The sequence below is a fragment of the Nicotiana sylvestris genome, chromosome 8, assembly GCF_000393655.2.
Source record: "Nicotiana sylvestris chromosome 8, ASM39365v2, whole genome shotgun sequence".
NCBI lineage: Eukaryota > Viridiplantae > Streptophyta > Magnoliopsida > Solanales > Solanaceae > Nicotiana > Nicotiana sylvestris.
Window position 1 is genome coordinate 99,984,817 of NC_091064.1, and position 62,946 is coordinate 100,047,762.

At 37.1% G+C, this 62,946-nt stretch overlaps 3 protein-coding genes across 4 annotated transcripts; 1 reads left to right on the forward strand and 2 right to left on the reverse strand.

Annotated features, from left to right (window-relative positions):
- Positions 1-5,253: 5,253 nt before the first annotated feature.
- On the reverse strand, positions 5,254-7,920 carry LOC104243706 (uncharacterized). The gene is made up of 2 exons (XM_009798946.2): positions 7,499-7,920; positions 5,254-5,961 (listed from the first exon to the last, which is right to left on the reverse strand). Exons 1-2 carry the CDS (start codon positions 7,833-7,835, stop codon positions 5,414-5,416), a joined length of 885 nt encoding a protein of 294 aa, XP_009797248.1. The 5' UTR covers positions 7,836-7,920; the 3' UTR covers positions 5,254-5,413.
- A 12,276-nt stretch (positions 7,921-20,196) lies between these two features.
- LOC104240564 (SH3 domain-containing protein 1-like) lies at positions 20,197-27,310 on the forward strand. Of its 2 annotated transcripts, none has more exons than XM_070155461.1 (10): positions 20,197-20,591; positions 22,074-22,187; positions 22,616-22,685; positions 22,783-22,931; positions 23,922-24,023; positions 24,257-24,472; positions 24,918-24,980; positions 25,149-25,283; positions 25,387-25,461; positions 26,972-27,310. In XM_070155461.1, the coding sequence occupies exons 1-10, from the start codon at positions 20,532-20,534 to the stop codon at positions 27,095-27,097; spliced, it is 1,110 nt and encodes a 369-aa protein (XP_070011562.1). In that variant the 5' UTR covers positions 20,197-20,531; the 3' UTR covers positions 27,098-27,310. The 2 variants fall into 2 exon arrangements, with proteins under 2 accessions (XP_070011562.1, XP_009793728.1); XM_009795426.2 differs by having other exon boundaries at positions 24,257-24,451.
- Positions 27,311-29,003: 1,693 nt separating this feature from the next.
- On the reverse strand, positions 29,004-44,065 carry LOC104240563 (LRR receptor-like serine/threonine-protein kinase FEI 2). The gene is made up of 14 exons (XM_009795425.2): positions 43,875-44,065; positions 40,887-41,115; positions 40,335-40,470; positions 39,704-39,775; positions 39,550-39,621; positions 38,732-38,803; positions 37,297-37,368; positions 37,113-37,184; positions 35,966-36,054; positions 34,897-35,052; positions 34,456-34,788; positions 32,796-33,041; positions 32,042-32,175; positions 29,004-29,701 (listed from the first exon to the last, which is right to left on the reverse strand). Exons 2-14 carry the CDS (start codon positions 40,981-40,983, stop codon positions 29,483-29,485), a joined length of 1,770 nt encoding a protein of 589 aa, XP_009793727.1. The 5' UTR covers positions 40,984-41,115; positions 43,875-44,065; the 3' UTR covers positions 29,004-29,482.
- Between the last annotated feature and the right edge of the window lie 18,881 nt (positions 44,066-62,946).

The window sequence follows — 62,946 nt, forward strand, 5'->3', positions numbered from 1 at the left end:
ACTAGAGTGGTTAGGAAAGTTGTGATAAGCGGGTGGATTTGGAGAGTATGGGGAATCATCTGGTACTATAGCCGAAGTTTGGGTAAGGGTAGCATCTAAGAAGCTAGGTGGTGGCGTGGGTGGTGCCTTCCCAGTCATCCAAGCCTGATACATGTCCGCAATGTGTTGTCTTAACATCCTTACCTCTTCAACCAACCCATTGCCCGGTTCAACCAATTGCTTTTGGGCACCAGTACCAGCCAACTCAATTCCGTTGTCGTTTGCCATTGCCTTTCGACTTTATGTTGTAGAGAAGAGTTACCACTTTAAGAACTACAAACCAACCACCCTTCTGATATACTAAAGATAACAAAAGGAACAAAATGAAGTCATCACGTTAGCGTTAGGGCATTTAACATAAGATAATCTCACATTATGTGCAATGCACTTAGTCGCAGTTATCGGCTCTAACATGACTTCGAGGGTATGAAGGTCATATGGCATCATCCCAATTTATTCATTTCAATCTTCTCTTTCTTTTCTTTCTAGTACTTCTTCGCTTGCTCATTTCCCTTCCTCTTTTCCTAATTATCACTTTTTCCTTTCCTCTCTTTCTCACATCCCATAATTTCATCTCTTTTTTTTTCTTTTTTTTTCTCCTTTTTCTTTTAATAAAATAAAAATGATTCGATCAAACCCTATGTAGGTTGCCTACGTATCATGACGCCACATAAATCAGATCTTTGCGTAGTTTGGGAAAATCGGGAAGAAAGGAAACAAACTAACGTTTTCCTTTTTTTATCTTAATGACTAATCCGATGAGAAAAGAGAAATAAAAGAAGCAAAATCTTTTTTTGAATTTTCTAGACTTAATGTTCTATAACCTATTCTAAACTCAAGCTTAACGGATTTTTTTTCTTTTTCTTTTCTTTTTGGAAACAAATACTCTATTAAGGAAAAATCCTAGAAGAGAAAGATATTTTTTGACTCTTTTTTTAGGAAAGAAATCTAGACAATAAACCAAAGAAAAGTATTTTGAATTTTCATTTGATATCCCTGAAGAAAAACTTCGTAACGAGAAATGAAAAAGATAAAAACTGTTTTTGGATTTCAATTTTTAATTACCTAAAGGAAAAAATTTAAAGATAAATAGAAGATAAGGTATCTTATTTATTCTATGTACAATGTCCTAAATCTAGTAAAAATAAAAGAAATTTTTTTCTATTCATTTTTCATTAATTTCACAAAGAAGGACCTCAAAAGAAAATCTTTTTTGGATTTTTGGAATTAATATCTTAGAGAAAACCTTTAAAGAGGTACTAAAAAACAAAAATTCTCTTCTTTTTTTTTTTTGAATTCTTAGTCCTAATATACTAAAGAAAATATAAAAACAAATTTTTATTTTAAGTTTTAGATATTAATTGCCTAAAAGAAAAATCACCTCAAACGAAATTTTTTTCAATTTCTAGGAGTAGTATTCCTGAAGAAAATTCTAATGGAAATACAAAAACGCAAAATATCCTTTTTTTTTGGATTTTATAATACATTTTTCAAATACAAAATAGGAAATAATAACAAAAGACTGACAAACTTAACTAGACTATGACAGACTCAAAAATCAACTAAATGACTGAATACTACTATACAGGACTAGAAAGTATAACATGAACAATAGACTCTAAAACAAAAAAAAGCTCCTCAGGCAGCTCCTGAATGTAGTGGTTTTGGGGGTATCTGTCATGCTCAAATTTCGGTAAGTAGATCCACACCTGTATGAGAAAACTGAAACCAACACTATGTGAGACAATAGCATTCCCTACTAGGCACATGCAATACATGATTGTGACTATTTTTCTAAAATTAACCTATGTGGCTAAAAGTGGCTAAAAGTGCAAAATTTGGCTAAGACCCTGCAAAGCCAAGAACCTAAGATTTACTAGGAAAACCGGACCCTATGTGGGTTGCCTACGTATCACGCCCCGAGGGAGGAGAATCAGGTTCGCGTAGTTCGGACAGATTGGATACAGCCAAGAAATAAAAAAAACAACTAAATTAGAGAAAATATATTTTGTTTGTCTTTTCCTTGAAAATGATGAAACATGTAAACTCTTTTGGATTTTCTTATCCTTTTTTTTTTTATTTTTTTCGGAAAATATGGGAAAGTGCAAAATCTTTTTTTTTAGGATTTTTCATTTTTTTTCTTAACAAAAATGTAAAAGAAAACATAACTGGGCCCTACTTGCTTTAGTTTCACACTTCACCCTCTCTTTTTTTTTTTTTCTTTTTATTTGCCCTCAACTATCATTGGTCTGCCAAATGACCATTTTACCTTTGAAGAAATGCAATATGTGGCACATAGGATGCATCAAGATGGTCTATTATTTTGGGTAGACATGTCCTAGGCGGACCCAACCCCTGTGTTGAGTCCCCAAAGTCAAATGCACATGATGCAAACAAGCGTTCCTACTAGGGATCCGGCATGAGGCTAAGTTATTCTAGGTTTAAAACCTGAGTGTATTGTTCTAGACCTTGCTTACCCGAGCGGACAACTCGAGCCGGGGGGGAAGCGTACCGGTAACCAAAAGATCATACGGCTTTGCAACTTGTCCGAACCTCATTCTAAATTGGGATATGACACTAACAGAAAGAAGTCACGCCAGCGTGCACTCCTCAGAAGATAGAAAAGAGGGGTTTCGTAGCAGTTTATATATACAGTTCAGATAATATCAAAGCGGTAAAAAGCAACATTTAGCACATTAGGCCCAAACATGTAGATAAAATCAGACAATAAATAAAGCCAAATATAACAATTATTCTAAGCTCGAATTCTTGAACCCTGAACTAGAGATTTTGAGTTCGATCCCCAGCAGAGTCGCCAAAGCTGTCACACCTCCGTTTTCCTACCCTCGGAAGGGTATAAAGGGAGTTTTTTTCTAATTTAAGTGACAATCGAAACGGGATTATTCATTTAAAATTCAGAGTCGCCACTTGAGATAATTTATGGTGTCCCAAGTTACCAGTTTTAAATCCTGAATCGAGGAAAGATTGACTCTGTTTTATAGTCCGCGAACACAGAAATCGGGGTAAGAAATTCTGTTAACCCGGGAGAAGGTGTTAGGCATTCCCGGGTTCCATGGTTCTAGCACGGTCACTCAACTATTATTATTGGCCTATTTATCTGATTAATTACAAATTTTAAACCTATTGCATTTTTCACCTTTGACCGCTTTTAATTATTTAAGGAATTATTTCAAGGTTAACACATCGTAAACCACGCTACATGAAATGCACTCGTGATTCACGACACGTTCTATTTAACCTTGTTGGAAATTGAAGTCGGATCACATAAAATACACACCCGGATTTATAAATTGTGTTTCACAACTACGTCACGGGAACCGTACCCGTAGCTATGACACTTTATTTAATTAACGTGCCTAAAGCAAACTACGAGAATTTGTCATTTTATATCTAAATTATGAATTAATACGAGGGCCATGTATAACTAAATGGTGGATGGCACACCTCAGACTATATGAACTAAATTTAATTAGCGGCCTATGAAAACCCATTTTATTATTAAGAAAAAGTTTGATCGAAGTTGCGCGAACACATACTCCGAATTGGTTTTTTTAGAATCGTAATTATGTCACGCGAACGTGCACACAATTACGATAGTGGATCAAAAGCGGGTCCAAAAGCATACTAACAGATTCATAAATTAATTTATCCTATGGTTTAGGACTAACTTTGCATCCACGCTATTCAATTGAGTTAAGAAAACTCCCAACTTTCACAAAATATACAATTATTGCACCTTCTAACAGAGAAGTTCTACAGCTAAATCAGAACAAACAATCGAAGAAAAACACTACTCTTCACATAAGTTACTGAAGAAACAAAACGCATAGTCAACAACATATGATCATAACAAAACCAAAATGAAAGCAAAGCAAACGAATCTTACATTGAATCTTCACGCAGACAAAACGAAATTAATCACCGGACCAAAATGGAAACCTCGACGGAACGACGATCCAAACCTCGACACTCGCCGGAACCAATGACGCTACTACCATAACGATGGCGATATTGGAACCACAGCCAAACGACACACGCGGAGGAATGCCAAAGAACTGATTCTGGCCAAACTCAGCACAAAAACGTCACAAAATCCAGAACTTGTTAGATCTACACTCATCCGACATAGAAGTAAAGCACACGAGAACAATGGTGATGAAACAGTGGACTGTTTTCTACTCATTCATCGTCGACGATGCGACTCCGACGATACAAAGACAGTAGAGGGTGGAGGAAGGGAAAGAAACAGCGGCGATAGTGAGCTGGGGTGAGGTTGTTTTAGGTTGAAGAAGGAGAAGATGAAGGGTGTGGTTTGGTTCACCGGCAATGGGGTCAGAGGTGGTCGTTGTTGATTTTCCGGCGATGTGGGTGGCGACGAGCGATGGCTGCTTTGTGTAGGTGTGGAAGGTCATTCTTCAGTTCTTGTTTTGGAGTTTTTGTTTGTTGTTTTCCATTTGTGTTGTGTAAAGGGTTTTGGTTCAGTGTGTCAAAGAAGAAGCAACGGTTGCTTCCTCATTTTCTTTTTAGGTCTCTTCAAGTTTTTGTGTAGAAGAAGAGAAAACGGCCGATTTGATCTTGGGTCTAGGCTTCGTTTTTTCTGTATTGTTCAGCTGAAGAAGATGAAGTCAGGGGTGGGGGTTGTTTTGTGTATTGCGGCGCTGATCGTCCCCTCCTAGATTTTTAGGCGTTAGTCTATATATCCTCCATCTAGGTCCTTAGCTACTAGGTTATATTTTATATTTTTTGTTGATTAGTCCTAGGTCTTTTTGTGTATTAGGTCCCTAGGTTTTTAAGAAAGGTTTTAAGGGTATTGGGCTCAGGTAATGGGCTAAAAACTTAGGCTTTTATTACTAGTTTTGCATAAAATTAGCTCAATTAACTAAATATCTACCCCTATAAAAATATTACCAAAAATATTAATTAGCCCTACTTAAGTGAAAATAATTATTAAAATAAAAACCATTAAAACAACCTATTTTTGTAATTTTCATTTTATAACTAAATAAAGTAAAAAAGTATATTAGACCTAAACTAAATATTTTAGGCTAAAATGGGTGAAATCTTAAAGAGGGTCAAAAATCACATGCCTACGCCCAGATAATTATTTCACTTTAGATTGAAATTCAGGCACACATTAATATCTTCTAAATAAAGCTACATGTATAAGCTCTACACAGAATGACCATATCACAGTTTTGAAAAATTTGAAGAAAAAATAATCAAGGAATCAACGTTCTCTTTTGTTCCTCCAATAAATGAGGCAGGAGTGACATTCTTAAACACAACATAAAGGAGCAAAATTATGGTTCCCAAGGTAAGGTTAAACAACACAGTATTGGCCTAGGAAAGAAAGCTAATTAGTTCTAGGAGCAGCCCATTCAACTCTAAGGATGAGATTGTCATAACCATAACCATTCAGCTTGTTTATGGCCCTCTCAGCATCTTCTCTATTGACGAAGTTGACAAAACCAAATCCTCTGCTCATTCCAGTCTTTTGATCAATGGCAACATACACTCGGCTGACATGACCAAAGGAACGGAACAGCTCCAACAAGTCAGCCTCCCGAGTGTCCTCAGAAAGGTTAGTAACCCTAACAGAGTTCTCTTCATTTCTTCTTCTCATCTCAGTGCCACCACCACTTCCCCTCTCTGCACCACCACCTCTCATGCTCGGAGGTACATAAGCACCCTTTTGAGGACCAGCTCCAGCGGCAGGCGCTTCTGCTGACGGTGGCTTATCCATGAAGGTGTCACTTGGCTGAGCAAGATCCTTGAATGGGCATTTTGATGTCCAATGATCACCCTTCTTCCCACAGGTCCTACACACCATAAGAACAGCCCCTGCTTTTCCAATTTGAGCCAAAGAGTCTCCAGCGGCTTTAGATTCGTCTTGCTTGGAACCTGTTCAGAATTAGATAATCACAATGACAGAGTTAGGTAAACTTAAAACTTCAGCACAGGGCAAGGGATGTGTCTCCTTCAATACTCGCACATATATACAGCATATAACACCACAGCCCAAAAAAACAGCAAACTCAAAGGGAAAAGATTCACACATAAATTAAAAACACATATGAGGGTACAACTCACCAAACAGTTATCCATGACTACAATGGTCACACATGCATCAATGCGAGTCAATAATGTGTACAACTCTCGGAAAGACGGATGAGAGAACAATTCACCAAACAGTTTCTACGACTATACTGGTCACACATGCATCAATGCAAATCAATATGCGTACAACTTTAATGTCTTCAACTCTCAGGCTACCATTACAGGAGAAATAGGTTCATTAATACAATCTCTTTCCTTAACAAAGTTGGAATGTTCATTAAAATAGCTACACAGGCAGGCGGCAGCATTCCACAGGTGTATAATATACTAATTTCTCAAATAGGAGACCGCAGATATAGCTGCAAAGCCAATCTTTTTCCTCAACAAAGGTGCAGTACCATTACCATAGCTGACACAAATCTTGGCGAATGCATACAGTTAATTGCAACTCCTTGAATCACTACTTCGGTTGGGTAGCAAATAATAAATGATCTTGAATCTATACATGTGACATGCGACTGCATAACTACATATATTAAGCAGCACGAGAACCTGACTAAATATGTTTTTAGCAAATAACACATATACTTGAATGGGATACCTGATATATGAAGAAAAAAAACAATCCTTTTCCCTATTCAACTAAGATATCAGATATTTCGCATACTAAGACTAAAGCCTGCATCATAAAAGATTGCATTCAACTAAAGAGAACAAATTCATCCAAAAGATGGTTCTTATTTCAAACCAACTAACAGCCTTTTAACACAAAGTCCCCCCCCCCAAACACCACACGCCTTTTATCTAATTCTCCATATAATAAATAAATCATTACTACCTTTGACCTGCAACAAAACCCAAAAGGAACTTCACTCAAATCCCCAACATAGCTTGCTAGTATATAAAATTCAAAACACAAAGGCACAACAAGAAAAATTCCTTGTTTTCCTTTCTCTATATACACAGAGATCTGATAGCTACTCATTTATCACAACAAAATCACATTGACCAGATAATTACTCTGCTACAGCAGTCAAAAAATACCAACCAACTCACAACAAACCAGATAGTAAGTCCAGAGGAGGATCTAGGATTAGAACAATATGGGTTGGAGTTCCGGATTCTACCACTCCCATTTGATTTACTGAGTTCAAAAACCATTGTTTGTATTTATTTAGTGGATTTTAGACACATATACAGAGTCCAAGCCACAGCTACCTATGATCTACATCCGTCTGCCCCTGATAATGGCACAAATACAGCATAACCCCAAAAAAAAAATTCCAACGGCCCAATTCACAATAAACACAGAATCACAAATCACAACAGAAAGAAAAATCCCAATTAAGATTAACCAAACACGAGAAGAAAAGATCGATACCGGGGGCTCTAGGGCGCTCAAGAATAATCTCCTCAGTAGAAACCATGGTGAGACGAGCACCCACATCCTCATGAACTGCATCCCCAAATTTAGGCCAAGACCGCCTCTCAACAGCCCCTTTGCTCAGCCTAGCATTCGCGAGCTTACGGATACGTGTCGTAGTAGTGATTTTCACCTTGTTTCCTTCAGTGTTAAACTTGTATTCCACTACTTTCTTCACCCCATTCTCGTCTGGCCCGAATATTTGCTTCGGTGGTAACAGGAAATCCAAGTCCTCCGCATCATCTTCTAGCTCCCCCCATCGGAGTTTTGGTTGGTTTGTCGCTTCCACCGCCATTGAACGATGAGCCGCCAAGGTCTAGAGAGAGAGAGAAACAACAACTCTTTTGGTATTAGGTTTTGTTTTATGTTTTCTTGAGACCAAAAGGGAGTATTTTGGGAAATACATAAAAGAGGGTGTAGTGGGCGGTTAAGGAGTTTGGGCTGGGCTTAGATTTTGCAGTGATCCATTTAGTTGGGACGGATTTCTTTGTAGAAATATAGCACCAGTTAGCCACTTTTAGATGTGGTATTTAAAATATAGTCAATTTTTATAATGTATTTAAAGCAAGCTTAGACGAGAAAAAATTTAGACTACTTATTATTTCAGATCACGAGTCTGACGTTGAGCATAATAGTTCAAAACTTCAGATCTTTGAACGGGAATTTTCAAACTTTTATGACTCTAGCCGGAGGTCTGAAGTTTGATTTGATGTGGCTAAATTTTAAATACTTTATAAATTGCAGCTTTTATATTAGGAATTTTTACCTCCTATAGCAAAGGTTAACATCTTATTTATTTTAAATAAATACCATTTAAAAAATTATATTCTATAGATACCTTTTAAGGCTTATAGTAAAATATTTAATTTTGGTTACCTCCTAGCCCTAAGCCACTAAATATGTTATTCAGTTACACTATTTTTTTCTCTCTCTACTTTGATACATCCTATTCTCTTCCTTCATTCCCTGAAAACACGATGCTCAATCTCAAAATTCCTCTCGCCCACACTATTTTCTTTTCATTTCGATCAATTCTTAGCACCGAATATTGTTTTGCGATAGCAAATCAAATCCCTAACCAAAACTAACTGATTTGGGAAAGATAGTTAACCAACGTTTGAACTTTGACAGATTTGGGAAAGGGAGTTAACCAACCTTTGAACTTTCCCAAAACTAACTGATTTGGGAAAGGGAGTTTTCTTCTTACTCTTTTGGTTGATCACGTAGTAGTGTATTCCTTCTCTGTTCCGAAATGAAAGTGAACATTGACGGAGATACTGGTGGTTCTCCGCCATCGACGACAGCGACAGTCACTGTGGAGGTAGCAGTTAAAAGTGTCGAAGGGAAAGGTAGTCAACGCGGTAGCAGTTAATGAAAAAAGGTGTCGCATGTTGTACCTTCAAATTTCAAAGGTCCGCGTGTTGTACCTTCAAACATTGCTACGGCGGATTCGCCGGAAATTAGGGTTTGTTCTTGAACAAAGACGACGGAGTTTGGGGCTGAGCAACTTGATTTTCTGTTAATATATTTTAATGTATTTTCATGTATTTCATTGTCTTTTTTTTTCATTGTAATTCAATGTATCTCGTTGTATTCCATGTATTTCATGTATTCACTGTTTTTTTCATTGTATTTCAATGTATCCCGCTGTATTCTATGTATTTCATTGTATTCACTATCTCGCTATATGCCATGAATGTATTCATATATTTTTTTTAATTAATATAATTTATGTATTTAGATGTATTATATAATTTATCTGAAGATTGCTATGTTTTGGGGGTATTTTTCGGTTGAGAATCTTTTTTATAACTGAAAATACAAAATTTGTGTGTTATAATTGAGTTTGTTAAGTTATATTAGGAGTCTATTATGTTAATTGATTCACTTTCCGTTTTAAAAACAGTGTAATCCCCTATTTCACGCCGTAAATACAGTCGAATACAATAATCTTCCCTGATTCACGCCTATTTTTGCTACTGTATTCATGAATACAATAGCTTAAATATATCAAATACATCTTATAACCACAGAAAAGATATCTATAATCCGTAATATAGCAAATGGTATCTATAGATGGCTAATTACTACTAAAAGATAATGATTTTTGAAAAATTGTCTTTATATTATTAGCCATCCTATTTCTACACTACGTCTGATTTCTTTCGTTTTCTTTTTCTTCTTTTCTTTTTAGTACTTCATAGGCAAAACAGAAAGTGTCTGTTTATAGTTTCCTTTTTATCTCTTCATAGTTTTATTAGTACAACGAGATTCAATAGGACTAAAAGTGACCAAAAGACCATCAAACTCAACTTTATTAGAGTGCGGTTCGATTTTTAAACTTTTTAAGAAAATGAATATTTTGTGAGAATATGGACGGTGTTGATACTTGAAGCTTCCTCTACGAAAATGGGAATAGGATAGATAATATTTGAAGAGAGAAATATAGTGAAAAAATTAAGAAAATTTACAAATAAATCACATATTGTTATGATAAAAATCAAAATATGGTGGATGTCTACTCTTCCTCCATGATCTTTCTCTCAAATGGTTAATGACATATTCAATGACATATTCCATGACATATTTTCTTCACTTTTCATGCCTATATAAAAGCCTTGTAATAGATAGGAAAATACACACAATTGAAAAAGAAAATCTCTTCCTTGTCTCTATCTCTATTTTTTGTTCATGTTTTACTAAATTGCTTTTATTTCTTGTTCATGTTTTACTAAATTGCTTTTATTTCATAACACGTTATCAGCACGAGTCTCTAACTAATTGTATATATATATATCTACAAAAAAAATTCTACAATCCGGAAAGATTACAATTAGAAGCCATACATATCATCACATGGTTAAATGTAAAGAGAAACTACATATGGTAAGTAATGAAATGTAAGAAGGTATGATTATCTTATACTTGTCATTCCTTTAAAATCTCATATGCACACAACTTCGTACTACACCTGTATTGCATAAGCACATATTAATATTACATCTTTTATATCACATGAATGGAATAAAATTTTCGAAGTTCTATATGTGAAAATCATAGTAGCAGTTAATTGTTGATATGATGCATGTCATGGTAACCAAGGATATTTTATATAAATTGTCCTATGCATATTTATGTGTTAACTATCTTCAATCTGTCCTGCCGCTTTAAACATTTTCTTTTACTTGGATGAATATTTTTTTTCCTTTTGGATTTTTACACTTGCATATAGTACAAAAAAAAGGAATAAAAAATAAAATAAAATTGGTCATACTGATTAAAAGCATAAATCATCTTGAAGAAAACAAGAAATACTTCACATCTTTATCTAGGTTGATTAATTAGTACTTCTTTGATATTTGGAAAACAAACCAGCTATTTGAAAATATACTTCATAATTTATGATCGTATCATTTGAAAGCAAACAATGATTAGTATGATTACTAGAAGAGGTATTTTTGAGTATCCATGACCTACTTGATGCTTGCTACTGACTTACCATTTTTAAGTATTTTATATGAATGATGCACAAGCTACAACTGGTAAGTTGTTACCTATAATGTCACTTTTCAGGTAATATAAATGCTGAATTTATGTATTAGTACTATATATGTGTTAGGTGTACTTTTGATAAATTTATTCACTAATTGCTTGGTTGAATTGAGTGAAGGAAAGTCATGGCGTTAAATCAAATCCAATAGGTAGGGTATACCCCGAAAACAACAATATTTTTGAGAGAGACTCAATAAATATTATGACAATGATTTTATGATCCTTTTAAACTCTAATAGAATTTAGAAGAAATATTCTGACTACAAACAATTGTATTTCATATAGATGCTACAAATAATTAATAAAGCTTTACGCTGATTTGAGATTTGTACACTTATTTAAGAAAGCAAATTTGATTTGCTAAGTTGCAAATTAGTTGTGTATAACTTTTTTTGGCATGTGATTGAAATTAAGGCTTGAGAATGAATCTCAATATTGTTTAGCCTATTATGCCATTAATTGAGAATAAGACATCGGGATCAAGTCCTGATGCTCCATAATGATAAGAGTTGGGTTTGAGTCCCAATTTATTATGGCCTAACATGCCTTTATATTAGTAAGACATTGGGTTTGAGTCTCAATGTACCATATTGATGATATAATGATGACTAAAGAAAAATAATATATTTTTCATGAAAAAGGCATGAAAATTGTCCCACTTGATTTGTTTCATTCTTGAAGTGAATGTGATAACAATGCATAATAAGTTTCAATGAAGACAATTGGTTGAACAATGAACGTGGGCGTTCCAAATATCAAAATAATAATAATCATCACTATGATTATAAAAGGAGAACAATAAGGGTCCTCAAAATAGTCCTTCAAAATGTGAAGGCAATGCTTACCATCAAATTGGTTGAAAATAATAAAGCACGTCGCTGATTATGATCCATTCCTTGAAGAGAATGTGACTTGTGATAAGCATTGAGAATGCAAACCCATTCCTAAAGTTGAATGTGACAATATGTGATAAAAGCATTGAATAAAGACATGCAATTCATGATTATATGAATACCATACGACTCACCTCTAAGGGAGGTTTGAGTAAAATAAAGAGAATAAATATTATTGTGTGGTTACATGAATATGTCATTGGTCGCGTACATGTGATATGCCAAATATTATTTTGCCATGCCTTATAAAAGTTATTAAAGGCAAAATTAAAGCAAGAAATGATTTTGCTTATGATGATTTTGACCATGACAATTTATTATGATATAATTTTCTCCGTGAAGGAGACATTTACCATATGAATGGTATGATAAAAGATCTTGTAGTACAAAAGTTGTTAAGAACTCCGGAAAAACTAATTTGTTACTACCCGGATGAATAAACTTATTCATGACATTGATATTGTAAAGTCTCAAAAGAAACTTTTTGAGTTTCAAATATATAAGTCAAAGTGATTGGCATATTGAGACTATAAATGAAAGGAAGATTGAATATCTTCATATTTCTATAATCATACCGGGTAAATATGAAAGGTTACCCGATCTTCTTTCTATTTGTACTACACAAATATAAGCATGATGCTGGAATCATATGCCACAAGTAAACTAGAGATTTACTAAAATAAATATTAATTGGCATGACCGGTTGACCATATCGGTTCAATTATGATGCGAAAAATTAATTAAGAATTACATTGACACATATTGAAGAATAGAAGATTCTTCAAGAATTCTCTTGTGCTGCTTATTCTCATGATATACCAGTTAAAGGTTGGGATTGAATCCTTTGATTTCTGGAAGGAATAAAAGGTGATATATATATATGGGCTCAGTCACCTGCCATGTGGACCGTTTACTATTATATGATTTTAATAGATGCATCTATTTTATGGTCACATGTGCATTTGTTATCAACTTGCAGTTTGGTTTTTGCAAGATTGTTTGCTCAAATTATTAGAGCACAATTCCAGAATATAAATTATGATGATTTATCTTAATAATACTGGTTTAAATCCAAGTTGGTTTAGCAGAAATTGTATGCCTTCAATTATAGCTAAATCATTGGTTATGAGAACAAAACTTCCAAAAACAAAATTTGGTATGAGATTTATTATTTAATATACAGCAGCACGTGTACGTATCTAGCCAAGTTATAAAAACTTCTCCCTATCACAATCGGTTCAGGATCAGGAACCAAATAATTTGTATATAGAAATATGGATGTGCTATATGATTTAATTATGCCACCAAAATGCACAAAGATGAGTTCCCAAAGATAGTTGGAAAATGTGTTGGTGATCCCAACATTAGGGGGAGAAAATGGGCAGCTGAGAAAGTGATACGTGAAATGAATTATTATGAATACATATAGATCCTCGTACAAGAAAATATAAACTTGAAGTTCAAGTGATAATTCATTTACAAATTATTGCCAGACGCATTTGCTGACCCAAAGCTAAATGTCATATTTCAGCTGCTAATGCTCCAAATAGAATAAAGTCCATGAGGGACAGAGTCTATGGCACGCATGAAGTGTAACAGACCAATCGGTTCCAAAGATAAAACTCCTTGAAGAAGGAGAGGGGCAAATATTCAAAATGGTCATAATAAGGAGGCAAGTGCCCTAGAAGAGCACCACGACATAACACTTCATAAGACCTCATGGGAGAGGCTCAGGTACCTGAAAATAATGAAATAAAGAGATCTCAATAAGTTATGTCTTTATTGGGTAATAATGGAACAGACATAAAATGATTGTCGACGATATTGTTAATATAATGTAGCGCTCAATATGATTAATATTGACGAGGATCTTGAGATCAAATCTATCATGAAATTTGGACGGATAAAAGATTGGCCAAATAAAAAATACGCAATGAAATTGACTTCACTTGAAAAATGTGAAGTTGGACGGATAGTCCAACACCTGAAAGTATAAAGTCAATTGAGGTATAAATGTGTTCTTGTGCGAAAGGTTCAAGTCGATAGACATAAAGACGACTTGTGGCACAAGAAAATTAGTAAATATCCTCACATTGATTATATGGAGACATGTTCTCTTATAGTGGATATAGTCACTTCAGGTTTTAATCTGGCAATATATGAAAAACTTGATATGCGTATAGTGGATATCATTGAAAGATTTAAATTGTCTTGGAGCATATTAAGGTTTCCAAGAAATTTATTAAATAAAGCTTCAAAAATCCTTATACGGATTGAAACAATCAGGGCACATGTGGTATAATCGCCCGAGAGAATACTTGTTGAAAGAAGGGTATAAGAATAATTCAATTTGTCCTTGTGTCCTTATAAAAGGATATGGATTTGAATTTGTTATAATCGCCATGTATGTTGATGATTCAAATATCATTAGAACTCCCGAAGAGCTTCCTAAAGCAGTAGACTGTTTAAAGAATTTGAAATGAAAGATCTTGGAAAGACAAAATTTTGTCTTGGTCTACAAATTGAATATATGAAAGATGAAATTTTTGTCCTTCAATCAGCATACACTAAAAAGATTTTAAAGAGCTTCTATGTGGATAAAACACATCCATTAAGTACCCCGATGGTTGTGAGATTACTCGATATAAATAAAGATCCACTCTGACCTCATGAAAATAATGAAGAGCTTCTTGGTCCTAAAGTACCATATCTTAATGCAATTGGTACGCTAATATATCTTGCTAACACTACAAGGCATGACATAACTTTTTCAGTTAATGTCTTAACAAGATATAGCTCTGCTCAAGGAGAAATTGGAATGAAATCAAGCACATATTGCGTTATCTAAGGGGGATTACTGGTGTGGGCTTATTTTATGGCAATGATTGCAATACTGATCTTATTAGTTATGTCGATGTGGGGTATTTATCTGACACACATAAGGCTTGATCTCAAACATGTTATGTGTTTACATGTGTGGCACTGTCATATCTTGACGATCGACTAAGCAATCAATCGTGGCTACTTCTTTTAATCATGCTGAGATAATTGCTATTCATGAAGCAAGTCGAGAATGTGTATGGTTGAGGTCTACTATACATCTTATTCGAGACAAATGTGGTTTGAAGTGTGATAAACTACCCAAAGTTTTGTATGAAGAAAATACAACATGCATAGCCCAATTAAAGGGAGGATTCATAAAGGAGTTAGGACAAAGCACATTTCACCTAAATTATTGTTCACACATGATCTTCAAAAGAATGGTGATATTAATGTGCAACGGATCCGTTCAAGTGATAATATGGCTGATTTGTTCACCAAATATCTACCGGCGTCAACCTTCAAGAAACTAGTGTACAAGATTGGGATACGAAAGGCTCAACGATGTGAACTGATGATCTCATCAGGGGGAGTTAATACGCGTTGTACTCTTTTTCCCTTACAAGGTTTTATCCATTGGGTTTTCCTTGTAAGGTTTTTAACGAGGCAACCAAAAGGCGTATTTCTAAATATGTGTACTCTTTTTCCTTCATTAGGATTTTTTTTCCCATAGGTTTTTTTTTCTAATAAGGTTTTAACGAGGCACATTATTTATGGACATCCAAGGGGAGTGTTATGATAAAAATCAAAATATGGTGGATGTCTACTCTTCCTCCATGATCTTTCTCTCAAATGGTTAATGACATATTCAATGACATATTTTCTATGTTCAATGACATATTCCATGACATATTTTCTTCACTTTTCATGCCTATATAAAGGCCTTGTAATAGATAGGAAAATACACACAATTGAAGAAGAAAATCTCTTCCTTCTCTCTATCTCTATTTCTTGTTCATGTTTTACTAAATTACTTTTATTTCTTGTTCATGTTTTAATAAATTGCTTTTATTTCATAACACATATAAAAATATTGGTGAGATGTTTAGTTCGAACTTTATTAGTGCTACATTAGTCCGACGCAATAAAAAGATTAGCTTCTTTTAAAGGTTGAAGTAATTTCGTTTAAGTACATAGGTTGAGTGAATTTGGAGTTCAAACTTGTCCATAAGAGGTTATAAGGATCAAATAATACTTTATATGGTTCATATTATTCGTTTTAAGAAAAATCACATTATTTTAAGATGATTTTTATTAATTTTAATCATAAAGATATTTTTCTCAAGTATTCACTCTCTTTGACAAATGTCTCACTTAATTATGTTCTAACAATTCGAATAGTAAGGAAAGATCTAGACAATATTTTTTTAAACTAATTAAATATGTTGAAACACGCTTATTTTTTAAAAATGACTAATACGACATGACTAACTAGCTTTCGAAAACGACAACTCTAATTATATATAGGGCCGTTTGGCCACAAGAAATTTTTCACTTTTTTGAAAAAATATTCTTTTTCTTTCGGAACCGGTGTTTGTCCATAAAATTTTTAAATTTTAATTGAAGTTGCATTTCGGAATTTTTCGAAAAATATGAAAATTCCAAAAAGTTGTTTTTCAAAATTTTAACTCAAAAAACTCACAAAAATTTAAAAACAATTCCAAACTGTATTTATGTCCAAACACAACTCTAATTTTTAAATACCATTTTCGCTTAGAGATTTTTTTACTTTTTCCCGAAATTCTTATGTCCAAACGCCCGCATAGTATTCACGCTTCATCTCTAACTCTAGTCATTCTATCATCGGTCACACTCAACTTTCCATTAAAAGATTATCAGATTATTATGAAAGATAATCCTTATAAGAAAAAGCTATGCAACTAATGTGGTGAATCCGTCTGAAAGGAGAAAAATACTCTTTCGAAAAATGATATCAAATTAAGCTAGTGTCTGACCGTAGATTCCAAATTTGTTTTGAAAAATCTGATTTGGGTGAAGTTTGATTTGAAGATGAAAATGTATTTGGACATACGTTTTCAAAATATATTTTCCAAATTTATTTTGGAAAAATATGTATATTATTAGTGTTTGTAAAGATTTTGGCTCAAAACCAGCTATTGAGCTGGTTTTGGAATTTGGAATTTGAGATTTTGCCAAAATATAAACAAAATTTGTGGCCAAACATGTATTTGCCAAATAAAACCCAAATTTATTTTGACAAAATCTATAACCAAACTGGTCCGAAGACATTCGAAAAGGAAATATTGAGGTAGAGAGTAGAAATTTCCTCTACTCTATATATCGTTTTGCTAACAAAGGATCAAAAGATAAAAAATTAAATAAAGATATCATACAATAATAGCGCACCCAATAATAGATCCTTTAATTGGTACACCCAACTTTTCTTAGATTAAAAAGAGTAAAAACAAATAAAAATACAAACGAAAACCTTAAACCAATCCACCAAGAAGCAATAGAAAAATATAACCAAAACGGTAAATGGAGTGGTCATCATGTCAAATCTTAAAAGGTAAACATTAATAGCCTGTTTGGCCAAGTTGTAAAAATTAGTTTATTTTGAGAAGTATTTTTTTTCAAAAGTGTTTTTCTTAAAAGTATTTTTGGTGAGAAGCAGTTTGTGTTTGGTTAATTAGTTTGAAAAGCACTTCTGAGCAGCAATTAGTGTTTGGCCAAGCTTTAGAAAACTGCTTCTAAGTGTATTTTTTTCAAAAATGCTTCTCAAAAAAGTGTTTTTAGAGAGAAACTACTTTTTTCTGCTTCTCTAAAACTGCTTCTGCTTCTCCTCAAAAGCACTTTTTTTCCTTCCAAAAGCTTGGCCAAACACATCAATTTTTGGCCAAAAGTACTTTTGGCAAAAAAAAAAGTACTTTTCACCAAAAAGAAGCTTGGTCAAACATGTTATAAGTGGCACACACCCTCAAAGTCACGATACAGAAAAGTCTGCTAAGCCTGATTGGCTTAACTGATAAAAATAGTTGATAAATATACTCTTTTTGTTTTCATTTATGCTAATTTTTCTGGACATAGTATAATTTTTAATTTTTTTTTGAAATAAAATGTATACATAAAAAATACTATAAGTTACAATAATTCATAATTTAAAATATTCTAAAATATTTGCAAAAAAATATGGTAACAAATCTTAATAATAATAGTGCCATATACGATGGCACCGTGGGATATATACTATTACCGTGGATTTGGATACAGTATTTATTATGGAATAATTGTTTATTTAATTTTAATAAAGTCTTAAATAGACTATATACTCGTTTTGCTTATACATTAGATGATTTAGTGTATAGAGCTAAGCTTATACACGAAAAATTAAATCATTTGTTCTTATGAGTATAAAGTTTGAGTTCACAATCTAATGATAAAATGATTGTTGCACAAGATTAAATATAATTTATCTTGATTATGGGAATGGTTAAATTTCGATTTCTTGTACTAGTATATTTTGTATGTATTGAACGGATCATGTAAAGATAAGTATTTTATATTGACTTAATAAAATAATTTTATAGTATATTAAATGTACTTTTACTCCTAATATTGATATAATTATTATTAGCTGTGTATGTTGTTCATTATTTTATTTATGACAAAAAAAAAATTGTGGGTCAACATGCTTGGTAAATTGGACAATAATAATATCTATTGGAGAAATAATAATCAGTTGATGGAATTCATGTTACGATTTTGAGATTAATGATACACCTTTATGAAAGCTTAAGTTTTTATTTGTAAACATGTCCGCTGAATTTTATCAGATACATGAAATAAGTTAAGCAAAAGTTCAAAGAAAATAATTACTAATAAATTAAATTATCAGTATTTTTTATTTAATCGATTAGCATATTAATCTTAACAATGGGAGTTAAATAAGATTTTATGGAAGAATACGAAATTGAACTAATGAGTGTAATTACGAATTTTTAGTGAAATAATTTGTAATTATTATAATAAAGATTAATTTTTGAATTTTCAAATTAATTCCATAAGATGAGCCTTGTTAATTAAATTTTGTGGTTTTATTGTGCATACATAATAGGAAAAAAAATTATTTTTTTGGTGGAAAAGAAAACCCTGCAAGTTTTAAAAAAGGATTTTAACCCTTAAAATACGTGTCATAAAAAGGTTTTTTCGACCTAAAAGGTGGAGGGGGGAGGGAGTGGCCGAATTTTACGGTATGTTTCCTAGGAAATTTCACCCACACAAAATTTTCAGATATTATTTGAGTTACACAATATAAGACCGTAGAACGTTTGAGGATCGTGATTGTATTGATGATGGAGATTTTATTGAGTTGATGTAGAACTGAAGGCTCAGGTAATAAAGGAGCTTCGTTCACGCTTCAAGAGTTAACCCGTAAAATCCCGTATGTACTAATTATCTAAATTACACGTGTTTCTAATACTTGAATTGCTTTCACTACTTAATATAATCCATCAGAAACAAAAGGAGTAAATGATTTTATACATAAGTAGTTACACTAGATGAAAGTGTTAAAACGGATAATAAATAGTTAGTGTTTTTGATAGAAAATGTGACATAAAAAAGTAAGCATAACTTCTTACAATGTTAAAGTTTTTTGACAAAAAAACATGCTGGTTTAGCCTAAAACAGACAATATCACATAAAAAATTTGGAAAAGGTCCTGAATTACCCCTCAACTATTAGAAATTATTTAAACTTATCTCACGTTATACTATTGGCTCATAAAAGCTCATACCGTCTTTACTATTGAAACGCATACAACCTTAACTTGATGGACCGGACATGTGACACTCATCCAAGGTTATTGGTCCATGTGGTCTTAAATTAGACTCGCCCCGCCCCATTACTCGCTGCCCGACCCATCAAATTTGACCCTCTCCCACATTTTTTTGTTATACATTGGTTTAGAGTAACTGATTTTATACATAAGCAGTTATATTAAATAGAATTATTAAAATGAATAATAAATAATTAGTGTGTTTGATAAAAATATATTGATAAAGTATCTTTTATGTTACATAAAAAGTAGGCATAATTTTTTACAACGTCAAGTCTTTTTACCAAATACATAAACAAATATATTCTCTCAGTTTAAGTTTTATGTAAATCTATTTTCTTTTTGATCCGTTTCAAAAAGAATGATCAATTTCTAAATTTAAAAGTAATTTAGATTAAAATTACAATTTTATCCTTACACAAATATTTTGGGCCCTTTTATTTTAAAAGTGTTCAATCTTTTCTTAAACTTGGTGCCTGAGTATAAGTAGTATATATAAAAGAAAAGTGCTGTCAAACATTCTCCTCTCCCCTGTTTTCCACTATTGTTCTTCCTTTTGGCGTTAAATTTGTGCAGAAACAGTAACCGACACTTTTTCTCCTATGTCCCATAGTCTTTTTATATACTTTCTAGCCAACCCCACTTTCTCTTTCTAATTGGTTATTGCTCTTCTGTTATGTTTTGTTCCTTTTCATAACTTTTACCTGTAACAAAAAAGAAGATAGATTCTCTTCCTAGCTCCAAGAAAAAGGCCAAAGTCCATGTAATGTAAAACACCTTTCTTTTGCCTCCTTTTGCTTGTTTTTTAGTGGGTCTGCCTCAAGATTTTGAATACATACTTGTTCGGAAGAACTAGGAAGGACTTAATATGGAGGCTATAAAGAAGCAAGCTACTAAATTGAGAGAGCAAGTGGCTAAGCAACAGCAGGTTTCCTTTTTATTTACTTTCCCATTAATATACAGTTATACTATTTTTTTTTTTTTTGAGGATTTTTGGTACGAGAAGTGATAAGTTATCAAAGGTTTTTTCTTATTTTTATTTTTGGGTCGTCGAGAAAAGTTTTAATTTTGGGAATTAAGGTAATCAAGCTGCTATAGTTAGTTGTTCCTCATTTAAATGGATAAAGATTCCATTTTTATTACTATTATTACATCGTATTCCGAGTTACTGTATTGCTTGATTATTTTGTTTTGAAGTTTATATGTAGCCTGCTAGAATTTTGTTTGTGTAATTTATTTTGGACTTCCTTCAGCGTTTTAGTTTTCCTATAAACAGGCAGTAGCATAGTAGTATATGTTTAAAAAAGAAAAGAATGGAACCTAACTACCTAAGTAGCTCAGTGAGGATAGTATAAGGATGACGAGTCTAAGAACCGTTTGTGTGATCCATGTAGCAAGGCAATAACATTCTTGTGCTATCAATGAAATTACAAGCTACTAGAACTAGACAGTAGTGAAATTAAGCCGGTGATTTTCCAGTCAAGGGAGGGACATACAACCTAGTGCCGCCATCTCCAACTATATGGATGGGATGTTTGAGTCAACAAGAAAGAGAAGTAGGAATGGGCCACTGTTACTCTCCTTGCTAAGGGCTTTTGGAGGGGATGGAGATTTACCCTATAATCGATAAAGGGTGATTCGCCCGGGAAACTTCCGAGTTATGCTTTTGGCCAAACATGTTGAAGTATCACTAATTGCATGGTCTCTATGAAATGCATGAGTAAAATTAGTTATCTTTGGAGCAAGTAAGTGGAGAGGGCGGGGGAATGACGAGGGAACTTGTTTGATTTACTTCCATTTGGCGAAGTAATTATTTTTCTCCTCCTGTTGCTTGGTACCCTTAGTTCCCTTTTATTTCCTACCCGAAAAACCTTATTTAGGTACTTAACAGGGAGGTGTAAGCCCCGAAAGCCTCTGGTATATTGGTAGGGCAAGAGGCCCTTAGACCCCCAAAAAATGGATTGAAGCCCCTCGATTTCGATAAAAATTTCCTGTTTGCTGTTTTAAGTTGGAATTTGTGACCTTGATTATATACTAAAAGAAAATATGTATGTAATAATACAAGAAGCAGTTTTTATTGAACTAAGGTTTAGCAATGAAGTAGAAAGAACCCTATGCAAAAATGGGTTTATTACATGTAGGTAGTATTACTAGAATATCTTTTGCTTGTTACTGTTAGCGATCTATCTTTCTTGGCTCATCTATGAATCTGAGCCAAGGTTATTGCATAAGTAGCTGGACTCAAATTCTCAACTCAAGTTCAATATTAAACAAGTAAAGCCCAGACTTGTGAGATCATATGCTTGGGTCAGACTAGAATGGTAGTTCTTTAAAACATAGTTCAATGAAGATATCTTATGTAGGTTCTTATCATCTGTTATGAAAGAACTCATATTCTACTTTTTTTTAGGCTATTTTGAGACAATTGGGGCACTTGGGCCATGAATCTGTGATGGTTGACGAAGCAGAGCTAGAGATTCATCAGCGGCTTCAAGACTTATATATGTCTACAAGGGCTGCAAAGGTAACACCAATACAATTTTGTTAATGATTTTTTGTCTATTAATAAAGTCCTCAAACTCAAAGAGGTGAAATAGGGTCCCAATATATATGTAAAAAGCAGGTCCGGTGATACGCATTCTTAATCCTAAATGGAATGCAGGTAGGGATCCATACGTAAACAAAGTATCTATTTAGATAGGCCCGAATGATCCCTTCTCATAATGAGGAAGCGTATAACCCTATTTTGGCTTGGTCGGTATTGAATGAACTTATACTCATGGAATCGACTCAATTATCAGCTTTTAAGTTCATACCCTAACCCGTTCCGATATTGGGTGGAATAACTTTACTGATCCTTTGATTCCTGTTAAAAAAATTCTATTAAAGATAGTCCTCTTGGTAGCAGCATAAGGATCACAAAACTAACTTGCTGCGTTTTGTGCTTAACAGCATTTCCAGAGGGATATTGTTCGGGGTGTAGAAGGATATTTATCAACAAGTAAAAAACAAATGGAGATAGGTCTGTGGACCTCCATCCATATCTTATGTATATCTTATGTTGCTTCTGTTATTTAGCATATTATATGGAAGTCTCAACTTTCAGCTTGATCTTGCAGCTAGAAAGTTGTCCGAGAATTGTTATAAATATGGGTGTGAGAATCAAAATGGTCCGTCTACCTTGCCAAGGATTGCCGTGGAATTTGGTACTTCACATGCTGCAATGGAAGATCAAAGAGAAATTATGCTTGGAGTTCTTGGACAACAGGTTAGATCAATGCCTGTTTAGCTTTACAGTCATATCCACTCCAAATGATTTCCCTCAAAAAGGTTATTATTGTTGTGTAGATTGAAGAAGGTCATTTTTCAGTCTTTTCCCACCATTTTTACTATTTTGCCTCATTTTCTTGCAATGGGAGTTGTGATGTGCTGCAGAGGGAATCAGAAGCTTGCTTTATTTATGAAGATGTTGCCTACCTGTTGTTGTGGGAGTCAATATGCTTTCTGATGTTAAGATATATACAATAATTATGGATAGGTTAGAAGGAAGAATCTCTAGAGACCATCTAGACAGCATAAAACAAACACAGACATGCATAAGGTCCAAAATAGTGCACTTCTCACTCTTTGTGCAATGCAAAAAGAATAATGTATCAGTAAGAACCGAGGTCTAATCCATTATCAAAAAAGAAAAAAGAACCAAGGTCTAATCATTTTTTAAAAACTTGAATGCATTATGTGCCTGGCAGAATACGATAATTCAAGCGCAAAGCAATCTGTTTCTGATGTCTAAACAAAACAAAAAAGGAACAAATAGTCAGGTATCCTTGACATATCATATGATGCATTAAAGTAGGTCAAGCACATAATTTTTTCTGATATGAGAGCATTTTATCTGGGGTTCTTATGGTTAGATTTGGAGAGATCTATTCACTCCTGAGAGGTTAAAACTTGCAGATGCTTTTAGCAATTCATTTCATATAGTGAACTAAAGTGATCTTTATTGATGAGTCATACACCTCTAATGACAAGATACCTGAAGTATGAATCTCTACTGCTTTTAACCCAAGATGTGATGTAGGTGAAACTGTAAAATGGTATAACTTAATGAACCTTCCTCCAGTATTAATATGTATTGTGCATTCTAGTATTTCTTTCTGGATGAGTCTTAGATGTGGCATAATGACTTTTCGTTGTTGTGGCCATTTCTTGGTTCCAAGAGCGCATAGTGTGTGACCATTTTTCCTTTTAGCTGTAGGTTTGTGAGCCGTTAAGAGCATCAATACATGGTGCTCCTTTAGAAGATGCTCGCCATTTGACTCACCGTTATGACAGAATGCGCCAGGAGTTTGAAGCCCAGGTATCTTTCAACTTTTTTTGTTTTTTGGGTTGGGTTGATGGGTTGGGCTGGTGTAAAAGCTTGTTTATAAAATAAAAATAAAAAGAGAGTAAGGAAACAGAGGGATCTGTCCCTTATATCACCAAGGAATGTACCCCTACAATCAGCCGATCTTTACACCCTTTTCAATGAGGTCGTAATCAATTCATGCAAGAATTCTGGTAGTTCTAATTGGCTTCCCCTGCTCTTTTTAGGCTGCTGAAGTGATAAGACGCCAATCAAAGTTTAGAGATGCTTCTACTGAAAGTTTGGCAAAGCTTAAAAATGCAGAAACAAGATTGTCGGAGCTCAAATCTTCGGTGTTGGTTCTTGGCAAAGAAGCAACTGATGCCATGTTATCTGTTGAGGAGGACCAGCAGCAGATTACTTTCCAAAAGCTTCTTACCATGGTATTGCTACATTCAATTCGTGTATGTTCTGACATCACAATGCGTTTTGGGTAACCTTAACTGCTTAGTAAAATGACCTTAAATTGATAAATTTATGTTTGGGAATTTTATTTGCTAACTTCGGTCATTTGAAATGAAAGAACACAATGACATAAATATGAAACTCAAATATCTGGGATACCTAGTCCTAATCAAATTTTCCCTTCAGTTCTGAATGTGTTAAGAAAATAAATAATATCGGTTGTAACGACCTTTTCATGATTTCCACTTGACTGATCTTCAGCAATTGGAGATCCCTACGTACTTAGCTATTTTGTTTAGCTTGAGAACACTTATATCGTTGCTTTCTACTTTTCTTCCCTATTAATAATATTAATGTTCTTGTCTGCATTATTTTTTCTCTGCATGGATCACTTCCAGTTGAAATCTGTACAACTCTTTATCTAAAAATGATTTTAGCTTGCAGGTCGATGCTGAAAGATCTTATCATCAGAATGTTGTTGCCATTTTGGAGAAGTTGCATTCTGAGGTCTGTAGATTCAAACCTTTTATTTCCTCCAAATCATGAGAATAAAACTATTCTATCAGGATTTTTAGTTTTCTCTAAGCTGGATAGAATAGTGAACTTCTACCTTGAGACAAAATGAGATAAACAAGGCGATCACAGAAATATATAACATTTTTTTCTTGGAGTCAGATGCTTGAAGAAGAGCAACTAAATGGGTCATCCCCGCAGTCTTCAAATTCAGAAAGAGTTTTGCATGATACAACTGCAAATGGAACTGAGCATCCAAAAACTGAGGATAAAAGTCCTACCTATTTTATTGCAAAGGTAAGGCACTCTTTAAAGAGTTGGCATATTTACTTCTACAGAATACTCCTTTGTCCTCTCAAAATCTCAATATTCTTTGATCTCCTTGATTCTTTGGCGGTAGGTTATACACTCTTTTGATGCCCAAGCAGATGGTGAGCTAAGTCTAGAGGCTGGCGATTATGTGGTAGTTCGACAGGTAAATATCTTCATTTCTAATTAAGCAATAGAGACATTACACTGCCTATATGACTGCTGCTTGATATAACTATCATGTCTTATTTTTTGTGTTTTGGATGCTTAAGTTGACATTTTCTGGAGTACCTTGACGGTATTTAACATCAGTTTCAGAACTTTCCATTTGGTTCCAAGTCTTGCATACTTATTGCTCCACGATATGTTCATAAGCCTAAGAGCTTTTCTAACTATGGGGGTAGATATTAAACCGTTCACTTTTTGCAAGAACAAGTGATGCCGAAACTGTACATAAGGTATTGTCATCTCTCCATTATCAGTCAAAATCCAAAACTACAGGACACTGGCCTCTTGCTTTGTCGATGTCCCTTTCAGTTAGCCAGTACTAACAGTAGTAATTGTAGGAACTAACAATATGATTCATCAAATCCTTCTAAATGTTAGGGAAGTCCCAATTTAGATCGAATATGGTGGTAGACTGCTGTTGATTGTGGACATATTATTATATAGTAGGTTAACTATTGCCCTCCTTTAGTTTAAAATAGCCAACAGCAAGTGAGGGGCTTAGACATTTCCCTTCTGAAGTTGCCGCCTTTAACTTTTGAATATGCTGAACCAAATAAACCTGCTGAGATCCCCTGCTATCTGACTGAAGATTGGTGTGGATAAGCTAAAAAAGTGCTGGTTATAAAAGGTGACACTAGGTAAAATTATTTCCGAGCCGAGGGTCTATGGGAAACGGTCTCTCTACCTTACACAAGACAGGGGTAAGGTCTGCGTACACCCCACCTTCCGCAGATCCCACTTGTGGAATTATACTGGGTATGTTGTTGTTGGTTCCATCTTCTGAAGCCTTGGTGGGTAGAGTTACAATTGCCTTTGCGCTAGTGGGAGATAGCTGGTATCAAGTGGACTAGTCAAGGCGCATGCAAGATGGACCTGACCACCACTGTATCCCCACCCCCCATCTCCACCCCCATGAACACACAAACCTAACAACAAAAAGGTGCTAGTTATATGACCCCGAGGATCATAAATGAAGTCGACTCTGGTTGACTAATTGATGTGATAGGCCAGAATTAGAATATGAGTGTCAGCGGCAAGAGCTGGTTTATTGGCGCCATATGTTGTTGGAGGTATCTCAAATTTCTGTTGCAAGTTTGGTTGCAACAATACATTTATTTCGTGAAGCCATGTCCCTTAGTCTAAGGAGAAGGGAAGCTACATTGTACGTCTGAGGACTTCAACACTTGGAAATGTCGCTCTGTAGGCTGCACATTATTGATTTGACTGTGGATCAAAATTATTACAATATGTCCTCTTATCCTTTACATCTTCCGTTGCTCATGACTTGAGACATTGTAACCGTGTGTTGTTGCATTGCTTTGTTCTGTTGATAAATTTCCTATTGTCGATTACCAAAGAGATGCTTCTCTAGGATACAACTTTTTAGCGAGCAAAATATGTTAAATTGTATTAAAATTGCGGATATAATGGGATTCTTGTTACAATAGGTAACTCCAAATGGATGGTCTGAAGGAGAATGCAAGGGTAAATCCGGATGGTTCCCCTCGGCTTATGCTGTAAAGTCAGACAAAGTAGCAGCAAGCAAAATGGTGGAAAAGGATACCACGCCATGAAACGCTACTATCAATCTCTTTTGTAAATTTCCACTTGTATAGGTATTTAAGGAGTTTTTGGTTTTGCTATTTTTTCTCCTGATGTAAATGCATCATAGCTTATGATCAAGCTTATTATTTGCTGATGTCCCAAGATCAGTGTTTTTATACAGGAAAATGCGTTGTTTACGCTTGTATTTTATAAATGTTATGACTAATTTTAGATTTTAATTCCATCTGGTCCTTGAAGGAAAAGGAAAGAAAAAAGAAGAAAATTACTATTTTGACAAGAAATGAACTATGTTTATTGAAGTATGCGTGGTAATATCCGAGGACTGGGTATTTCCCAACGCCAAAAATTGGATTGCCTTTACCCAGTAATAACGTTTATAGCTTAAATTACTTACTTTTTATGTCTTTATGAAATGAATAATGGTTAAAATTAGCTCTTAAGTTTAACTTATGGAGTAATCCATTGCTTGCATAACATAAGAAACAAGAAAATTAAAGCGAAGACTGTGTGCACACATTACTATCTCCAGACTCCAAATGGATGTTTATAACTATCTTCAAATTGATAAATTTGAGAAAATTCTGCATTCCGCCAGAAAATTTTTGAAGAGTCATTCCCCAAATTTCCGTTTTTTAAGCTTCATTTCTCCTACGAGTAAAGTAATTTCCCTTGAAGTGATCCTCAAAATTACTTTATCACACGGAGTGTTTAGATTATACGAAGCAAGAGTCATGCATAAAATTGAGAATACATAGCTTTAACCATAGTTTAGTATGTGACTGACTTCTTGGCACTCCACTCTAATTACGTTTCTAAATAACACCAGAAAGTCACTAAACTCCTTTCCTCGGGAGCATGCAACTTGTATCAATTGCATATTATACATAAAACTCATGATTACCATGATGTCCTAGATTCAATCAGTCCACTAAACTCAACGAGGCAACAAAATCCTTATTATTACCTAATGATCCTAACTCACCTTTCTATATTTGTTTCTTCAGATAAACCATGAATAGTGGATGAGGAATTCACATTAGGCTAAAACCAATCAGTTTTCATGTAATATATGTCATTAAGACAATTCAATTCACTGTAACTTGGTCTTCTTTTGTTGTTGTTATCTTCATGTGCAAAGCTAAGATAGATATTCAAATCTTTCTTTTTAACTAAAAAGTTACCTTCATCTTTTCAATATGCCTTTCTTGATAAGCATAAAGATTCCTTTCTATTACATTTGGTTGTCTTTCTTCTCCCTTTCATAATCATGCACCGATTGTTTTTTTACTTTTCTTTTTCTGGAACGGGAAATACCAGCAACTTTCAATTGACAATTGTCATCATAAAGAGAGCTGTTCCGCTTTGGATTTCACTTATTCTGATTGACATAATCAAACAGCTACAAGAAAATAAGTAAAACCCTCAGGGGTGGTTGGCCTGATGGCAATTGACTTGAGCCTTGGGGTTTGCTCCCTTTCAAGGTCTCAAGTTCGAAACCCACTGGGTGCAAACAATTTCTGAGGGCCATCGGACTGGGTAAAACCTGAATTAACCGTGGTGCAATTGCGGAAAACTCCTTGCCGAGGGCCTATGCACCCCGGGAATAGTCGGGGCTCGAAGAGACTCGGACACCCGGTGCAAATCAAAAAAAATAATAAGTAAAACCGGGAATCAATAAAATAAAATGTAGCATGGAAAGTTGTAGTAATTAGGGAGATAAGAAACTCAAGACTCGAGATTGGCTGGCTAAAGTAGCCCCTTGTAGTACATTATTTACACTCTGCATCCAATCAAACACCAAACACAACAGCCTAATACTACTAGAATGAGAAGCTCCCCATAAAATTCCACGCGATATAATTCATTTCATGACATTAATAAGTACCACTGCAAAAGAGATTAATAGAAATAAAATAGAAAAACAAAAATACTTGTATTCAACTGATAAATCAGCTATTGTGGGGAAACATAATTTACAAAAAGGAGGTAGATGCAAAATCAATTCAATCGTTTCCATATACAACTATAACAAGGCTACAAACAGAAAAGCAAATGAAAGAAAAAGGGTTTGATTGCTCATACCACTCGTACAGATTCCGTTCCCCTGGCGAAATGAAAAGCTCAATGCACCAGAGCAAAATGATGAAATCAAAAATAGAATTAAGCACACTTAACCTCGTGATAACTAGCTGGAAACTCTGAATTTGAGGAATGATGACAGTTGAAATGGTGTTCTTTTGTCACAAATCTGCAGAAAGAATCGACAAATAGAGTAGAGAAAAGAATCTTTGCAGACTTGAAACCCCAATGCTTGCATCACTCCTCAATTTATTGCATGAAGTTGCAGATGAAAACTCAAAGGTTAACGTTCTTCGCATCCAGCAATAGCGCATTCAATCAGAGTTTGAATCATAGAAGTCACTTGGACATGGTGTCATGACTTCAGATTCAAGAATCTGAACAACCCTGTGCATGGTTGGCCTGTCATCGGGGCTTGAAGAGACACACTGTGTGGCAACTGAAAGCAGGGCATCAAGGCTTTCAGTCTGTACTCGTTCACAATGTGGATCAACTATCTCCATTCGTCTATTCTCAGATGCGAGAAAATTCAGCTGCACGATGAATATAACAAGAGTTTAGAAGACCAGTGATCTGAATAAAATACCTGGAATGCCAGCTATATGATCTGTTCGTCCTACTCTGGCAGGATACTTCACAACAAAAAGTGAAAAATTCTTTCACAAAGATGTAGGGTTAATTGGAATGACGTTTTACCAAATGATCCAAATAGTCTTGGGTTTTCACATGATTAGATCAAACTATAACAAAACTACCGATAAAATTTTGAACTCTTAATATTGATTTAATCAGTGACACTATTCAGTTTAGTCAGGTGCATATGACAATGATAGGTCTTTATTTAAGATGACTAAATTTTTATTATTTGTTGTAGATGTTAACATTATTTTGGTGCACAAACATTATTCTCCTTCAGGCTCTTGCCCATCCTTACCTATCTGGAAAAAATAAGGTTCACCATCATTCCTCATGCTCCTATTTAACATTCTTTAGTTCATTTTGCTTCAACTTTGTCCTTATTGTCCCTCATATATTTCATGGATTAATGACCACCAAGACTATTGCTGCTTAGCCTGTTTGGCCAAGCTTTTTTTGGGCCAAAAGTGCTTTTTTTTGGCCAAAAATTGAGGTGTTTGGCCAAGCTTTTGTAAGGAAAAAAAGTATTTTTGAGGAGAAGCAGAAGCAGCTTTGGAGAAGCAGAAAAAAGTAGCTTCTCTCCAAAAGCACTTTTCTGAGAAGCACTTTTGAGAAAAATACATTTAGAAACAGTTTTCAAAAGCTTGGCCAAACACTAATTACTGCTCAAAAGTGCTTTTCTCATTAATTAGCCAAACACAAACTACTTCTCACCAAAAGCACTTTTTTTAAAAGTACTTTTGAGAAAAGCACTTCTCAAAATAAGCTGATTTTAGAAGCTTGGCCAAACGGGCTATTATATTGTTGCACAACTATCATCACCGTTTGTCTCAAGTGGAAGTTTTACCTCAACAATTACCATCTTTATTGATTGTCTCAAGTGCAAGTTTTACCATAATAATTTTGTGCTCATACCCAGTCCAGTCCTTATGCAGTCTCAACTAATAACCTCTTTTTTGCTTTTCTTTGAGAAACTAACCGACCTCTTTTTGCTTATTGTGTCCAAACTTGCAGCTTAAAACACTCAATCACGTCAAAACTTAAAGGGGTCAAGTTGGAATTACTTGTCCAGCAACATGCTTCCCTCTACCTCCTTCCCTTGGTAATATCATTCTCATCTCCCCCCACCCCCCACCCACAAACCCCCAAGGAGTAATGCAGTAATTGCAAAATCAGTGAGAAGAGGAACTGGAAGGGAATTGAGGTTGGGGCAAAACGTGGCAGTGGCAAATGTAGCTTTTCAGCCTTACGCCTTTAAGATCTCACAAGATGCAAATGTGTGCTTTTGATAGATACTTGCACTCCAATAGGCAACATTTTCCAGGGATAAGGATACATCAGTTAAACAAAATATTACAATGAACTCTTTAGTGCAAACATTTAAGATGATATATGTTTTTTTTTTATGAAGCAAGGTGTTCCATTAGAAAAGCATTAAGAAGATGCATAGTTACATAGTTACAGGAGGCCCAGTACATTTAAGATGATATATGTTTGTTATTCTTTCAGACTTTCAGTAATTTCAACTTTGCCCCCAGTAGGGACCCCTCAAGTGAAGTTCACATGCATCTCTGCAGTTTGGACTCTGGTAGCCAAAAAGAGTGAGATCGTGATTAATTATGTGCATAACTACAGATAAAGGTCGAACTATCAAATTGTGACATATATTAAAACTAATTTATGAATTTAGCTATGTTTAGATAACCGATTAGCTTTTCACTAAATATTTACTCTTTGCATCAATCACTATATAGTGGTTTTGGGTTGTCACCAACTTATGCTATGTATGTTAGGTCATCCTTATGTTCTTGCTTTAGGAAGAAACACATACTTCGTTACAGTGAAAAGAATATCAGAGATGATTAACTTAGCAACTTGAAGAACGTCCATTTTTTCTCCTTAGCACCTTTAATTCAAGGAGCAAATTTCATCATTGCAGTTAAGTAGACCATTCTTGTCTAATTTGCTATTCTCACATACCTTTTGAATTACAAAGACGCTTTCTGAGTTGAATCACAGTGGAGACATCCTATCTAGACCCTTATGGATTAGATTTATATATATGTTCATCAGATTTTCCCAATAGCCTTAACCTTGCCAATAAATAGCGATAGTCACATTTGTAGCTTTAAAAAATAAAGTAAACTACCCCGCAAAGAGAATGTCAGGAATTTCAACCAAGAGAGAGAATAAACTAAAAATATTAGAAGTAAGATGTCATTAATGACATAACATACCCAGCCAACAATATTGAAGCCCTTCTCAATATATGATGCATCAGTGGGCCGCTTTCCACTTATGACTTCAAGAACCAGAACTCCAAAACTATAAACATCAGTCTTTTCTGTAGCCCTACCACTCTGCATGTATTCTTGAAAGAAAAAGTAGAAGAGAAAAGAAACACATAAGCTGTAAAACAAGCAACAAACAACTAGATACCTCAAGTGCAGCAGAAATCATTAGCCCAAAGTGAAAGCATACAAAATCAGATTTATGCATGGCACTGCAAGGAGAACTTTCTTTTTACAAGGTAAATAATTTATTAATAAGCACCCAGATAACCTCTCATCACATGTTACAACTTCTTATTTTTTATGAAATCATCATATCTTACAACTTGATGCAGCAGAGATGTGCATTAAAACATTATTTCCGATGCCTCACGTCAAAACTGCCCCTCAAGAGAAACTTTGAAATAGAACCATTTTCTCCCCCTCCCTCTGTCATTCAACTAGGCCAAATATGATCTTTTGTCAATATCAAGAAAAATAAGCATGTAAGAAATCAGAGGGTGCAACATCTACAGTCAAAAGCAGCAACCATCTTGTACTTGAAAAGAAGTAGCAAAACCTGATTAAAGAAAGAGGAAAACCAGACAGCTCTCTCCCCAATCTCAACTATTACTAGCGACAGAAAGTCATTCCTTGCATAGTTTAAAATTACAACTTCTTAAATAAAAGATGAAGATAAATGTCTAATCATGGGGTGTACCTGGAGCTAAATACCCAAATGTGCCAGCTACAATTGTTGTGATGTGAGACTCCTCATCTCCGAGTAATTTGGCCAGTCCAAAATCAGATACTCGAGCCTCAAAATTGCCATCAAGCAAAATGTTGCTAGCCTTTATGTCACGGTGGATTACTCGAGGGGAACAATCATGATGTAAATATGCCAACCCTTTCGCAGCTCCCATGATTACAGTCAGCCGTGCACCCCAGTCTAGTTGCTCAGATCTCTCTGAATAAGATGTCAAAAACGATTTTTTTATGGAACCGAAAACAATAGCCAAATCTAAAACTCTCTACCCTGGAGATACAAATAATCTGAACAGCAATAGCAATTTAAGAAGATGAACTAGCTTAAAGGAATGTCATCTTTTTTGTTGTTCTCTTTGCTTTCCGCCCTAGACGCTGAAAGCAAATGTCATGTCACTTTCCACATTCCTAACATGACGGTCATTTTGTTACTTTATTGGATAGAAGAACACCGAATCAACGAGATACTCAACCATTTTGACAATTCATTTTTTTCTTTTTGCTTGGTATACATACCAAAACTATGGATAAAAATTAGCTAAACATTACTACTGTACTGTCATGTATGTATGAATGTGGTTCTGAGGCACAATAGCTGCAAAGGATAGCGCTGCAAGCTAGCTAACTGGTAAACTAAACCAAAGGAGTTCAAGTGTAAATTAAAAGTTACTTATAAAAAGGATGTCTATATTCAAAGTTCTACAGCAGTATTTACATAAATATAGAGCACATATGAAACATCAATGACGCACTAACAGATTCTTTGGTGCCATCAGAGCTTCTTGGTTAGCTAGGAAGTTACTCTCCATTATTCTAAAGATACAAACAGTTAAATTTCCTAGACACAAAAACATTCCAGAGTGACATCTGCACCATCCAAATGTGTAAACCATTCTACTCTATTACTTAGATTAAAAGGTAAGAGATTTATGCAACCAAGCCAATGGGTACTAATCCATGTACGTTTAGAGCTGCATTAGGACAACAAACGCAAAGCTTAGTCAATGCCATTCAGAAACTTTCTCCAAAGGCTGACAATACTTTTCCAATCAATTGCATATCAAACACTGCTTTTACAGCATTCCCTTCTGTCCATACAATCTGCCAGACTTTTTGATACAATATTTCACTGGTTGGATCAATCAAAATAGCAGTACAAAGTGATTCCTTATCATAATTTATCCGGTTCTGTCCTCGATGAACCTCTTTATACAAAATCTGTCAGTTTAATTGGGTTATCGAAGTGGCAAGTATTATGAGAATAACTTGGTCTGTTTATGAATGTCTACTGTTTAAACGTCTCATGGCACTTTAGTGAGCTCATATTAATTAGCCAAGGATATTATTACCATTACTGTTACTGTTAGTAGATTGCCCTTGTTATCTCCAACTGAGCCACACAACCCTAAGTTCAATCAGGTGCTGTACAGGGAAGATAACCAACCCTGTTGTGCTTTGAAAAGTCAAAATTGCTAAAATCTCAAATATTTGCCAATTAGAAGAGAAAAGCCAGAAATTCTCAGCAAAACCCAGCTTATGTGCTAAATCCGGAAAATAACAAATATTTTCACCAATTGTTAAGCACCGGGACATTTTACAAAGGACGTATATCTCACCGTGCAGAACTTCATCTAGGCTACCTCCGGATAAGAAGTCATATATCAACAACTTCGATGTTGGAGAATTGCAATATCCTCGCAGATTTACCAGATATCGGTGCTTAATGCTTCCAAGAATTTCCAGCTCCCTCTCGAAGAACCTATCAAAGCCTTCATTCATCTTGATAATTCTCTTCAAGGCAAATACATTGCCGTCATCCATTGCAAGCTTGTATACAGTTCCAAATCCCCCAGAACCAATTATGTGTTCTCCATTCAGAGTCTCCAGCTTTTTGATGATATCCTTTGAAGAGTAGGGCAAATCTCCATGAAACATGACAATCGATGCACCTGAGAATTTAATAATTGTAAGCCTTTTACATGGAATTTAAAAGCATAAAGCAAATAAAGATGAAGAACTTTAGAATTGTAACTTCCACATAGGTTCTAGATAAAGACCTGCACAAACATCCATTGCAAGGCTTTTGCCATCATTTTTACCCAGTCTCTTGTAGAGGAAACAGCCCCAGAAACACATCAGTGCCACCAATAGCAGAGCACCCACAGTGGCAGATGCACTTATCAGTAGTCGACCATTCTTACTTTGGTTTTGGGCTGAGAAACATGGAAAGAAGTATGAGATTCACCATGAAACATGAATGGAAGGAAGTGAAACAAACGATGAAAGAAAACAGGGAAATTAAAAAGCAGTAGAAAAGGCTACACGTCCAATGACAAGTAACTATTTCATCAAGTCATGCTGTCAACATATAATGGTGCTGCTTAAAACTATGAAGTCTGCACACTTATGTGATTCCACCAATTGAAGTAAAAAGTTTTCTTGTTAGCCTGACAGATGAACAAATCCTTCACAAATATCATTTGAAATTCTAGTCAACAGAAATTACACAAAAACAAAAAACATGTCGTAGATGTTGCAGTACCATGAATTACCTTTACATATCTTAAAAGTGAAGAATACGAAGATACTTACCAAAAAAAAATGTATGCTAGATCTTTAATTTTTAGAAGAACAAAGAAATCTAGAATGTGAACTCCTATGAAGATAGAGGTGCTTCGTTTCCAACAATGACATTACTGCAGTTAAACCATTGTCATGTTCTTTTGTCTACTTGATATAGGAAATCCAGAAAAGGACAAGTTGTTGTCTTTGGCGGCCGAAACACCAGGAGCTGTTTTTTATGACCGAGAAATATGCCTGGGGCCAATCCTTAGGTTCAACCACAGCCTTTGAAACTCAGGGATAATGGGCCCACCCCTCCACCACTTCTCCAATTAAATACCAGGCTTAATTCGCATGGCGGATGGCTCAACCCTGTGACCTAAGTCACAAGTCCCTCAACCTTTGTCACTTGACCTAAGCCAAGGGGCAAAGAATTCTGTAACTAGGAGTCCTTAATCATCTGAGAAATGATTCTGTGGATATTGATATATGCCCTCTTATAGACAAAAAAAATTGGACTTGATATCTGACTAGGATTTAATGCTGATAATGTGTCACCTTTACCTGCAACTGGGGACCGGGAAAATGAAGGACCTCCAGCTTTACAGTCCTGACTGATTTGCTGGCCACACAAATTACGATTTCCAAGAAATCTGCCATAAATTCGAAAATCAGAAATCATGTAAAACCAAGCCAATCGGTGCTTAAGTCGTCAACTACAATTGTTAGGTCAAAATCATATCAGGCAGCCATTTTGTGCACATGCAATCCACTACAAGTCTCACTCCCCTTTCCAATGATGGGTACTAATCAAGAATATGGTTGTATCGAAGGCTAAGACTGCTATACACTTCCTTTTCACTAATACACATTTTACTAACCAGTGTGGTTATGGACTCTCAAGAATTTATGGACCTCAATCCTAATTTCAAATGCAATTGCTAATTAAGGCAACACCCTCAGTGTCATCCCAGAATTAGTTACAATTTTTTTTGGTGGATTCCTGAAAATAAACAGTTGTGCAACACAAGGATGCTGATAAAAAGGGCAGCCCCTCCCTCCCTCCCTCCCTCCCTTCCCCCCTCTCTCTCCATATATATATATATATGGAGTTGATACACGATGCTGCAAACGGTATAGACATGTATTAGTTGTGTCGAGAAATACATAAACAAGGCAGAGTATCTGAGGAAAGAAATGACAAGTAATACAGATCACATATATGCTCTGACAATTCAAATGCACTTAACAAGAAGGGACTTTTGTAAAGGTGTTACTTACGAATATGGTTGTATCAAAGGCTAAGACTGCTATACACTTCCTTTTCACTAATACACATTTTACTAACCAGTGTGGTTATGGACTCTCAAGAATATGGACCTCAATCCTAATTTCAAATGCAATTGCTAATTAAGGCAACACCCTCAGTGTCATCCCAGAATTAGTTACAATCTTTTTTGGTGGATTCCTGAAAATAAACAGTTGTGCAACACAAGGATGCTGATAAAAAGGGCAGCCCCTCCCTCCCTCCCTCCCTCCCTCCCTATACACGATGCTGCAAACGGTATAGACATGGATTGGTTGTGTCGAGAAATACATAAACAAGGCAGAGTATCTGAGGAAAGAAATGACAAGTAATACAGATCGCATATATGCTCTGACAATTCAAATGCACTTAACAAGAAGGGACTTTTGTAAAGGTGTTACTTACGAATCATTTCCAAAGTTGGCAAGGTGTCCATCAGTAGGTATTTGCCCAACCAAGAAATTTGTCGACACGTTGCTGCAAACATTGAACAAAAAATATTAATTCAGAGGTGTAACCCAACCTCACCCCTCAAATAAACGTTTTGCACTTTAAGTTATTGGCAGGTTAAAACTTTTAGGGCACTCACAAAGAGACAAGATTGTTCAGCTTGCCAAGGGATGGTGGAATGTTTCCGCTAAGAGAGTTGCTTGAAAGATCTCTGGCAGAAGTTAAAAACCAACATCAATTGGTTGTACTGTAGGAGTAATTACTAAGGCTCAACAATCTATCACATGCGTAGAATTGAGACAGATAAATAAGTTCTGCATTAGAAGTTACAAGCTCTTTTTTATAAGGAAAAAATGTTCACCCAGACTAAATCAAGCTCTCAAATGTAAAAATCACAAGGTAAAATGTCACTCTTTCCTGTGTCAAAGCCGCTCTATTTTTACGATAAACTGCTCATAAAAGCCTTATATTCCTCAATTAGGTTTCTCTCCATTACCTGGAAGAGTACAGAGGTAAAGTATGCATGACTTTTCTTGGCTCTTTAATGTTAAAAGAAAGGTTGTATTGGTCTAGAAAGAAAAACACTAATGACTCCAAGAACCACATCCCTAAGATATGACAGACAGAGAAAAAAATCAGTTGACATGTTGGTCCCTCTTCACTAGAAATCCTGAGAGCTAATTCATGAAATCCTCCAGTTATCTGATACCACAATGATGCTAGAGTGTGACTACCAGTAATTGCATAAGTATAAAAGATGACACCACCATGAGACCCACAAGTAACTCCAGACAATGGAGCATGACAATAGAACAAATGAATCTCCAGTTGTCTCGCGTTTCGTAGGCTCTTCATACTAGAGGGAGGGAAAATGCACAAGAAGAAGGGTGTTCAAATTAGCAAGGAAGATGACAGGATCCCAGGGCAGAGGCTGGGACATTTAGGAGAATGGAATGTTGTATGTAGTAACAATCAACATACGAAAGATACACCTGCATAATTAAAGTAACAAGCAGAATAGAAGCTCATACAGGAAACATACAGTTGGATTGGAGTTTGTGTAAGATGAAGGGACAGGCAAAAGCATGATTATGGGCATTAAGATGAAAGGGTAGGAAGAAATTGATAAAGAAAACCTAAAGAAGGGCTGATAGTAAGTAGTAGAACCACGGAGCAACAAGAATCTAATTGCAATAATAAGTTTTTGTTTTTGTTTAATTGTTGTTTGGGCTGAGGGGGATGGAGAAAGGGGTAGGGGATTACATAGTGGGGACTTGAACCTTCCCCCTATAATGGCGGAAGGCGTGTAAGCTCACCGGGGTATTAGGTTAGATAGCACAAACTGTCAAAAGTCAAAAAAAATTGGGAAAAGGTTGTATATTTTATTCGAGGAATGTCTACATAATTATAGATATTTTGGTTACATAGGTACAGTCATCCACGAAACCTAAATGTTGTCCAAATGCATCATGCTTACTTATGCAGATTAAGGTGAATGGATCGTATAGGAGATTGAGACCTGCAGAACAGCATGCACAGAAAATAGAATCAAAATATGAGACACAAAGTCTTACAGATTCTCAAGCTCAGGAAGGTTCCCCAACTCATCAGGAATCCATCCGCTTAAATAGTTACCCTGTAGAAACCTGCATAAAATATTATAATTCCTAACAAATTAGCTAACTTGTACAGTAATAACTTTGTAATTTGAAATTCTAAAACAAAGCCAACAAAAAAGCCGCTCAAACCTCTCTTGAACATATCAAACCGAAATACGGATTAAGTCTGTTCTATTTTACATATCAAGATTAGTAGCATAACAAGGACTATAACATCTAGCAATACCAAGCTGGTTTTGCAATATGAAAGGAGATAAAGTGATTAATCTTATACATGAACTAGAAAGAGTGTGATGATAAAATGTGGACAACTCTTTATAAAGATATTGAATTTTGCACTCAACTTTTTTATGCTCGAACTCCATAAAACAGAATGCCAGCTTTACCATTTGTACAAGTATCGCTATTACTTAGCAAAAGGAGGATCAACCATAATACAAAGCATAAATTCTACGAATAAACAAACTGATCATAGAATTCCAGGGTTAAGTAATGCAACTTCCTCCTAAAATTGAGTCATGGGAATATGGTGTGGTTCAGGCTTAGTACGATTCAGATGATAGTGAGGTTACGGGGAAGAAGGAGATGGGAGGTGGGACTCTGGGAGCTGAGGATAGGGATATTGTATCCGCAGGGAATCCTCAAATAGCATGTAAACTATGTTGAAGTTCTTTCTATTCACTCAAGTGCATATCGCAGAAACTCAAGCACCTCAATAAATGAAGAGAATTAGATATGCAGGTTTCGCCAAAGAAGTGCATTGCATAACTTACAAAGATTTCAGTTTTGTACAATTTCCCAATGCAGGAGGTATTGTCCCATAGAAATTATTGTCATGAAGAGCTCTGCATTTCGGTAGATTGTGTTAGCATAGTATAGTGGGACTGACAACAATAGAAACGTGAACAGAAGGAAATGGAAGCATACAGAAACTGCAACTGGTCTAGCTTCCCGATATCTGGCGATATAGATCCACTGAGCTTGTGATCAGGGAGGATTCTGAATGATAAAAGAAAAAACAATTATAGTAGTTCACATAGTAGATTTCAATACGTAAAAGGCTACATTAGAAGTAAAGTATCAGTCCGTTAGAATGTTAGGTCAGTGTCAAGTATTAGTATTAAATTAGTCTCTTATTAGTTAAATACAAAATGTCGGGTAGTTACTCGCATGATAGATACAAAATTGCTTAGAGATAATGTTTTGTAGGGATATTCGGTGAAGATACTAAATCCAGGCCATTTGACAAGTAGCAACTGTAAAACAGTGCTAGAGAATCAGCCCTACAGAAATGCAACATAATGCAATCAAAAACGCTTCCACGTATTGTCAAGATCAGCTGCAATTCAGTTCTACAAGATCAAAAATCCAATTTGATCCAGAAATTACCTTCCCAACTACTGAGGGTTCTCAGCATTTATTTAGTGTAATTTTATATCAAAATATTTCTATTTCTGAATTATGGAGCCCAAAATAATATGTGAAAATAGAAAAATAACTAGAACCGCAACAATGCCATCACCGGCAGAGATGTTTTAACAAAAATACAGATACTCACAATGATATAACTCTCTTTGATTTTGGGTCACAAAGTACTCCTTTCCAGCCACATGGGTCCGAATCTTCTGGTCTCCACTGCTTAAGAACACCATCTGAACCAAGTACTGAGATCCTAAAGTTGACAAGCGCTTGACCTGCGAAGATGTGGAAAAGTTTAAAGTGTGGACTAAAGTGTAACTCTTACAATATGGAACAAGCTTCAGATTACACACATCCATTATCAAGTGCGGCAGTATCAGCATTACATTCACGTAATTTTTTTACGTAACAACGGAAAAGAAACTCAACAGCATCAGAAGACTGAAAATATCCAATTACTAGAGGCTAACAAGTTCCAACGGACAATCACCTTGCGATCTACTTTATTAAATAACAGAGATTTGTCCTTGATTTAGAAAACTGACCAAAGAACGAAACCTGTTATATCAACTGGATCAAGCATGTTATATTTCTCGACATACTCTCATCAACTGAAATACACGGGTGACTAGCCTGTAACCTATATAGACAAATCAAGTAAGAAATACTGAAGAAAGGTGTGACATCGCACCATCAGGACTGAGAGCTAGCGCAACTCTTGAGAAAATGCAAAGCAGCAGCACACTTGAAAACAACAGCTCCCGAATTTTCAAAGAGAAGCCGCCCATCTCGGCGCAGGTCAAGCATAATAAGGCTACTGAAGAACATCTGACAGACTACGCTGCGCTGCAGTTCCCTTGGACATACAGTGAACAAGATGTGACACCAAGAAACCAGCAATGAAAAACGAGAAATGCTCCCTGGAGGAACACAAACACAGCAAAAGATATTAGAAAGAATCCTGTTATGATCAAGGCAACTTTTATAACTGAAATAACATAGAAAAACATAAACAGCGAATCTACAGATAATTCTCACAGATCGGTGCATATTATTTCCAATTGTTCAACTACATTGACATGCAGTTGACACTTGTCTTGCAAAAACTACGTTGAGAACATTAAATTGTCCCCCGGAATCATACACATGATGTGAAGACTACATTTCGCAATGTAGACATAACTTCTCAAACATAGAGTAGGATGTTCATTCCAAGAATATTACTATTCTTCCATAATGCTTTATTGCGACCCAAGACTCTTACTGGATTACCAAATCATGTCAGTAAATTTTGCACTAGGTTCAGAGCACATATATTGTAGAATACGGAGAACAAATTAGTTGCGAAATTCAGCTTAACGACAGAAATATACATGAACAGCATGAATCAGGGAAGAAGAGTACTGATTTTGAGTCTGTCATTAAGAGAGTAATAGTCCCTGCCACCTGCCACAAGTTTGAAAAGAATGCTACTTGCACATACTAGTGTTATTATTAATAGGACAAATGAAATCTAGATTAACAAATATATTCACATGCATGTATGTTGGGCAACCAAATATTTTGAAGCCGGAATGATTAGCAAGACTAACAAATCATGCTTTCATCGGAGTCTTCAAATGTGCAGAGGGAGCAAGGTTGACAATATAACAAGATGTTGCAATGGCTTCAAAGGTGCAGGGAACATGGCTGACACTATTTGCATCCTTGATGGATTTACATACTTGTATTTGGGCAACCAAATATGTTGAAGCCGAAATAATTAGCAGGATTATCTAATTTTTTTCTTTGGATTATCAAAGTACAAAGGTGCAGAGGGAGAATGATTGACAATATAACAAGTTGTTGCAATGGCTTTTGCTTAAACAGTCATGGATCAACCTAACAGTTGAGATCATGTGCGAGCTCTTTCCAAAAGAGTCTTGTTCATCCTTTCTGCCACAATATTTTGTTGAGGCGTCATCTTTTTAATAAGATAAATAATTCTATCAATAATGGGCAGATCTCCGAACACAAGCAGTATGCCAAAAAGTAGAAAATCTGTAACATCATATGATTCTCTACTAAAGACACCAATATTCTGCACATTGGAACTTCATGGGTGCACAAAAAGAAAACTAGGAACGAGAGGCTTTTCCTTAAATGTACATAATCGTTCTCTGTTCCTTCAAAACTTTCCTTTTTCATTCCTTCCACAGGACACACATGAGTTCTTCTGGAGCAACATCACATCTTAGTAGTGTAGTGTCGAGCAATTGCTTCATTCTTGCAAAACGTCTTAAATTCATCAATATGGAATTCCAAGTCATTATCCGTTCTAAGTTGCTTGATTTGTTTTCCTTTCTGCTTTTGTGAAGGTGAAATAAATTTACTATATCAACCAAAACTATGCTAATATAGAGATTTGTAACGTCATGTCATGATCTATTTCTTGGCCTTTTTATGAAAGCACTGTTGCCCAATATTTGGTCAAACATTTTAAGCATTGTTGGCTAATTGCCCAAACCTTTTCTTAGAATTGGGGTCAATTCCGAAGATCGGGCGTCTTTTGTAGATAATCATGTTCTTATGTAAATTCTCTACTTTTTGGTATACTTCTTGTACACGGGAGTTTTTCTCCTTTTGATTAATACAATTTACCTTATCAAAAAAAAATTAGGGTCAATTCCCTCTCACTTTAGACACATCATTAAGAAATTGAGAAGAACAATTTTGGTGTTTTCTCTTGTATCAAAATAGAGAATATTCTGTGGAAGAGTTAAGGGTGGGAGAATACTTGTTTGAACCTCTTTGTGAGTGTTTTGTGTAAGATTATTCTCTCTGATTATTTTTGGGTTAATTATGGTTATCTCTAGTTTTGCATGCTCTTTTGTATACTTTTTGATATATAGAACTGATCCTCTCTGCACATGGCCATAGGTCTTTTTGACCGAACCACGTAATGTTTGTGCCTCCTTATATGCTTTATGTAACATCATTTTTTACTTGTTTTGTCTAATCCCGCACTATCCAGAATTTCGATCCTAACATAACGACCTTCTAACATGTACCAGTTCCAAGAGTCCTAAAAGTGAGAAATTTTAAACCTTTACTGCTTCTTTCCTGACAAAAAATAAAACCAATTACATGCTTGATCTTGACCAAACATAGGAGCATTAAGAGCACCATTTCCACTTCATCCAGAACACGCTCACCCCTTTTTTCAACTGAAACTACAGAATTTCAGCATTCTCACAAAAAGCAGACACATGTATAGAACCCCAAAACCAATGTACACCAATCACAGCATTAAGTTCTATCCAAACAAAAGATTCAACAAAAAATCTGATCTTTATACACACACTAACATATAAAAAACCAAAATCAAACACCTGAAAATGCAAATATGAAACCCACAATCACCAAATACCAAAACCAATGTACCCACAATCACCAAATACCAAAACCAATGTACACCCATTAATGCACTCAGTAGATCAAAGCTTTATACAATACACTAACACAAGCACAACCAAAACCCAAACCTGAAAATGCAAAAATGAAAACCCACGACCCCCTAAACGCCAAAAGGACAAAACCAAGTACACCCGTCTAAGCACTCAGTACAATCCAACAAATTTTTTGAAAATTAAAAGCTTTATAATACACTAAACATAACAAAAAAGCGCAAAAGCAGTACCTGAAAATGCTAGATTCAATCTGCAAGTGAGTACCCAACGTTCATTTCACAGTGATACACAAAAAGGTTGAAGTTTGAGCTGTAAAATTTAAGTTAGAGTAACACAGAGAAAAAGCTAAGCCTTTGCCATGACAGAGTGTGGATTTTGGCTGCTGTGTATAAAATAAAATCTTTTTGGTGTTGTTGAATGGAGGTAGATTTGAGATTTTTGAGAAATTAAAAATGGTTACTGGGACTGGCTGGCTCATCAGTGGGAACCAATGAGAGTGGAGTGGGTTCGTACGTGGAGAGTGACTCCTCATGCGTGCGACCGACGCTGGTGATGGAGTGGGGACTCAATTGCTGTGAGGGCTACAAGCTACAATCAGAAAAATCTCAAAAAAAATTAGGAAAAATAGTAATTTTGGTCCTTGAGATATTGCTTAATTTCTTTTCTAGTCTTTGTAATATTCCACATAGCACATTCAACCTTTAATTAAAGGGTGATTGACATAGTTGTACACAACAATAAAATTATTTACCCTTCCTTATCTATTTACTTTCTGCCAATCAAACTAATTACATTTCCTACTCACATAAACTTTTGTGGGTAATTTCCTCTTTTTTCTCCTTTTCTTTTTTATTTCTCTGCTTCTTTTCTTTTCTCTTTTCTCTTTTTTCTCGTTTTCTTCTCTCCTTTTTTCACTTTTTCTTTTCATTTATTTTTTTTCCCAAGCCATCTTATTATTATTTTTACCATAATTTATTTCACACTTAGTTTGGCTCCATCTTTGTTTATTTTTTCCTTTTGCTTATTTCTTTATTTGTTGTTCCTTTTCTAATTTCATTTAACTCCTTTTTTCTTTTATTTTTCTTTTTCTCTTCATAGTCTAACTTCATTTATTATTATTTTTTGCTCTTTTTATTATTCTTCTTTTTTATATAATAAAAAAAGATAATTGATATAAAAATATTTGTTCACCTTTTTTAAAAATAACAGATATAATATAGAGTTTGTCCTTTTTTTTTCTTTTTTTCTTTTTTTAGTTCAATTACTAGAACAACTTATACATTATAATTGTTTTTAGTTGGGTTCATGATCATTTTTGGTACAGCGTGTTGAGGTTGTTACGGTATTTGTATGTTAGAATCATGTCTCGTAGAGAATTTTGGCTGCTAAAATTCGGTTCTAAGGCTTGTGGGCCAAGGTAGCAGGAAGGATCTTCAGTAGCTGGCCTAGCAGATGACTCTTAGTTAGACTGGTACTAGTTAGGATATCACATAAGGGGAATCCCATTCTAGGAGTTCTCTGGCTCGAGCTAATGTGCTCACATGGGTTGTGGTAACACGGGAGGATGCATGAGGTGTCAAATAGTGATTTGGGCAATTGCGAAGTAGTTCTTAGCACGTTCAAGGACGAACGTATATTTAAGTGGGAGAGATTGTAACAACCAGACCGGTCATTTTGAGCTCTAGTGCGTCGTTCGGCTGTTTGAGGTCTTGAGTAGTTTCAATTCATGTTTTATAACTTGTACGCGTAGTCGCAATTGGATTTTGGAAATTTCGGAGTTGACTTGGATGGAAATTTCTCATTTTAGAAGCTTTAAGTTGGAAGAGTTGATCAAGGTTTGACTTTTGAGTAAATGACCTCGAAATCGAGATTTGAAGGTTCCAATAGGTTCATATGATGATTTCGGACTTGGGCGTATGTTCGGGTAGAGATCGGGTGGCCCAAGAACATTTCGGCGCTTATTATGGGAAGTTGGCAATTTGAAAATTTTAGAATTTTTTAAGTTTGGTTTGAAGTGGATTTTGATGTTATTGATGTCTATTTGGGGTTTCAATCCTCAGAATAGGTTTATATTGTGATTTGTAACTTGCACGTAAAATTTAGCGTCATTTCCGAAATGTTTAAGTGTAATTCGGACGCGTTCGGCGAAGTTTGAAAGTTGAAATAAGGGTTTTGATCGTCGATTCGTAGTTTAGATGTTGTTTGGTGTGATTTAAGGCCTCGAGCAAGTTTGTATCATGTTTTGCGACTAGTTTGTATGATTGGACAGGGTCTCGGGGGCCTCGGGTGATTTTCGGATGGGCTGCGTGCCATTTCGCCATGTTTGGACTGTTGTTTCTGGTGTCTGGTGCTTACTTTGCGTTCGCGAAGCTTTGGGCGGTAGTGTACCGCGATCGCGAGGGAGAGGCCGCAATCGCGTAGAATGTTAGGCGGGAAGGGGCACTAGGTGATTTGTCCTACGCGTTCGCGAGAGTTTGGTCGCGTTTGCGTAGGGACTATGGAGTTGACCATCGCGTTCGCGACCAGTGTGTCACGTTCGCGAAGAACGATTTGGCAGTTGGTCAAGGTTGGTCTTCACGATCGCGAGGGCTTGTCCACGATCGTGAAGAAGTGAATTGCTGGGAAAACTTATTTTATTTCGGGTTTGGGTTCATTTCTTCCACTTCTCACATGGTTTGGCGGTATTTGAAGCTCTTCAAGAGGAGATTTCATCATCTATGGCAAGGTAAGTAATTCACACATATTGTAAGTTAATTACATGGATTCTATAAGGATTTAAACATGAAAATTGTTATAAATTGTGAGTTTTTTTTAAGAAACCCATAATTTGATATTTTTGGATTTTGACCACAAAATTGTACATGGAATTATATATTTGAGTTAGTGGTGTTTGGCACGAGGGTTGACTTTTCGAGCGGAGTTGGAAAATGTAATAAATTAATTAACTATGAGTGTGGGGTATATTTTGATTGATTTGTTCATTGTTTGACTAGTTTCAGATCGATGGGCATTGGTTGAGGTGTTAGGGGGCATTTGAGTCGGTAATAGAACTTCAGAGCGAGATAAGTCTCCTGTCTAACCATGTGAGGGAGAAACTACCCCGTAGGTGTGTATTCGTTATGTGCTACTTGTTGTGGGGGCCATGTAAGCACGAGATGACGGGAATCCATATGTAGCTAATATCATGTTTATGTCTGGGTAGACTTAGGACTTCAACATACAATAATTGTATTATCTGAATTCAACCTGTTAGTTTAATTACCCAAGACTTATAAGTAAAATGTGATTAGAGATCATGTTAAGATCAATTCTCATTACCTTGAGTTGTTGGCAAGATATTCGAAAATTGATAAAAGTCATGATTACTTTACATTCCTGTTTTTATACTGCAAACACGTAGTCCGTAGTTCGATAAGTTTCTTCTCTTCCCAAGGATCGGGTCGAACGCCTCGATAATATATGTATATATGAGATGCATCAATGGATCGGGCCCTATGACCTCGGCAATGTATGTACACGACTATATGATCGGGTCGAACGACCTCGACATAATTCGTGCGTAAAATCGCTAGGAGTCTGAATACCCACAAGATTACCCTCTTGATTGTGGACTTTGAAATTACACGATATTCCTCGTGACCGGAGATCATATATTTGTTTGACGATGCTTATTTGTTGAGATGGCATGTGCTATATGAAAATTTTAAATTGATATTTCGTTAAAAGCTCATGTTGATTATTGTTTCCTATTCTATTGATCTCGTTGTATTTCATGTATGCTTATGATTCTTGCATCTTATTTATTAGACCACTAGTAAGTGTCGATGTTGACCCCTCGTCACTACTTCTCCGGGATTATGCTAGATACTTACTGGATACACATTGATTTACGTACTCATGCTACACTTCTGCACTACATGTGCAGGATTTGACAGGTTCCTTTGATGGTCATCTTGGCACGTAGGTGCAGCTGCTGAGGGGACTTTATGGTGAGCTGTATTCTATGCTAAACATTGTAGCCCTTAGAGTCTCCATCTTATTTATTTACTTTATCCTATCTATTTTATATTCCAGACATATGTTGTATTATTATTGTACTCCTTTAGTAATGCTCATGCACTATTGACACTGAGTCTTGGGATACTCTAGTGGTTATTTATGGTTCGGTTTGATATTGTTATCTTTTATTTTATATCTTACTAATATTATAAGTATTCATGATTTAATGTATCAGATTCTTTACTTAATAAAACTTATGATTTCAAAAATAATAAAGTGAATAATTGGATTGATAGTTCACCGTTGGCTTACCTAACGTGGGTCATGACAAACGCATTCTCCAGTATGAGTTTGAGAGGATAGTTCATGCATACCGCTGTCAATTAGTGCCAATGATATGACTTATAAAAAAATTGATAATGATGTGTTAATTCTCACCTTAGAGGAAAATAACCTAAAATTATCATATTCAGTGGAAGGTTTTTGGGGAGACGTAGTAGTTAATTCAGCATCACTTCTCTATGGTGTTCAAATCATGTCCCGATTTGAAGATTTTGGGCCACTTCCAGACCTATGACTAGTTCTATTTGCTCGTCATATGTGCAGTCCCCTTCTCATTATACTCCAATCACTTAACAATTCATCCCTTCTCAAAATGAATGCACTCTTGCAAACAAAATTTAGAAAGAGAAATCGGCTTCATTCGTTTGAAAGGAAAGAGAACGGAAGCCCTATAGTCCCCTCTCCTATTCTACCTAGAAGTCTTTTCTTACATGTCAATGCTTCATGTATTGCATCACATTGCCATAGCAATCCACACTATTCATCCTTCCTTGTAGTGATTCATGTTCAAAAATATTTTCAATCCTTTATAATTATTATGGTCTTTATTTTTCTTCAATTATATTTATTTAAATGGCCAACTTGTCTTTCCATGAAACCATGCATCATGCAAAGTCCTTAATATTTGCATGCTTATGTTCTTCTTTTGTTTTTTTCTTTGTTTTGGGTGTGGTTAGGAACACCTTTTTATGGATTACATGGTGTAAAAATTGGGTACAAGTAAGTATTTACCAAACAGTAGAGTACATCAGTTTCTTCTAGCATCCAGAGTTTCAGACAGGAATTGATTGCCATTTGGGCCATTTATATTCAAATAGTAAATGGTCAGTGTGGAAAGTGATTGTTCTCCTTCACGAAAATGTTCCTGGAATCTCAAATCATTTCTTATGAATACTTTTTTTAGAACTGATCATGTAGATTGTATACTAGTGACAAGGCTCATTATTTTCTTTTAAAGTTTTTAAGAAGCTAAGCAATATTAGTATATTTCTTTGTTAGTTCATTTATGGATACTATTATTTTTAAATTATGAATAATTGTTAGCCCTTTGATTTAGTAACATTTATCAGGCTTCAGGGCCTTATGGAATTACATCGTGCAAAAGTCATAAGCAGATTTGTATTTTGTGTCTCTAAAACACTCATACTACATACTTAAACTGGGAAAGAATTTGAAGAAATATTCCTGAGCCACATATCTTGGATTGTCAATAATTTTTATGTATTCAGAGTCTTGCTTTGGCATTGTTTGGGGCAAAAATTGAGCTGGTATTTCTCAAGGCATGTTAAGGTTTTTGTTGTAGAAAGGTTTATTTTAACTGCGATTTTTGTTTTGGTTTCAGACGCAACTAGCAAATTAAAACCAACGTGTGGATCACTATGGCTCCAAGCATCCAAAGGAAAAGCCTCGAAGTAACATCTGCATAATATTTGTTATTTTTCTTTGAAAGCTGCTTGCTTTCTGTTCTCAAATCTTTGAATCAACCAGTAAAAACTATTAAAAAGGCAAAGTCGATCCGGTGGAGATTGCTTGAAAAATATAATGAACTACATAGTATAAACAAGAAAACTAGTGAAATTTTAAATGAGATAGTTTTCTTTCTTTTTTCTAGTAATTATTTCCATGGGCTTATTTTATTTACCACCCTAACCTCAAATCCCTTTGAGGAAACAGAAAGAGAGAAAAAATTTGAAGGAAAAGAGAATCTAAAGCTACGTGCTACTGAAAAAATATAACTGTAGTATTTGCACATAAATGCCGAGCTATCTTGTCTGTGACATAAATAGACTGATTCAAGATTGATCAGAACAAATCTGCAGCTTAGTGATCTTCTCAAAGTATTTGATAAATTTGAAGTCTATGATGGTATAATTAAAATTGTGCTGGTTAGTGGTCAATAATATAATTTTTGTCCGTCTTCTAACTACTGTAAGAAAAATACGTGAAGACTGAAGTTTAGAAAAGCTATAAAGAATTTTCTTTGTTGCATATGTTAACCTATTACAAACTATGAAACGGTCGAACCACAATATTAAAGAATCAAACTATGGTTTCCTCGCTAGTAATTTGGTTGCTGGTTTAAGCTAGCAAAATTCAAAATTTTCAAGCACAAAATAAAAATAAAAGACTCGTTAGATCTTTACCTTGTTAGCATCACAATAAAATTCACATTTAGTCTATAGAATTTATCAAGATTAGTTTTGTATGGGTCCAAATTTGAACGACTACAACCGTCGATGAGTACGACGAACGGCGAGGTCCTCATAACCTGACGTCCAGTGGAGGACGACCTCTAGACAAACATGAGATTGTACGACCTTTGTAATAATACAGACCCATTAGTGGATACTTGGAATATTCGTTATGATTTATCTTTTATAGCTTAAAAGGGTTTTTCATTCTTTATATATATAGCAAACGACAATCTTGTAAAGCCTCTCCGAATTTGATAGACTGGCTATAAACTTACTCATACAAACAATTGAAGAATTCTAATCATCGATACTTTTCTTTAACTATCTTTCATTCGAGAGATTATTAGACTTAGCTAAGATTTACCTCTTTATTTTTTTGATTGATTTGTCCAAATAGATCCTTATATCTTTTGTGTCAAATAATTTGGCGCCGTCTGTGGGGATTTCTATAGGTGAAATCGTAGTTTTCATCTAGATTCTTGAAAAAAATAACCACCTCTCTTTAGCTCCATAAAGGCCAACAATAGCAGGAAAGAGAGAAGCAAGGCTAAAGGCAATAGTAGGTGTCATGAACAACCTACTGAATTCCCTCAATGAAGCCAGTGGGGAAGACAACGAAAACGCAGCACCAAGTGCTACACCTGAGGGAGAAATCTCACCTCCTCTACACGAAGGTCTAACGGTCTCGCGCGAGAGGGAAACCTCAACATATGCAGTAGGAGAAGCACCACCGGCCGTGAAAAAGCTATTAGAAGAATGGCTAACAAACACCTTGAGCAGCATGCTCGAGAAACCCATTCAGGGAGATATCGAAGACACATTACCCATAGAAATCGCAGTTGTTGCCGATGAGCCAGACACTACACGAACAGGTAACACCCGTACTATTGCTGATACAGGCAACGATGCACTTACGACCATCTTAAAGAAAATGGAAGAGATGGAAAATGAGAACAAAACACTCCGTGATCAGATGAAGGAACAACAGGAGAGGGTTGACAAAATACCAGGTGCTCCGAAGTTGTTACCAAAATGCGATGTGGGCCGATTCGTCGAACAATCATATAGCGAAAAGACAGCTCCCCATTCTATTCCAAAGACCTTGAAATTGCCGCCATATTTGAAAATATATGATGACATCACGGACCCGGAGGATCACTTAATCCATTACGTTACCGCAATAAAAGGTAACGATCTATCAAAAAAATAGGTGTTGTTTGTACTATTGAAAAAATTCGGCGAAACTCTGACAGGGGGAGCGTTGACATGGTATTCCCAACTACCAGCACGATCGATATCAACATTTGAAGAGATGGAAGATAAGTTCGTCACCACTCATACGGAAGCGAAAAAGGCAGAGGCTAGGGTCAATGATATCTTCGTCGTTAGGCAAACGACGGGTGAGGGACTTCGGGATTTCCTAGCCCGATTCAATAGGGTAAGGATGAGCCTACTGAACGTGTCAGAAGGGATGGCAGTAGCAGCATTTCAAAAAGGGCTAAACAGAAACGGGTCAAAAGCAACTAAAAAACTACTGAGTAGACTCATGAAGTACCCCCTTACCACGTGGGAAGAGATCCACAATGCCTATTGTGCCGAAGTGAGGCAGACGAGGATGACCAGAACGGCATGTTCCAGTGATTAACATCGGTCCAGACTGAGACAAGGAGAGATCGCCGCAACGACGGTCGAAGGGATCAACTACCACGTTTCAATCAAGAAAGACATCAGCCTTATATTCGAACATTCAATCTGCCTCCTCTGCGACACGCAGACATCGCGCCTCGACATACCGCACCACCTCGAAACGAAAGAGGTAAGCCTCCACTGTTATCTGCTCATAACTTTTGTGTTTCTCCTTCAGAAATAGTGTATGCACTGGAAAAGCTCGGCACGAAGGTGCAATGGCCGCAAAAGATGAAGTCGGATCCGAGCACCAAGAGGTCGAACGTTTTGTGTGAATTCTAATAGGAAAGAGGACACAAGACCGAAGACTGCATAGGTATGCGACAAGAAGTGGTAAGAATGTTAAACCAGGGATACCTGAAAAAACTGCTGAGTGACCGAGGACGGGCCAATTTCGCTCGTGGGCGCGATCAACCTCAAGGACCTCCAAAACCACTATCACCAGCTCGTATCATACAAATGATCATTGGCGTCAGCGACAACACGATAATCAACTATGTGAAATTCACCACCACATATAAACTCAAATGAACGATTGCCCACGAACGGTATGACGACCTAGAAGATAGTATTGTCTTCGATAAGTCGGATACCGACGGTTTGTCTTTCCCTCACTATGATGCTTTGGTTATAACTTTACGCATCACGGATACCGATGTAAAAAAAATAATGGTGGATGACGGAAGCGACATATATATTGTTCACCCACGAGTTATCATGCAGATGAGGCTCGAGGACAAAATAATACCGCATTGCATAACACTAACGGGTTTTAATAATGCAGTGAGCGAACATCTGGGGAAATAGTGCTACTCGTCCTGGCAGGAGGAGTCACCCTGGAAACGACATTCCACGTCATGAATCAGGAAACAACCTACAATGCCATCATAGGACGTTTGTGGATACACGCCATGCGAATCGTCCCGTCAAGTTTCTATCAAGTAATCAAATTTCCCACCCCATAGGGGATATTCAGCATCCGAGGCGAGCCATGCACCGCCCAAGAATGCTACCGGATCGCCCAAGATTGCACACACACCAAACAACTAAAAGGGGTAAGTGCGGAGGCATAGCAATCAGCCATGTCGGGAACCAAACCCGATGTACAAGTAGAGGCCATCAAAGACCCAGACGTCGTAGAAGCTTGCAAAGCAACTGTAGAAGATCTTGATCCCGTCCAACTGGATAACGCTGATAGCACAAAAAAGGCTTATGTCGGGCACAACCTCTCGGAATCAGGTAAATATCGTGAGTTTTTAACTAAAAATGCCGATTTGTTTGCCTTTTCCCACTCAGATATGCCAGGCATCCCAAGGGATATCACCACACACAGGCTGAATGCCGATCCACTTTACCCGCCGGTATGACAAATGAGGAGAAAGTTCAATGCCACCATCAATGAAGCGGTCAGCGAGGAGATTGATAAATTACTCGCTAACGGTTCCATCAGAGAGTCGAAATACCCCCAATGGGTCGCCAATGTGGTCATGGCCAAAAAGAAGAATGGGAAATGGCGGATGTGTGTCGACTTCATGATCTGAAAAAGCATGCCCGAAGGACTCCTTTCCGTTACCTTACATCGACCAGCTCATTGACGCAATAGATGGACACAAACTGCTGAGCTACTTGGACGCCTACTCTGGTTATGACTAAATTCTAATGGCTGAAGAAGATCAAGAAAAGACAACTTTCATCACTCACCGAGGAACGTACTGCTATAAGGTAATGTTGTTCGGACTCAAGAATGCAGGAGCCACGTATCAAAGATTGGTCACCAAGATGTTCAAAGAACAGCTCGGTAAGACCACAGAGGTTTACATTGACGACATGCTAGTAAATTCGACAAAGAAAGAGGATCACATTGGCCATTTGAAGGAAGCCTTCGAGATATTAAGGCAATACAGAATGAAACTGAATCCCGAAAAATGCGCCTTCGGCGTAACTTCAGGAAAGTTCCTTGGTTTCCTAGTGTCACAAAGGGGTATCGAGGTCAACCCGGATCAGATCAGGGCCATCGATGCAATACCGAAGATACTGACCAGCAAAAATTATGTGCAGAAATTAACAGGACGAATAACCGCCCTGTCGAGGTTCATTTCACGATCCTCAAATAGATGTCACAAATTCTTCAATGTTCTAAGGAAAGACCACAGCCTGCAATGGAATGAAGAATGCGTCGAGGCCCTGAGAAAACTGAAAGCGTATCTATCTTCGCCACCACTACTCGTCAAGGCAGACCCAGGTGAATGTCTACTTGTGTATCTAGCAGTTTCCGAAGTTGCGGTAAGCGCAGTCTTGGTCCATGAAAACAAAGGTACGCAATCTCCGATTTACTATATCAGCAAAACCTTAATCGATGCCGAAACAAGGTACCCTTACCTTGAAAAACTAGCTTTGGCATTAGTCATAGCTTCACGAAAGCTTAGACCGTATTTTCAATGTCACCCCATAAAGGTGGTGACAACTTTCCCCCTAAGCGGTATCCTACACAAACCCGAACTATCGGGTAGACTGGCCAAATGGGCCATAGAACTAAGCGAGCATGACATAACATACCAACCGCGAACTGCCATTAAGTCGCAGGTGCTCGCCAATTTCGTCGTTGATTTCAGCGCGAAAATATTGCCTGAAGTAGAACAGGAAGCGCTCCGCGCTTCCACACCTACCGACCTTTGGGTCCTTTACACCAACGGTGCCTCTAATGCCTCGGGATCGGTACTGGGACTCGTCCTCGAAGTCTCTATAGGCGAAGTAATTCACCAGTCCATACGATGCCCCGAGATGACTAACAACGAGGCCGAGTATGAAGCTTTGATTGTAGGTTTGAAATTAGCCTTTAAATATGGCGCCCGACGACTCGTCCTCCATTGTGACTTTCAACTCGTGGTGAACCAAGTCACCAGGACTTTCCAAATCAAAGAACAGAGACTACAAAAGTACCAGTCAGAAATTCACTAACTAGTGCTAGAATTCGATGAATGCCGCCTCGACCAAATAAACTAGGGCGCAGAATATCGAAGCAGACGGCCTCGCCAAACTAGCGATGGCCACCAAAAATATCAACAAGGAAAACGTGGTCACCCTTCTCCATTCCGCAATAGACCACGTCGAGGTACATTCTGTAAACCTAACTTGGGACTGGCGCAACTACCTCGTAGCATATTTGCAGGATGGAATGCTCCCGCAAGATAAGAAAGAAGCCAAAAAGCTCCGGATACAGGTAGCTAGATACATCCTCGTAAACGGTGATCTCAACAAAAGAACACTCAGCGGCCCCCTAGCCAAATGTCTTGGGCCAAATCAAACAAGGCGAGTATTGGAAGAAGTACACGAAAGGCACTGCGGTGCCCACATAGGAAATTGTGCCCTCGTATGATGCCTCATCCGCGCCGGATACTACTGGCCCACTATGAAAAAAGAAGTCGCGAACTATGTCGGGAGATGTAACAGTGTCAGAAGTACGCCCCTATGATATATCAAGCAGGGGAACTCCTTCATTCCGTCACTTCACCATGGCCATTCATAAAGTGGGGGGTGGACATAGTCGGTCCCCTCCCAGCAGGACGAGGTAAGGTACGTTTCCTTTTGGTTTTAACTAATTACTTTTCTAAATGGGTGGAAGTAGGTGCATACACTCAGATACGTGAGCAAGAGGTAATCACGTTCATATGGAAAAACATAATATGCCGTTTTGGCATCCCCAAAGAAATCAGCTACGACAACGAACCTTAGTTCGCCGGAAAGAAAACGACCGAGTTTTTCGAAAAATGGCACATCAAATGAATACTCTCCACGCCATATCACCCCGCCGGCAATGGTCAAGTCTAATCCTCCAATAAAGTAATACTGAATATATCGAAAAAGAATCTTGAGGACGCCAAAAGGTTATGACCTGAACTACTACCAGAAGTATTATGGGCATACCGCACTATGCCAAAAACTAGCACAGGTGAGACGCCATATTCACTGGTCTACGGGACTGACCTAGTTATACCCGCCGAGGTTGGAGAGCCTAGTTTAAGATACTCCAACGAGAGCGGACCGAGCAACGACGAAAGTAAGTCAAAGAACGGAGAGACATGAACCGCGTAAGAATGGTAGCCCAAAAGCAACAAGTAGAAAGGTACTACAACAAGAAATCCAAAGTGCGACAACTCAAAGTCGGGACTACGTCCTCAAGGATATAACACAAGCCGTAAAAGACCCCAATGAGGGAAAACTAGGAGCAAACTGGGACAGACCATACAAAATCACGGTCGCAGCAACCAAATGAGCATTCCAGTTAGAGACAATGGAGGGAAAACTACTCCAAAATAACTAGAATGTCACCCACCTCAAATACTTCCACTTTTGAGAGGAGGCGCCACCTACGTCGTACTCTTTTTCCCTTATCCAGGTTTTGTCCCAATCGGGTTTTCCCGATGAGGTTTTTAATGAGGCGACAAGGGGGACGTCTCGAGGTTCGAAGTAATATTCATTACCCCGTCCGTCGACATGATCTCCGGAACGGAGTAATGAAGAGACTGGATATAGATTATCAGATCTCCATTGTATGTACAGAGTCGACATGTGATTCTTACAAGAATGTAATCAAATCTCCATTGTATGCACAGAGTCGACATGGAATTCTTACAAGAATATAATCAAATCTCATTGCATGAATAAAGTCGACATGTGTCTCCCTACAAGAAAATATAATCGAATTTCCATTGCATGGATAAAGTCGACATGTGCCCTCCTACGGGAATATGATCATACCTCCAACATGAAATGGCCAAGGCCATCGATGAAAACATGAATTCGACCTTGTTCGAACTACGACGGGAACCCACTTCGATGACAGTTAGAAGTAACATCCCAATGGCCAAGGCCATCAACGAAAACATGAGTTCAACCTCGTTCGAACTATGACGGGAACCTACTTCGACGACAGTTCGAAGCAACATCCCAATGGCCAAGGCCATCGATGAAAACATGAGTTCGACCTCGTTCGAACTACGACGGGATCCTACTTCGACGATAGTTCGAAGTAACATCCCAATGGCCAAGACCATCGACTAAAACATGAGTTCGACCTCGGTCGAACTACGACAGGAACCTACTTCAATGACAGTTCGAAGCAACATCCCAATGGCCAAGGCCATCGATTAAAACATGAGTTCGACCTCGTTCGAACTACGACGTGATCCTACTTCGATAACAGTTCGAAGCAACATCCCAATGGCCAAGGCCATCGACTAAAACATGAGTTCGACCTCATTCGAACTACAACGGTAACCTACTTTGACAACAGTTCGAAGCAACATTCCAATGGCCAAGGCCATCGATGAAAACATGAGTTCGATCTCGTTCGAACTACGACGGGATCCTACTTCGATGACAGTTCCAAGTAATATCCCAATGGCCAAGGCCATTGACGAAAGCATGAGTTCGACCTCGTTCGAACTACAACAGGATCTTACTTCGATGATAGTTCGAAGAAACTTCCCAATGGCCAAGGCCATCGACGAAAACATGACTTCAACCTCGTTCGAACTACGACAAGATCCTACTTCGACGACAGTTCGAAGCAACATCCCAATGGCCAAGGCCATCGACGAAAACATGACTTTAACCTCGTTCCAACTACGACGGGATCCTACTTCGACGACAGTTCGAAGCGACATCCCAATGTACAAGACCATCGATGAAAACATGAGTTCGACCTCGTTCGAACTACGATGGGATCCTACTTCGACGACAGTTCGAAGCAATATCCCAATGGCCAAGGCTATCGACTAAAACATGAGTTCGACCTTGTTCGAACTACAACGGGATCCTATTTCGATGACAGTTTGAAGTAACATCCCAATGGCCAAGGCCATCGACAAAAAAAGGAATCGACTTCGCCCAAAAGCTAAATCGACTTAACAGCTCGACAGGTATCCCTGATACCATAAACATTGCAAAGAAGAACAAATCGACAAAATAAATTTTACATTGCATCAAAATGTTATTTACACTTGTCTTTACAAATGGGCTCAAGCATGCCCCCTATAAAAGCACCAAAATAAAAGCAAGCACAAACAAAAGACTACACATCATCCCCGGTGGGGTAAGCATCTTCGTACCACGAGTCCGAAGCAAGACGGTTCGCATTATCAGAATTGATGTCATCCCCATCAAGTGTAAGAGGGTCTTACCTGCATGCCTCACGAGTTGCTCAAGCTTGGGTATGCATGGCCTGAAGTTTCACTTCAATTGCCCCCTCTCGGCGTGAAAAGCTTTGTACACGTCAAGCCGAGCCTCGGCATGGACCCATAACTCATATAAACTACAAGGCACAACTATATCGACTGAGGCACGAGACGTAGAAGGCTGAGAGCGTTGACTTGCATCCTCCGCCCTCAGCGAGGCCACTTGTCCATTCAACGCATATAGCTCCGCCTCCAGTTCTTTGACATGCCCTTCAAGCCCCGCGACATTACGATTACAGGCCTCCTTCTTTTCAGTCAGCTCCGACCTACAAACACGGAGGGCATTCTCCAAAGATGCAGTTCCAGAAATAGTTGCTGCCAACTTATTAGTACCGACGCTCAGCTCGCCCTTAAGCCCCTCTACCTCTACCGCCCTCGCACTCAATTCAGCGGTCAAATTGTCCACCTTTGCCTGCAAGTCGGCATTCTCAGCCATCACCCCCTGCTTAATTCAAGCTTATCCTCTTTCACCTTAAGGGAAGCCTCGAGTTCATTGTTATGGGCGACAACCTTCATGAGCTCCTCATCCTGCTCCCTCAGCTCTTCGATCTTACGCTCCAGTTGGTCCTCCCTCTGTTTGAGCCCCTCGCGAAACAACTGAAACTCAAGGTCCTGATTATAAATGTCGGCCATCGCGCGATGCTTAGCACGACACTGTTGGTACTTGGACTACATCTTCTCATAAATGGTTGTCCTTTTCTCTCCCGACACTCTCGCTTGGTCTCCATGATGAGGGTATGGCACAAAGAAAAAGGAGAAGTTAGAAACAAAATACAGGTCGACGATCGCCATACAAACCCAACGACGAAAAGGAAAGGAAAGGCACCCACTCGCAAGGCCATACCAGCGACATTCTGAGACAACTTCACATTGCTCATCACCCTAAGTACCTCGTTTTCAGGGCCAACGCATAGAGGAGCTAAAATAGATGCCATTTGCTCGCAGTTCAGTAGCAAGTTATAGTCCCCCAGGACGACTATGTGACGATCAAACCCTTCCGTTCTGACCTCCACGTGAGTATGGCGACCTACAAACTCGCTGACATCCTCTGGGTCGACATCTGAACCTGAGCCGTCACCCTCGACACGACGACCTCCAACGTTGGACAATGCGCTGCCCTCAGCAGAGAGTACGGAGCCGACTCCTGGGTAAACTCCTTCCACTTGGGGAGATCTCCCCAATAAAATGGTGTCAGCCATAAAAGTGGGTACGGGCGCCGTTTGCGACGCCCTACTTCTATCAGCATCCACGGCTACGCCCTTCCCAAGCTCTATCCTCCTCCTTTTTATCGATAATGACTCGTCCCCATTAGAGGATTCGTCCAAGGGGTGTGCGGCCGGTACTGAAGAAGCCTCCCCCCTCGCGACGACGACTCGACATGGACCTTATAATTGAATAGGTTAAGGACGAACCTCTCGAACAGACTCACACAAAATAAGCTGCATGTCCGCGGCAGCAACGACCTGTCGGAACGCAGGGACTGGCGCCCTACGCTTGGAAACTCCTTGACCTATCATCACGAAGGGTCGTATTAATAAACAACGTCATATAGCCAACAAAGTGGTAGGGAAAACATTTACCAGATGGAACTTTAGGGCCACAACACTTTACAAAGGCGGGCCAATCTCGAGTTTTCGATGCATGGGGAAACAGACGGGCTACCCAATCCCTGATACCCGCAATAGGGCGAGGTGGACGTCCCATAGCTGCAAACAGGAAGCAAACAAACTTTATAATAAATACAGACAAAGGAAGAATAAAACGTGTGGCGACACTTACGAGTCTCATTCCATCACTCCGGGAACCTGGCAGAGTTAGAAACGATATGTTCAGTTTTGACAAAGAAGTACTTGTGCCAAAACTTGTGACTTGCCCGATCGTCTGTCCCGACCACCAGCCCTTTCGTGCCACAGAGCCTCAAATGCACCATGGTACCCCTGTGGAAGCCAGGCGTGAACAGGTGCAAAAGGTGGTGGATAGAAATATCACACTTCGCCAACTCCGCATACTTGGTCAACAACAGGAGTATCTTAAGCGTATACGGCGAAAGTTGTGCCGGACAAACTTGGTAAAACCTACAGAACTCTTCCGCTAAGGGGAAGAGAGGAAAAGTATAGCCAATCATGAAAGGGTACTCATAGAAAGCGCAGTACCCAGGTCTGTGGACCTCTACAAAGTCTCTCCCCGCTGGAACCATATCTACATGAGCGGGAATGCCATACTTTACATGAAGAGAGTCAATGTGAACTTGCTCTGTCTCAGAGAGTAAGGGGTCTGGAGTAGGATGGGGATCTTTGAGGAAGTCACTTCGAGACAAGGGGTGTCTCGGCAGTAACTCCTCCACCGTAGGAAGGCTGTCACCCTCTTCTACCACCGTATCTTTACCGCCCGAAGGGGGCACCATGGACGGTGGAACGACTTTAGGAATCCCTTCGTGAGATCGGTGTTGCCTTGGCTTGTTTTCGTTAAAAGAGAAAGGAGGTGTTGATACCGTAGAAACAAAGGAGGAAGATGAAGTTGTGAACGAGGAATATGAGAAGAAGAAGCAGAAGATTATCAGTGTTAGCTCAGAGAGATAAAGAGGGTATTTAGAAGTGAAATGGCCAAGAACTTTTGAAAAAACAAACCCTATTCCTATTTATAGGATTGGGTGGCGCCAGAATCGAAGCGGAAGGTAGTGGCACCAGAATCGAAGCAACAAGCCATCAACTCCTGCCTCGAAAACACGCGCAATGATGACGCATGTGAAGATGGCATCATTTCCCCGGTAAAATGTATAACCCGGTGTCTTGCCAGGCACGCCGACCGCCCCCCATTGGCCAATGTCGTAACGTTTCGAAGGATCAAATTTCTCTGTAGGAATGCAGGGTGTCCGCTTATCGAGGACGCACCAAGTTGCAACCTCGACAAGCGGAGGGACTAACTCTATGGGTCCAAATTTGAACGACTACGATCGTCGATGAGTTCGACGAACGTCGAGGTCCTCGTAACCTGACGTCCCGTGGAGGACGACCTCTAGACAAACATGGGATTGTACGACCCTTGTAATAATACGGATCCATTAGTGGATACTTGGAATATTCCTTATGATTTGTCTTTTATAGCTTTGAAGGGTTTTTCATTCTCTATATATATAGCAAACAACAGTCTTGTAAAGCCTCTCCGAATTTGATAGATTGACTATAAACTTACTCATACAAACAATTGAAGAATTCTGATCATCGATACTTTTCTTTAACTATCTTTCATTCTAGAAATTATTAGACTTAGCTAAGATTTACCCCTTTATTTTCTTTGATTGATTTGTCCAAATAGATCCTTATATCTTTTGTGTCAAACAAGTTTATTATTGAACCCTCAAAAGTCAATGTGTAGTATTTTTGAGATGATTTTGTGTGTTTAGTGTATTATAACAACAACATACTTAGTGTAATTCCACAAGTGAGGCCTAGAGAGGGTAGTATGTATGCAGACCTTACCCCTACCTTCATGAAGGCAGGGAGGTTGTTTCTGGAAGACCCCCGGCTTAGGAAAGATAAAAGAAAGAGCAACAACAAGTATACCAATTAGAAACCGAAACAAAAATACAAAATTAAAACCGAGTACTGCAATCAAAAGGCCGGAACAAAAGCAACGACAAGTAATCACAGAAGTTAAGGAATACTAAAATACATAAATACACTAACTCAGATACTAAAGCTAATGAGTTAGTGTATTATAATCTTCGTAATTATGTATGATAATGCATCTACACAAAATTAAAATGTTTTTCCCGAGTAAAGATCTATTCTCATAATCGACATTTTTACGTCCAAAATGTTTTACAAAAATACGTGCATTCACGTATGATTTTAGATTTTTAGTGCATTATTGTGATTTGTGGTTATAAAGTAAAGTAGTTAACCCATAGACCAATGCTTTCAATTTATCTGTATATTTATTCTTTCATGCATCAAGTTTGCCATTCGAATGTCTAAGAATGTCAGAAATTACTACTATTCTTTTATATATTTCAGAAAAAAACTTGCTGAAATAGACAGTTCGGGCGCTCCTTTTGGTGGTGGGCGCGAATTGATCGGTGCACCAATAGGTGCAATTTCAAAAGTACATCGATTTTCATTTTGATGGAGCTCATAAAAGGTCTTCTTATTTCTTTATTTTTTTGGTCTAGCTATTCATATTTGGAATTTACCGTCCCGATTAATTTGGGTTTGCATTGGACAAGCCTACTAAGAGAATGAAGCACCTTATACTAAAAAGTTCTTAGGCTCGAATCCAAATCCTCTCATGAAAGGATCTAATCAATCCCCCATTAGTATTGCTGGATCTTACTTTATCATAACTAAGCAAAATGCAACTCTTTCTATACCTTGTTCTTTCTTTATCTTTGAGAAAACTATACAATATAGCCGCTCTAAAAAATAATATCCAGTAAAATATGTATATTTTATACATAATTAATATATATTTTTTATATATTGACTAGCGAATATTATTATTCTAGGTGGATTAGCCAAATGTGTAACTTGCCCTTGTTCTTTCTCAAATTCTAGTAAATCTCACTTTCCCTAAAATAGATTAACCAATCAAGAGAAATAATTTTTAAACTTTTCTTTTCTCTAATTATGCTTTGCACAAATAAGGGTAAAAAAAGAATCCTTTTCCAGTTTTGCGTTAGGTCTTCAGTCCCTCTACTTCTCCATTTTTTCTTTCTTTTCAAAATTAGCTGATTTAACTAACCCAAATTCTGGTCAGGGAAGGCTTCCCTTTTATTTGGGAGAAATTCAAAAATAGCCGGATTTACAAGTGTTCATTAAAAAATAGTCACAGTTTCAAAAGTAATC

Excerpts from the sequence above, each read along its gene's own strand:
- LOC104243706 (XM_009798946.2), bottom strand. The coding sequence starts at position 7,835 with ATGGCGGTGGAAGCGACAAACCAACCAAAACTCCGATGGGGGGAGCTA. Across the intron at positions 5,962-7,498 it reads TGAGCGCCCTAGAGCCCCCG|GTTCCAAGCAAGACGAATCT; the intron begins GTATCGATCTTT and ends AATTCTGAACAG.
- LOC104240564 (XM_070155461.1), top strand. The coding sequence starts at position 20,532 with ATGGAGGCTATAAAGAAGCAAGCTACTAAATTGAGAGAGCAAGTGGCT. Across the intron at positions 22,932-23,921 it reads TTGGAGTTCTTGGACAACAG|GTTTGTGAGCCGTTAAGAGC; the intron begins GTTAGATCAATG and ends TTTTAGCTGTAG. Across the intron at positions 24,981-25,148 it reads TGGAGAAGTTGCATTCTGAG|ATGCTTGAAGAAGAGCAACT; the intron begins GTCTGTAGATTC and ends TCTTGGAGTCAG.
- LOC104240563 (XM_009795425.2), bottom strand. The coding sequence starts at position 40,983 with ATGGGCGGCTTCTCTTTGAAAATTCGGGAGCTGTTGTTTTCAAGTGTG. Across the intron at positions 39,622-39,703 it reads CTAGACCAGTTGCAGTTTCT|AGCTCTTCATGACAATAATT; the intron begins GTATGCTTCCAT and ends ACCGAAATGCAG. Across the intron at positions 35,053-35,965 it reads TTCCCGGTCCCCAGTTGCAG|CCCAAAACCAAAGTAAGAAT; the intron begins GTAAAGGTGACA and ends CATGTTTCTCAG.